The sequence below is a fragment of the Bufo gargarizans genome, chromosome 5 (assembly GCF_014858855.1).
Source record: "Bufo gargarizans isolate SCDJY-AF-19 chromosome 5, ASM1485885v1, whole genome shotgun sequence".
NCBI classification, from domain to species: domain Eukaryota; kingdom Metazoa; phylum Chordata; class Amphibia; order Anura; family Bufonidae; genus Bufo; species Bufo gargarizans.
In genome coordinates, this window is record NC_058084.1 from 64,979,423 (window position 1) to 65,046,528 (window position 67,106).

The window sequence follows — 67,106 nt, forward strand, 5'->3', positions numbered from 1 at the left end:
CACGATGCAGGCTCCCGGCAGCTTTCCAATGACAGCGCCATATATAATATACAGTTGCAAGAAAAAGTATGTGAACCCTTTGGAATGATATATATTTCTGCACAAATTGGTCATAAAAAGTAATTTGATCTTCATCATGTTTTTATTGAACACACCATGTAAACATTCACAGTGCAGCTGGAAAAAGTATGTGAACCCCTAGACTAATGGCATCTTCAAGAGCTAATTGGAGTGAGATGTCAGCCAACTGGAGTCCAATCAATGAGATGAGATTGGAGGTGTTGGTTACAGCTGCCCTTCCCTATACAAAATACACACCAGTTCTGGGTTTGCTTTTCACAAGAAGCATTGCCTGATGTGAATGATGCCTCGCACAAAAGGGCTCTCAGAAGACCTACGATTAAGAATTGTTGACTTGCATAAATCTGGAAAGGGTTATAAAAGTATCCTCAAAAGCCTTGCCTTAATCAGTCCACGGTAAGACAAATTGTCTATAAATAGAGAAAGTTCAGCACTGCTGCTACTCTCCCTAGGAGTGGCCGTCCTGTAAAGATGACTGCAAGAGCACAGAGCAGACTGCTCAATGAGGTGACAAAGAATCCTAGAGTGTCAGTTAAAGACTTACAAATGTCTCTGGCATATGCTAACATCCCTGTTAGCGAATCTACGATATGTAAAACACTAAACAAGAATGGATTTAATGGGAGGATACCACAGAGGAAGCCACTGCTGTCCAAAAAAAGCACCTAGATGTTCCACAGCAGTATTGGCAAAATATTCTGTGGACAGATGAAACCAAAGTTGAGTTGTTTGGAAGAAACACACAACACTATGTGTGGAGAAAAAGAGGCACAGCACACCAACATCAAAACCTCATCCCAACTGTGAAGTATGGTGGTGGGGGCATCAGGGTTTGGGGCTGTTTTGCTGCGTCAGGGCTTGGACGGATTGCTATCATCAAAGGAAAAATTAATTCACAAGTTTATCAATACATTTTGCAGGAGAACTTAAGGCCATCTGTCTACCAGCTGAAGCTCAACAGAAGATGGGTGTTGCAATAGGACAACGACCCAAAGCATAGAAGTAAATCAACAACAGAATGGCTTAAACAGAAGAAAATATGCCTTCTGGAGTGGCCCAGTCAGAGTCCTGACCTCAACCCAATTGAGATGCTGTGGCATTACCTCAAAAAAGCGATTCACACCAGACATCCCAAGAATATTGCTGAACTGAAACAGTTTTGTAAAGAGGAATGGTCAAGAATTACTCCTGACCGTTGTGCACGTCTGATCTGCAACTACATGAAACGTTTGGTTCAAGTTATTGCTGCCAAAGGAGGTTCAACCAGTTATTAAATCCAAGGGTTCACATACTTTTTCCACCTGCACTGTGAATGTTTACATGGTGTGTTCAATAAAAACATGGTAACATTTAATTATTTGTGTGTTATTAGTTTAAGCAGACTGTGAATGTCTATTGTTGTGACTTAGATGAAGATCAGATCGCATTTTATGACCAATTTGTGCAGAAATCCATATCATTCCAAAGGGTTCACATACTTTTTCTTGCAACTGTAGTGGCAGTGCTTGGTATTACATTCAAGTCAATGGGGCTGAGCTGCAACTAGGCTATGTGACCGATGTACAGTGATGTCACTGCCTAGGAAGAGTCTGCAGCGCTCAAGGCCTTGTAAAGGTCGCGTACACACACACGGGGGAGGAAAGTGACCACTGCGCTCCACCCTCACCTCTGGCCCTGCCTACTTGCCTCGCAAGTCCTAATGACAGGGGACAACTGGACGGCAATCCCTAGCTTGGAATAAGTTCTGGGAGGACAGACCAAACAACAGAATGTGAATGGACCGAGTCAATACCAGGAGAGCAACAAAGTACAAACTGAGCAAGTAGAGAATAGTCAGGAGAAGCCTGGGTCATAAATACCAGGAGAGTCGAGAAGTACCAAATGAGTCAGCAGAGGATCATCAGGAGGAAGCCGGGGTCAGAATTCTAGGAGAGCAGCAAAGTACACAAGGAGCAGGCAGAAGATCGTCAGGAAATAGCAGAAGGTAAGTACGCCAGGTAATGCAAATTCACGTCAGGAACTTAAATAACAGGCAACCTGTGGCCAGCAGGCTGCCTGTTTAAATACTGAGTAACATGGGTCATGTGACGTGGCCAGCGTCACATGACTCGCCATGCTGCAAAAGGCTGATCACCGAGTGCCCAGCTCGGTGCTCAGGCTTCATCTGGTTGCTGGGGGGACAGAGGACGCTGGCCGCGCTGAGGAGACGTGCGTGGCCGGGTCCGTCCCGCCCCCCCATCACCTAGGAGACGAGGACGCTGCACGTGTCCTCACTCCTGTACAGAGGCGGGGTGCCGTCTGCGCTGCGGAGCGCATCGCCGGCGCCCCGTGACAGGCCTCTTCTAACAGCTGATCGGCGGGGGTCCCAGGTGTCACACCCCTGCAGATCTGATACTGACTACCTATCCTGAGGGAAGGTCCTAAATATATTTTCCTGGATAACCCCTTTAACCTCTTGAACATGAGTGATACGGACTGTGTCAGGGTCTGTTCAGTAAAAAAAATGATGGTTTTACAAAGAAGTGGAATCTTTTTTCCCTGTCAGGATTGCATCTGTTTTTCATGCGTGTGGAGCAGTCCTACATAAACATGTGTGAAGAAAGAACATGTGATAAACAACACTCATGTGCACAGACCCATTGAAAGGAATGTGTCAGGGTTCATTCCAGATGCTTTCCAATCACAAAACAGAACACACCCAGATGGAAAACTCACTCCTGTGAAATTAGCCTAAGAATTCCATGTGGGTGCAATGCGTGACGTGAACGCATTGCACCCGCACTAAATCTGGACCCATTCATTTCAATAGGACTGTGTAGATGAGCGTTTTTTTTTTCACGCATCACTTCTGCGTTGAGTGAAAATCACAGCATGTTCTATATTCTGCGTTTTTCACGCAACGCAGACCCCATAACATGGTTATAATGGGAAATAATAGCATTCTTTAATACAGAATAATATCCCTTGGGGGTTAAATTTTTTTTTTAAAAATTACTCACCTCATCCACTTGATCGCTCAGCCATTATCGTCTTCTTTCTTCTTCTTGCAGGACCTGCAAAAGGACCTGCGCTGAAATCATCGCGCTCACCAAGTCACTATAGATGCAGAGTTTATGTTGTTTCAAACAGCAGAGGCTTGGGGTTATTGTCTACAATGAGCCTTAAAGTGGTTGTCCCACGAAAAATATTCTACAATTTTCAAACCAGCACCTGGATCGGAATACTTTTGTAGTTGCATGTAATTGAATAGTAAGAATAGCTACTAAGTTATTCAATAAAATGTATCTGTGTAGCACCACCTGCTGTTTGCTATTTTTCTTATTTCTTTGTCCTACTCACTGAGATGGCCACACATGCTCAGTTTCATCCTTTAACTGCCTCCTGAGCTGTGATAGGGAGAGCACGGACACGCCCCCTGAGCTGCAGCGGAAAAGACACTCCCCTTGAACTGCCAGCTTGATATAAATCTAGCAGAGCATTGAATGGGGAGATCCCTGGACCCATGTGAGGTACAGGGCTGGTTCTAGCTTTGTTAGAAAGAGGTTGTCATGTACTATATGATGTTGGATTTTCATTTTTTACATTAATCATGGGATAACCCCTATAATAGGACCCAGAGGTGAACGCCAATATCTGGCTAGGCTGGATCTAGTGAACTCCTGCAGGCTGTTCCCAAGAGGAAGTGTTAGCGGTTTGGAATCACAATTCCAGGGGTTTAAACAAGATGTACTCCCTGTCCACCAAAGTCAGTTCTTCACTCAGGTGGTGGAAGAACCTATCAGATGAGAGGTCCTTGATTCAACCTCGTTGGATCATGTTGACCACAGACGCCTCCCTTCTAGGTTGGGGATCCCATCTGGAGGAGAATCCAGTACTAGGTACTTGGAGTCCTCAAGAGAAACTGCTCTCATCCAATATAGGAGAGTTGAGAGCAGTCCGTCTAGCTCTCAATCACTTTGCTCCTCTTATCCGCAACAGGGCGGTGAGAGTTCGTACCGACAATACGACAGTAGTTACCTACATCAACAGACAGGGAGGCACAAGATCCAAAATACTACTCAGAGAAGTGAGTTTAATTCTTTCCTGGGCAGAGACCAACCTATCCCACCTAACGGCGGTTCATATCAGGGAAGATCTCAACATAGTTGCAGATCGCCTGAGTCGAGGCCTTCCAGTTCCAGGCGAGTGGTCGCTGAACAAGGACATCTTCACCAGGATAACCCAGCACTGGGGAACGCCAAGGTGAACAGGTTCTGCTCCCTTTACAAGGAGGACAATCCTGTAGCGATAGATGCTCTGTACATAACATGGAGGTTCAGGCTGGCTTACATATTCCCTCCAATTGCCATGATACCAAGGGTATTGATGAAAATCAAGCAAGACCAGACCTCAGTGATTGCCATCATTCCATTCTGGCCAAAGAGGTCTTGGTTCACCCAGCTCATGCAGATGAGTCCGGGTGTATATTGGAGACTTCCCCTAAGGCAGGACCTAGTGTATCAGGACACGGGTTCCTGCCTAGATCTGAGGAGACTCCGTCTGACAGCCTGGAGATTGACAAGTCCCTACTAGAAACTAGAGGGCTTTCAGCAGAGGTCTTGAGAACAATTGCACACTCCAGGGCGGAGTCTACAAATAAGAAGTATTCCAGAATAAACAAGAGCTTCCTTCAATGATGTGCCGATAAAGAGGTAGTAACCTCATATCCTCCTCTTTCAGCTATTTTGCCATTACTTCAAGATGGAGTATTGTGCTCAGTACTGGAGACCATATCTTCAGAAGGATATTGATACTTTGGAAAGAGTTCAGAGAAGAGCTAATAAACTAGTATATGGATTGCAGGATAAAACTTACCAGGAAAGATAAAAGGACCTTAACATGTATAGCTTGGAAGAAAGACGAGACAGAGGGGATATGATAGAAACATTTAAATACATAAAGGGAATCAACAAGGTAGAAGAGGAGAGAATATTTAAAAGAAGAAAAACTGCTACAAGAGGACATCGTTTTAAATTAGAGTGGCAAAGGTTTAAAAGTAATATCAGGAAGTATTACTTTACTGAGAGAGTAGTGGATGCATGGAATAGCCTTCCTGCAGAAGTGGTAGCTGCAAATACTGTTAAGGAGTTTAAGCATGCATGGGATAGGCATAAGGCCATCTTTCATATAAGATAGGGCCAAGGGCTATTGATGTTTCTGCCGACACATTCTATGTTTCTATGGTCTGGACAAGGGTCTAAACCTATATACACTCAGAGTCCATATCTCTGCTTTATCTGCCTGTCTTGGAAGATCTCTTTCTCAAGATCCCCTAATCAGGAAGTTCCTTAAAGGAGCTGAGAGACTTAAACCTAGTATCCTGAGATGAAAATCTCCTGATATCATATACCGGTAAAAACAAAGGTCTGAAAGCCTCTAAACCTTCCTTGAGCAGGTGGGTAAAAGAGGCTATCCGGGTAGCTTTCCTATCTCAGGATTTGGCTCCTCCACCCTTTGTGACTGCCCATTCCACCAGGGCAGTCTCCACTTCCTATGCCGAAAAGAAGCTGATTCCGCTAGACCAGATCTGTGCTGCCGCTTCCTGGAGCTCCCAGAGCACCTTTATTAGACATTATCGCCTAGATTCTAGGTGGTCTGAGGGAGTGGCCTTTGGACAGTCTATTCTAAGTGTCGCTGTCTCTAAGAAAAATAAAAAAAAAAGAGAAAGGGGGTCCCTCCCAATTTGTGTGTTGTACTCCTTGCTAGGTCCCTACTTGTGCTGCTGGTTAGGACGACAGGGAAACGTAAATTTTTAGCATAAATTTGTTTTCCCTTAGTCCTAACAGCAGCACACAAATTTCCCACCCCATCTCGGTTATTATTTCTACTTGCACCTCCTGCCAGGGCGGGGAATCCTATATAGGGGTGAGTTTAATTAGTTAATTGATGATACTTGGCAGTAATTTTCTTTTCAACAAAAATTCTGCCTGTCCTGACCGGCTTCACAGGGGAGGAATCCCAACTTGTGCTGCTGTTAGGACTAAGGGAAAACAAATTTATGTTAAAAATTAACGTTTGCTACAACAACAGGTTGAGAAATCTCCACCATAGTCTTTTTTTGGGGGGACTTCAAGACTTTTTTTTCATATCTGTATTTCAAAAGCACTAACCTTTTTATATTTCAGTCAATATATCCTAGGTTTCTGTATACAATATAAGGGGCAGGGGGGCAGAGTGAAAAAACATTGCATAGCGAGTGAAAAAATTAACATTGCTGTGTAAATGACGATAACTTTGTTCTGCAGGTCAGAACGATACCTAAGATAAGAACATTTCTATATATTTATGTTTTTCTACTTTTGCACAATAAAAATTACTACATTTTGAACCTCATTTGTTTTCATGTCACTGCTGAATTGTAGTTTTCACTGGTGCCATTTTTGAGCACATAAAACTTTTTATAGCTTATTTTCAGGTTATTGAACAGCCAAGTAAGTTTGCATGCTGGGAATTGTAGTTTCACAACAGCTGGAGTGCCAAAGGTTGCTGATCCCTGGCTTAGTACCTACCACAGGCAGTCCACGGAAGAAAAAGCATTGCACCCCTGAAGGCTTGTTGATGAGTATGGGGAGAGAAGACCAAAGTGCCTGATCAGACCCCAAAGAAGAGCACACATTATTATAATATATGTAATGCAGGGCACCTTCGGAGATCCTATAAAGTCCATGCCTCAAAACGTAACAGCTGGTTTGGTAGCACAAGGGAGACCTATACAATATTAGTAGTGTAAGTGATATTGAACATACGGTACAAACCCTAAGTCCTGCCCATCACACTTTACACCACTACAGTTGATGCTTGTAATTGTGATCTTCTGTGCAGCATCTATGGAATCCCATTTCATAAAGTGCTCACTCCGCATATTGGTTTGTTCCCCTTATGCTTTGCATGTCTGCCAGGAAAGCTCCAGATAAAAACTCTAAACACATCCACAGTTGCGGCCATTAGGGTGCATAACCGGCGCACGCTGGAACGCACGGTCTGTTCATAACAAACTACCCACAATCCACGATTTCTTCCTCTCACACTCTCTGAACTTGCTAGCCCTTACAGAAACCTGGCTTCAGCCCTCTGACACTGCTTCTCCAGCTGCCCCATCCTATGGTGGACTTCACTTCTCCCATACCCCCAGACCTGATGACAGGCACAGTGGAGGAGTAGGCATACTACTTTCTCCACAGTGCACATTTCAGGTCATTCCCCCTGTACCCTCTCTCATGTTCCCCTCTTTTGAGGTGCACACCATTAGACTCTTCCATCCATTCCCCCTGAGAGTTGCAGTTGTCTATTGTCCCCCAGGCTCCCCCCACCAATTTCAGGATCACTTTGCAGCTTGGCTTCCTCTTATTATGGGTGATTTTAATATCCCCATTGATGATCCTACCTCCCCATCAGCCGCTTCTTTCTATTACCTCCTCTCTTGGCCCATCACAACTTACCTCCTTTGCCACACATGAACAGGCCAATATACTTGATCTAGCCTTCTTCTGTGACTGCTCAGTCTCAAACTTTAGTAACTTATCCTTCCCACAATCTTCTTTCATTTACCATAAAGACCTCTCACTTTTCTCATGGTAATCCTACTTTTCACATTTAAAGAAACCTACACACCATTAACTGCCAGCCAGGGGCGTAGCGTGTGGGGGGCCGGGGGAGCCGTTGCCCCAGGCGCCACACTGCAGGGGGGCACTGTCCGCTGCAACAACAAAATCTTAAATCTATGACGCTGTTTTTTTTCTTCACACAGCGCCACAGAGCAGTGAGGAGGCGGGCGCGCACGGCAGCGCAGTACGATCACACTGATAGGCTCCGCCCACCTTCCAGGATCCAGAGCAAGAAGATAGAAGCAGAAGATGGCTGCCGCACTGTCCCTGCTTCAGTACTTGTAGCGGTCAGAGAGATTATCCAGACAGGCAACCTGAAAGCGACCCTGACAGACTAAGTGACACTGCAGTCAGTGTCATTCCCAGTCCCACCCTGAGTGAATTAGGTCAGTCACAGTGTGTATGTTGGCATGGGCTGAGGGTAGGCGTTAGGGGTAATATATGAGTGAACTAGTGAAGTGCCACTGTGCCAGTGCCATGAGAGCCAGGCCAAGGCTGCCAAGTAGATGGCATCATGGCAGTCATGGTGCTGGTGAAGGATGACCAGCCCAGGGACACTGACTGAGACAGACAGTATGCATCTCTGGGATGCCATCTGCAATTTCTGCCCATCTCTGCTGTCCATATACCAGGCCTACCCAGGTATATGGAGTGGACAGCAGAGATGGGCAGATGGTATCCCAGAGGCAGTACTGTCCCTGGTCATCCTTCACCAGCACCGTCTGACTGCCACGGTCCTGCTTGGACTGGCTCTCATGGCACTTCAGTTCCTGCTGCTTGGCTATCAGCTTCCTCTTGGTCTTTTATATCCTGCTTTGGAATCAGGTTTTGATCTGGGTCCCAGTAAGCTTCAGGGCTGCAGCCAGGTCTGCCCTCCTCTCAGTCTCAGGTCCAGACAAGTATCTCTGCAGAGTCCAGACAGTCACTGACCAAGTTTAAGTCCCTCTGAGGCTCAGCCTAAGGGTCCATTCACACGTCCGCAACGGACAGTGGCAATGTGCGTTCTGCATTTTGCGGACCGCACATTCCCGGCACTAATAGAATATGCCTGTTCTTGTCCGCAATTGCGGACAAGAATAGGACATGTTCTATTTTTTTCGGGAACGGAATTGCGGACCCGGAAGTGTGGGTGCGCAATTCCGTATCCAGGCAGCACACCGTGCTGCCCTATAGAAATTAATCGGTCCGCAATTCCGTTCCCGCAAAATGCGGAACGAAATTGCGGACGTGTGAATGGACCCTAAGGCTACTTTCACACTAGCGGCAGGACGGATCTGTCCTGCCGCTATTTCGCCGGACTGCCGCTCTGTCCCCATTGACTATAATGGGGACCGGGGCTGCGCTCCTGTACAGCGCGGCGAAAGGCTGCCGGACTGAAAATACTGCATGTCCGACTTTTTAGTGCTGCGCCGGAGCTCCGCCCCATCCCTATTATAGTCAATGGGGACGGAGCGGCAGTCCGGCGAAATAGCGGCAGGACAGATCCGACAGGGTGAACAGCCTGTCGGATCTGTCCTGCCGCTAGTGTATAAGTACCCTAAGCTACTGAGATGAGGCACAATTTTATAAACTAAACAGTGCCTGGCCTGCTGCACCACTCAGGCCAGTCAGGGAGTGAGGGCAGCAGTAGGTGTATTTCTTCAGTTTAACGATTGCTTGCTGCCCAAAGAGGTAATTTTTGTGGGGAAAATGTGTCTCAGCCCAGCCTCAGGAAGAGTCATACTGGACAAGTATTAATAATGGAGGATTATTATTGTGGGGGCCTAGGTGGAATATGTACAGTGAGTAGTACTAGTAATACTCTTTCCCATAGGCCTATTGTGCAGCAGACTCCACTTAGGCCCCCACAGTAATAATCCTTTGTATTAATCTATTGTTAGTCCTCATTAGGCCCCATGCCCCAGCCAGGCCTCACTGAGAATCTCAAATGGCAATTTACATTAATAATACATTAATAATAAAGAGGGGGCCATTATCGTAATACAGAGGGGGCCATTATAATATACAGGGGGAATAATATTTTGGGGAATGGGGGACTATCTGTCTGGCTCTAGCACAGTATTGGGGGGCAGCAGGATGAGTTGTTGAGACACCAGGAAGGAGAGGATGATAGTAAAGTGAGGAACCTAAAAAAAAATCTGTGAAACTCTGCAGAGACGAGAAGCGTCTGAAAGAAGGCATCATGGCGGTCTTATCTCTGAATGAAGACGTTGAGGAAAGTCTACATCACAGGAGACGTCACTGGATGTAATAGGTATGTGCGGTATTTTCCTGTAATAATAATGTCCATTCACATATCTGTTATACGGTAGGTTTGGGGGAGCAGATTGAGAATATGGCCCACCCTTCTGCATCCTGGCCCCAGACTTCAGGTCACACTGTGTGTGTTCTGAATTCTGGGGCTCACACCCATCTACTACATTATCTGTACTCAGAGAGTTATCACTGTGTTATCTGTGGTGTTACATAGGACTGCTAGTGCAGTCTACTACAGTATCTGTACTCAGAGAGTTATCACTGTGTTATCTGAGGTGTTACATAGGACTGCTAGTGCAGTCTACTACAGTATCTGTACTCAGAGAGTTATCACTGTGTTATCTGAGGTGTTACATAGGACTGCAGGGGACATCCACTACATTATCTGTACTCAGAGAGTTATCACTGCTGCCAGCAACTTATTAACACCCTACAACTAGCTCTTACCCAATCACTTCCCTCCCCTGTCCAGACTTGGCTGCCAATCATTACAACCTGACCCTCAAAACCACCCTACCTGAAGTTGCTCCAATATCAATCCGACCCTCTCGACACAGAACATGGCAACCCTGGTACACACCTGAAACACATTTTCTACAGATGTGCAGAACGTTTATGAAGAAAATCGCAAATATCAGCAGACTTCCTCCATTATAAATTTATGCTCAAAACATACAATTTGGCTCTCAACATTGCCAAACAAGAGTACTTTACCTCTCTCATCTACTAACTCTCAAATAACCCAAAAAGACTCTGACACTTTTCAATCCCTTCTAAGCCCTAAAGTTCCAGAACTTGTCACTGACCTCTGCACTGATGGCATGGCAACTTACTTCAGAGACAAGATTGACAGTATACGGCAGGAAATAATCTCCCAGTCCCCAAATAATTTCAATCCTCCTCCTTCAAATTCCTCCACATTCTCTCTCCTCTTTTGACCCTATAACAGAGGAAGAAGTCTCCAGGCTTCTCTCTTCTTCTCGACCCACGACCTGTAGCAGTGATCCGATTCCATCACTCCTCCTCCAGTCCCTCTTTCCGGCTGTCATCACTCACCTAACTACAATTTCTAACCTCCCTCTCTTTTCTGGTATCTTTCCCTCCTCTTCCAAAAACTCTATTATAACCCCACTACTAAAGAAACCATCTCTTGACACGACCTGTGCTGCTAACTACCAACCTGTTTCTAACCTCCCCATCATCTCTAAACTCCTTGAACGTCTTCTCTACTCTTGCTTAATAAGCTATCTCTCTTCAAACTCTCTTCTTGACCCCTTACAATCTGCCTTTGCCCTCTTCACTCTACAGAAACTACCCTTACTAAAGTGTCTAAGGATCACCTTATAACAAAAAAAAATAGTGCGTATTCTCTACTGATTCTGCTGGATCTCTCTGCAGTGTTTGATAATATAGACCATAAACTCCTCCTCACCATGCTCCACTCAATTGGCCTTAAGGACACTGCTCTCTCTTGGTTGTCTTCCTATATTTCTGGTCGCTCCTTTAGTGTATAATTCGCTGGCTCTTCTTCTCCTCTTCCTCTTGATGTTGGCGTTCCTCAGGGCTCAGTACTAGGTCCTCTTACTTTTCTCTCTCTATAGAGCCTCCATCGGACAGACTATTAGTAGATTTGGCTTTTGATACCACCTCTATGCTGACGACATCCAACTAAACACTTCATCCCCTGACATCACCCCCTGCTTTACTCCAAAACACCAGTAATTGTCTGGCAGCTGTCTCTAACATCATGTCCTTTCTGTATCTAAAACTGAACTTCTTGTCTTTCCCCGATTTACTAACACACCTAAACTTGATATTTCAATTTCAGTCTGCAGTACTATCATAACTCCTGTGCAATAGACCCGCTGTCTTGGGGCCACATTTGAGACTGATCTTTCCTTTGTTCCCCATATTCAATCACTTACACGCCCTTGTCGTCTGCACCTCAAGAATATCGCCAGAATCTGCCCCTTTCTTCCGGTGGAAACAGCAAAAACTCTTGTTGTTACCTTGATTCATTCTTGTCTTGACTACTGCAATGCATTACCAATCGGTCTCCCTCTCTCTAAACTCTCCCCCCTTCAGTCTGTACTAAATGCTTCAGCCAGGCTCATCTATCCATCCAACCACTATGCTGATGCTACTAGCCTGTGCCAGTCACTTCACTGGTTGCCCACCCACCACAGAATACAGTTCAAACTTCTCACCCACAAAGCTCTCCACAGTGCTGCACCTCCATATATCTCCTCCCTCATCTCCATCTACCACCCTACTCGTGCTCTCTTTTTTGTTAGCAACCTAAGATTAATAACCTCCATAATTCTTACCTCTCACTACTGTCTTCAAGACTTTTCTCAAGCTGCACCTACTTTCTGGAATACTCCGCCCCGGAATATTAGGTCAATTCACAACTTCTTCTCCTTCAAACGCGCCTTAAAAGCACATATTTTCAGGCAGGCTTATTAAGCTACCTAAAATGACTTTTCCCAGACTAAACCTCTCCCCCACCAACTCCTCTGGCCTAAACTATCTTCTAGTAGTCCCAAACCCGAAGCAGATTGGCCGGCACCACTCCTGTCTGTTCAATAATGGCTCAAATCCTACTTATCACAATCAACTACCTTATGTGTCACCCCCAATTCCTCATAGATTGTAAGCTCTTGTGAGCAGGGCCCTGACTAATAGTGTTTCAGTTGCATATTAGCCAGTTACTTTTATTTTGTACATGAACCCTATGAATTTGTAAAGTGTTGTGGAATAATATGGTGGCGCTATATAAAAAGCTTTATTATTATAAGGCTGAGTTTCGGACGGATAAAAACCAATGGTTTTTGTCCGGCAAAAAGCCAGCACTTCTCCAGAAAGTGGCCGGATCCCCCTGGATTCCCATTATCATCAAAGCAGACCGGCGGTGAACCACAGTATCCGGCTTAGCCAGATTCAGTGAACTCCGGCAGGCTGTTCTCCATTTAATGAAAGTATGAACGTACTCTTACTGAGGAAAACTGCTTTGACAAGTGAATGTGGAAGCAGGGGGGGGAGTTCAGATTTCCTGCAGTTCCCCCTATAGGACAAATTAGAGGGTTTATCCACTTTTGCATTAGTAAATGAGCCCCAATGTGCATAGTGTTTCAGTATTTCACTGGATAGACTCAATATATGGTGAGGATTATATTCAACAGCCTTATGAAAGACCGAAATACAATTATATGTGTTTGGTTGTAATTACAGCACTAAAAGCACCGCAATCACTAATTAAGTATAAGAAGGAAGCTAATTTCTCACAAGGAAGGTTTAGTTGTCTGGTTTTAGGTTCACAAAGCTTAATCACTGTATAGAAGAAAAGTTATTTAAATTTCTGATATACTCTAGGGGAATTTTAGGATTCCCTTTGCCCTAATAAAAGTAAAAGGAAAATTGGTGCAAATGATTTTTGTGAAAAATGTGTTCCTTTTTATTTTCACCACACAACAGGCACAGCACCGTGCCTGGTAGGGATGGTCCTGCTGGTTATTAAGACTGGCGTTATAGACACCAGTCTTAATAACCCCTATATTTGGCATCAGCCTCTACATAACTTTGGCGCATGCAGCCCCAGTCTAAGTGTAAGCCTGGATAATAAATGACCCCATTTCACTTTTTTTTATCCGTGCCGATATTGACGTGCGAATGTCAATTGTTTGTCCTATTTTTGATGCTGATTTCACGCTTTGCAGCACAAGGGTGAGAACTTTGAAAAAGAGGAATCAAATTTGCAACATAAACTGCAAGTAACACATATGGGTTCTGGGGCAGAAACAAACAGAAATCATCCAAAAAATTGGTGCATAAATTCGGTTAGTCCTGTTTCACACAGGCGTTACTCGTTCCGGGAGGTGAAGGACCGGTGGAGACCCAGCCGCAGCACAGCAAATATGACGAGAGGTGGCCAGACAAAAAACGGGGCGTCTCTGACACGCTGTGCGCCAGAAACTTAAAACTGAGCTATAACTTACAAACATTTCTGGAGTAAGTTATAGTTAATCCGGAAGGCTGTGATAGGCTCTGCCCGACCCACTAATTTCCATCCCCTTTTTTCACCACTTTAGAAAAGTGTCGAGAAGCTTAAAAAAGTCGCAAATTATGGTTTGAGCATCACAATAGTTTTGTAAACACATTAATAAGTGACTTTTATGGGAGAGTTCTAGGCACGTGCTATGAACTCTGCAGAGGTCACTGTGCGGGGAGAAAGAGTAGGTAAGCTGTGGCTTGTGTAGCGTGATCCTGTGTGAAACCTGCAATATTTTATATAAATAGTAACTAGCGCACAATATAATAGGGGTGTTTTTGTACTGTACTGTGTGGTACCAGTATATTCAGGGAGACTGTTTCTGCAGGAAAGTATTAGGGAGCACAGTGGACACAGTATTGGGGGTGGCAGGATGGGGTGTTGAGAAGGTGGGAGGATGATGGAAAAGTAGAAAAGTAAGATGTCTGTTTTTTAAACTCTGCAGAGAAGAGGCGCGGCTGAAAGAAGTCACCATAGTGGTCTGGTCTAACAGGAGAAGAAGAGGAAAGAGAATATCTACATTAGAGAAGAGAAGTCACTGGATGTAAGAGGAATGTGGCGCTGTATGACCCTGTATGTTCTGTAGCGCTGTATGTAATGTTTTCCAAGTATGTCTTTAAAGAGGTTGTCCGCATTTATTTTTGTATGAGCACCGCCTTCTATGCTATGTTTACCTGCTCATCACTGCAAATAATACGGTGAGCAGGTGAACAGAACAGAGAAAGCAGCTCTCATATGAGTGCTGCCCTCTCTTCAAACAGCTAGGGTCTAGGGGAACAGAGAGCATTACTAATATGGAGGGGGCACAGAGGGCATTACTAATGTGAAGGGGTACAATGGGCATTTCTACTATGGAGGAGGCACAAGAGGGCATTACTAGACCAGTGGGCATTAATACTGTGAAGGGGCAAAATGGGCACTATTACTATGATGGGGGCATAGTGGGCATTATTACTATACAGGGGGCACAATGGGGATTATTACTATGAAGGGGGCACAATGTGGGCATAACAACTGTGAGGGGGCACAATGTGGGCATAACAACTGTGAGGGGGCACAATGTGGGCATAACAACTGTGAGGGGGCACACATCTGTACAAAACTACTGTGAAGGTTGTACAATGAGGGAAATACTACTGTGAGGGGATACAATTTTTTAAAATTATTGGGGGGGGGGGGGGACAGAGAAAGGACCTGCCCCGGGCGCCAAACACTCTAGGCACTCCACTGGTTACTATAAAACTTTATTTAAACCAAAGATCATTTTCTGTTGATATGTTCCTTTTAAGTGTAAAGCTGTCTCATATTAAAAAGAAACATGTATGCTGACATGCAAGTTGTTTGGCAGGCAGTTGTCTCCCTATTGTACCTCTCAGCCGAATGTGCATGCCCTTTCTATGAGGAGTGACTTCCCAATGTGTCCAGAAGCTTATTATTCGAGGGAACAAAACAGATGAAAATCTATTATTTTATATTGGCAAGAGTGGTGTAATTCATAATTAACAGCAACAAACAAATGAAATACTAATGAATAAATAAGGAACAACCACAGGCCACATATTCATCCCTCTAAGCAGTGATGGCTAACCATGGCACTCCAGCTGTGGTAAAACTACAACTCCCAAGATGCCCCCCTTGCTTGGCTGCTCTCAGAACTCTGTAGAAATAAATAGAGCATGCTGGGAGTAGTAGTTTTACCACAGCTGGAGTGCCAAGGTTAGCCATCAAGGCCTCTTGCACACGACTGTATGGCTTTTTCAGTATTTTACGGTCCGCAAAAAACGGATCCGCAAAAAATACGGATGACGTCCATGTGCATTCCTTTTTTTGCGGAACGGAACAGCTGGTCCCTGATAGAACAGTACTATCCTTGTCCGTTTTGCGGACGGAATAGAAAAACGAAAATACGGAAACGAAAGGCATACAGAGTACCTTTTTTGGGTGGATCCATTGATCAACTGAACGTTCCGTATATGGAAAGCAAAAAACTGAAAAAAAAAAAAATATTGTGTGCAAGAGGCCTAAGGGCTCATGCACAGGACCGTATGTATTTTGTGGTCCGCAAAACACAAATCCGTAAGAAATAAGGATGACATCCGTGTGACATCCGTTTTGCATCCGTTTTTGTGCGAATCCATTCTAACAATGCCTATCTTTGTCCGCAAAATGGACAAAAATAGGACATACTCTATCTTTTTTGCGGAACGGCCATGTGGATATACGGAAACGGAATGCACACAGTCATTTGCGTTTTTTTGCTGATCCATTGAAGGGAATGGTTCTGCATACGGGCCACAAAAAAAAACGGAATGGACACTGAAATAAAATACGTTTGTGTTCATGAGCAAATTTGCAACAAAAACTGCAAGTAAGGGTGGGTCGACACAAGCGTGAGGGATTCTGTTATGGCTTTCTGTTATAACATGGTTATAATGGAAAATAACGGATTTCATAAGACGGAAGGATGGATCAACAGGACTTTGTTTTCCGTCTTGCATAACGGGACCCAGACGGATCCATTTTGATTCCCATTGACTTCTAATAGGACGGAGAGCAAACGGAATGCCTTTTAAAGACTTACGTTTTGCATTCCGTAATAATACAAGTCTATGGGCAGAAGAACGGATCCGTCCTTCCGTCTTATGAATACCGTTATTTTCCGTTATAACCATGTTATAACAGAAAGCCATAACGGAATACCTACCGCTAGTGTGAACCCACCCTTACACATAAGCCTCAAAGGCTTTATTTAGGTACACATCTGGGTATCCATTATCACCGCTATACTACTACCCTATAGTTGAGCATCTACACTGTACTGTGTATTACCTAGAATTAACACACACATCTGGATCTTTGCAAATTTCCATACAGATAACCGGAATTAGACTTACCGGTAATTTTGTTTCCATGAAATCACCATGACGGCCACACAGGAGGTTGACCCATGACCTCTGTAGGGGCAGGAACAGAGAAGAGGTTAAATTGCCCCCTCCCACCTCCACTCCCCAGTGTTTCAAAGATTGCTGAGTGCCAGAATCATAAGCAAAATAATTCAAGGTATTACACCATACCCCGAAAGGGAGACACAAGGTATTACTCCATAATAATAAAAAAAAAAGGGAAAGGAAATATGGGCCGTCATGGTGATTTCATGGAAACAAAATTACCGGTAAGGCTACTTTCACACTAGCGTTCTGCTGTCCGCTCGTGATCTCCGTTTGAAGGAGCTCACGAGCGGAGCAGAACGCTTCCGTCCAGCCCTGATGCAGTCTGAATGGATGCGGATCCGCTCAGACTGCATCAGTCTGGCGGCGTTCAGCCTCCGCTCCGCTCGCCTCCGCACGGCCAGGCGGACAGCTGAACGCTGCTTGCAGCGTTCAGCTGTCCGCCTGGCCGTGCGGAGGCGTGCGGATCCGTCCAGACTTACAATGTAAGTCAATGGGAACGGATCCGCTTGAAGAGGACACCATATGGCTCAATCTTCAAGCGGATCCGTCCCCCATTGACTTTACATTGAAAGTCTGAACGGATCCGCTCAGGCTACTTTCGCACTTAGAAATTTTTCTAAGTTATTAATGCAGACGGATCCGTACTGAACGGAGCCTCCGTCTGCATTAATATGATCGGATCCGTTCAGAACGGATCCGATCGAACGCTAGTGTGAAAGTAGCCTTAGTCTAATTCCGGTTTTCCATTTCATCACCATGATGGCCACACAGGAGAATTATAAAATTATACATTTAGGGTGGGGGGCAACCGCTTGAAGGACCTTGCGTCCATAGGAAAGGTCAGAAGACCTGGATAAGTCTAAGCAGTAATGTCTGACAAAAGTGTGTATGCTTGACCAGGTGGCCGCCCTGCATATGTCATCTAACGAAGCTCCTGCTCTTTCTGCAAAGGTGGTGGAAACTGCTCTAGTGGAATGGGCACGAACGTTTGCGGGTGGATCCAGGTTCTGAAGCTTGTAGGAGAGGGCAATGGAGGACCTAGAGACCTTCAAGCCCCTATTCTTTCCTGCAAACTGGATGAGAAGACTGTCAGATTTTCTAAAGTCTTTTGTGGCTTCCAGGTATCTCAGTACAGTGCGTCTAATGTCAAGACTCAAGAGTATGGAAGTCACTCTCCCTCTGGTTTTTTGGTTTGTCACAAAAGGATGGAGAGTGCTTGTATCTTTCCCAGCCTCCTGGCTGAAGTAATGGCTATGAGAAATGCGGTCTTGAAGGAGAGTATTTTTATTGTGCAGTCTTCCAGGGGTTCAAAAGGAGGATGCATAAGTACGTTAAGGACTAGGTTTATGTTCCAGGTCTTAGCCTGATTGCTGCTCTGATAAACCGCTTAATCCACCTGTGATCAGCGAGACTGGTGTTGAAGAAGGTACTAAGCGCAGAGCCCCATCTCCAGACCGTTCTGTAAGAAGTCAAGGATCTTCTGGATGTTTGGTTCTGTTGTGGAAAAATAATTGTTCGCCGTATGGTCGCCATCTATCCTATGGAAATGCGCAGATTCGTTCGCATTCGCGTTCACATCTGTGCAGAGACTTTCGCACGATGGTCTGGTCGTCCTGACCTGTAGCTGATTTGTGCCCGGCCTGGTATTACTACAGGATACCAGTGTCATGGTGCCGGCTGAGGAGGGAGGGATGGGGACCGTCGAGCAGGGGTTTCTTCATCCACAAGGATAAGCGCGGCAACGGAAAGGGCGCAAATGTGTGTGAACGCGCAAACATAAGTTCGCACGATCATTCACATCTTCGCCAGCCAATCACTTCATACCATAACCTGTCTCCTCATTGGTCATGATTGTAAGACCGCCTCCCATATTCTGGTATAAATAAACCACGCCTAGCCGCTGGGAGGCAGGCACATTATTGGAACCTACTTGAGAACGTCTCTGATGTTATTTTGGAGGAATTGCGCACACATCGACGCACACTACACCAGGGATTTCCCGATTGTACTTCTGGCGGTCGTTTTCGGTTGTGAGAACGAGACAAAGGAGCACACGGCGACATCAGTTCTATCTCACCAGACCATGAGCAAAACCTTTTCCATATTTTAAGGTATATTGCTGATGTCACTTTTTTCCGACAGTATTTCATTGTAGAAATGACTCTGTCAGAAAGACCTTGGTGTTTCAGTATGGCGACCTCAGGATCCAGGCTGTGAGCTTGAAGAACTCTGGATGAGGGTGAAGGATAGGACCTTGGTGAAGAATGTAACGGATGGGTTGGTAACTTCCAGGGTTCCTCTATTGCTAGTTTCCGGAGTAGGGGAAACCAGCTCTTCTTTGGCCAAAAAGGTGTGATTAGGATAACGATTGTTTCCCTTACATGATTTTCTTAATTATTCTCAGAATCAGGGGGAGAGGGGGAAAGGCGTATGCCAAGTCCCAATTCCAAATCAGTGATAGAGCATAGATTCTCAAGGGGTGGTCTCTTGGGTTCAGCGAACAAAATGTTCTTAGTTTTGCATTTTCTTTTGAGGCAAACAGGTCTATCGTGGGGAGGCCCCATCTCCTGTTTATCGTCTCGAACACTTCTTGTTTCAATGACCACTCCGAGTGGTCTATTTTCTGTCTGCTGAGGAAGTCTGCTTCCTGGTTCAAAGAGCCCTTCAAGTGGACTGCCGAGATAGATCTCACTTCTTTCTCTGCCCAGGAGAATATTTCTTCCGCAACGCTCTGGAGCCTTTTTGAGCGTGTACCTCCCTGGTGTCCGATAGGATCTTTACATGGCAGTTTTTTAGAAGCTCCCCGGCTGCATTCAGGCTCTTCCAGACAGCGTACAGTTCCCTGAAATTGGAGGATTGATTGGACGTTTCCTTCCCCCAGGAGCCCTGGTAGTATCTGTCCTCGACCTTTGTCCCCCAGCCTGATTTGCTGGCGTCCATGAGGATTATGACTGATGGGGATCTGTTCCATGAGACTCGCCTGGACAAGTTCCTCTCTACGGTCCACTAGGATAGGGATATCTTTACGGAGCTTGGGATCCGCAACCTGTGGTCTAAATAACCAAATTTTTTGTTCTTGTTCCACCGATTCAGAATCCAGCTTTGCATGACACGATAATGTCCCTGAGCCCATTCTACTGAGGGGATGCAGGAAGTTAGGAGGCCCAAGAGGCTCATCGCCTCTCTTATAGAACATTCTCTTTTCAATTGGAATCTTCTTACCTTCTGTTTGAGGGCCTGGATTTTGACCTAAGGAAGAAAGTTTTTTTTGTTTTTGTGAGTCCAGGGTTACACCTAGGAAGGTCACGCTCGTAGAGGGATGTAGAACGGACTTTGACCTGTTCACTATCCAGCCCAACTCCGCCAGACGTGACAAAAATGTTTCTAAGAGAGGTAGAAGGAGAGTCCTTGAATCGCCTATGATCAAAAAGTCGTCCAGGTATGGTACTATGTTGAGTCCCTCTTGTCTCATAGGTGCCACCATTTCTATTACCAGTTTTGTAGAGTCTCGGAGCAGAGGAGATCCCGAATGGGAGGGCTGTGAACTGGAAATGAAGGATCCAATTGTGTAAGTGCTGAACTTCGAATCGCAGGAATTTTTAATGGTTGGGATGGATTGGGATATGATAATATGCGTCCCTTAAATCGACCGAGCACATGACTGCTCCCATATTTATTAGAGGGATAATTGACTTCAGGGACTTCATCTTGAATCTCCTGTATAGGATAAATTTGTTCAGATTTATTATCGTGCAAAATGAACCTTCTTTCTTTCTTACTAGAAACAGAGTCGAATAGTATCCCTGTTTCAATTGGGAAACTGGGACTGGAACTACCGATCCTTTTTCCACTAGTTCTTGCCTGGAATTTCTGGAGCCTACATTTGTGATGACGAATTTTGTTTGGGGGGGGGGGGGGGGGTGGAAGTGAACTCTATCTTGTATCCTGACCGAATGATTTCCAGAGCCCAGGGATTTTTTGTTATCCTCTCCCAGGGGCAGAGGAAATCTCTCAGCCTCCCCCCAACAATGGCGTCATTGCTTGTCGTCGGACTTAGTCTGGGGTTTGAAAAGGAAGCCCCTACCTTTACCCCCTTTAGGGTAGGACCAGCGGCCTGATTTGCCCTTATAGGACCTGTTTTGGCTTGCATAAGGACAAAAGGACTGGTTCCTTCTATAGGGTCTAATCTTCTGGGAAGCCCTCCTTTTTATCCGCAGCCTTCTCTAGGATCTTGTCTAAAACGGGGCCAAATGCTATGAGCAGCATTAGATAAGCTTGCATCCCTGGCGCTGAATCTAATGGATTCAGCCGATGCTTCAGCTAAAAAACCTGTAGCAGATTTCAGTAGTGGTAAGGACTGAAGGATTTCTTCCCTAGAGGTTCTGTTCCTTAAATGATTCTCCAGTTCATTCAGCCATAAGAACATGGATCTGGCCACGGACGTGGCCGCTATATTAGTTTTGAGCCCATACATGGATGCCTCCCATGATTTTCTTAGAAGGGCGTCCGCTTTGCGTTCCATGGCATCTTTAAGCTGAGCCGCATCCTTAAATGGCAAAGCGGTCTTTTTATTTACCTTTGCCACTTAGACGTCTATTTTTGGAGTTTCATCAGTTTTGACTGAGATGGGTCAAAAACTAAACGACGTTTAAATTTTTGGGATATCCCCAATCTTTTCTCTGGTTCAGACCATTCCTCCAACACCATGGGCCAGATTTATCACAACTCTGACAGCTCACTCCACTTTAACATATGGCTAAAGTCAGTTTTAGCCAAGTCAGATTTAAGACTGTAATAAATGTGGTTTGACGGTAGCAGTTTATCCGTCAGTAAGCAGCTTTACAAAAGTCGCACATCTTTACAAAAAAGTCGCACGTTTTTATGAAAAAGTCGCATGTTCTATTAAAAAGTCTCATAAGATAAGCATGGTCCTCACTGGAGTGAAATTGCGACTTTTTAAATAGTCCCAATAGTAATTCTGTCTAGAGATTAATTTACATAAGAAAACACGCCCACTTTCAGAAAACTGGCGAGCATAGTGCAGAGCAGAAAAAAGTCGCAAATTTTTGCACAGTTTAAGCGATTGCACAAAAATTTGCGACTTTTTCACTCCATTATTCTGACTTGAGCTAATGATAAATCTGGCCCACATCTCTAAAGTTCTCATTTATGGGTAATACCATTGCTCTTTTAACTCTCAACCCTGCAAACATTTCATCCTGGATAGAATGAGTCTTAGGGGCCTCCTCAAACCCCATGGTGGCACAAACCGCTTTTAATAGGTTGAGCATCTCCATAGCAGAGAAATAGAATTTCCTATCACTCTCTGAAATTTCTCCTTCAGAAAGGGAGGAGTCCTCCTCCTCCCACGGTCTGGAGGAGGAAGCCTCATCCTCCATGTCCGAATCCAAAGAAATATCCTTTAGGGTCCATTCACACGTCCGTTGTTTGTTTCCTGATCTGTTCCGTTTTTTGCTGAACAGATCTGGACCAGATCTGGACCCATTCATTTTCAATGGGTCCTGAAAAAAAACGGACAGCACAATGTCAGAATTTTTTTCAGGACCCATTGAAAATGAATGGGTCCAGATCTGGTCCAGATCTGTTCAGCAAAAAACGGAACAGATCAGGAAAGAAACAACGGACGTGTGAATGGACCCTTATCCTCGGTTGTTTAGGGGGCTGAGGTTGGGGATAGGGTACCCCGGACCTGGCGGCTCTCAGCTCCTCCTGAACCACCGACCGGATGCTTTCCATAAGCGAAGGCTGCTTTTGGCGGATTACGTCCGAAATACAGTCCTTGCATAACTTTTTTGCATATCCCTCAGGTAATTTTTCTGTGCCTCCTTAACCTGGGGATATGAGGAGAGCCATCAGGGCAGATATGAGGATTTACCAAGAAGTTTAAGTAAATAGGGGTCCCACCAGGGGAACTTATGGGAGACAGTATGGGGGCATCAGGCTCCATAGAAACCTGCAGCTCAGGTCCCAACATGCTGGGGGTGCCAGTGGATATCTGGTACTTATTCAGACCTCATATCAGCATCTGCCATGGCTTGCCCGCTTCTTATACTGCTCTGCCTCCCGTCCATGAAGACTTCCAGGTTGGTCACGTGGCGGGAATCCAGAAGTGACGTCATTACTCATCGACGTCGGCGTGCACGCACACCGGCCGCTGCACTGCCCGCCCCACCGGGGGAGAAGAGGAACCATGCGGCCTAGGAGCAGGCTCCGGATGAACCAGAACGAGTCCTCCCAATACCCCCAGCCCAGCATAAGCACGCGGCCGCCGGCAGACTGGGGAGCTCCTGCTGGAGCTAGGTAAGAAAGACCAGGAGACCGTCCTTTAAAAAGGATGGCTTCCTCTTCATCTCCCTGAGGCGCAGAGAGACTCTTCTCCGCCCCTGGCCTCAGTAGGGACAGGAACACTGGGGAATGGGAGGTGGCAATTTAACCTCTTCTCTGTTCCTGCCCCTACAGAGGTCATGGGTCAACCTCCTGTGTGGCAGTCATGGTGATGAAATGGAAAAATTGCTTTCTCGTGAATGTCGCTACTAGAACATTACTGCCTGATTGGAACGCTAAAACAAAATAATGAACTTTATTAAAACCGGAGTCAAAGACTCATGACTCAAAAAATATCAGGCTAGGGTATATCCCCAAGGTGTCAGGAAGAGATATACAAGTTCATTTTAGAATCTCCTATCCCTGAATGTATTACTAGGGTATAGGAGGGTGTCATCTCAAAATCCTATTAAGACTTGGTAACACCGTCAATGTGCGCATCAGTGTTACTCTGAAATCTGGACATAGACACCTCGTCACACATAAGGTAGGCATATTGTCCAGTATCCTATCACTGCTATACAAGAGCTCACTACAGGGATAGCACTATGGTGTGTGTGAAAACAGCTGATTAATCACTCTGGACACCTCTGATAGTAACACTAAGGCCGAATGCACACGGCCATGAGCAGTCAGTGGAACCACAGACTGGATTCCTGCTGAGTGCAGGAGCGCACGGCGTCATTGGTTGCTATGACGCCGTGCGCTTCCTGCTGCCGCAATACAGTAATACACTGGTATGATCTATACCAGTGTATTACTGTACTGTGGCGGCGGCAGCAGGGAGCGCACGGCGTCATAGCACCTACTCTCTGGAATACTCTGCCTCAGAATAGTAGGTCAATTCACATCTTTTCCACCTTCAAAACATCTTTTCAGACAGGCTTATCAAGCTACCTAAAATGGCTTTTCACAGACTAAACCTCCCCCACTCACCTTTTACAGGTGAAACTTGAAAAATTTGATCATGCAAAGTTCATTTATTTCAGTAATGCAACTTAAAAGGTGAACTACGGTAATATATGAGAGACTCATTACATGCAAAGTGAGATATTTCAAGCCTTTGTTATAATTTGGATAACTATGGCTTATAGCTTATGAAACCCCAGTCACAATTTTTTACAAAATTCTAATTTAAGCTTCATTTATGCAATTCCTTTTAATCTGCATTACTGAAATAAAAGGATTTGTGCAACAATATTCTAACTTTTCGAGTTTCACCTGTATGCGTCACCAATTCCTCAGATTGTAAGCTCTTGCAAACAGGGCCCTGACTCCTAGTGTTTCAGTTGCATATTAGCCAGTTACTTTTGTTTTGTACATTAACCCTATGAATTTGTAAAGCACTGCAGAATATGGTGGCACTATATAAAATGAATTTTATTATTATTCAAATGGCCCACTAACAGCCCATTCTTGTCTACAAAATGGATATGTTCTGTCTTTTTGTGAGATTGAGGAATGAACATACAGACGCAGACAACAGTGTGCTGTTGGCATCTGAAATGCAAAATATTCGTCAATGGGGCCAGAGTCTAAGAGTGTCCTTTTTTCATCTGTCTGGCATTTTACCACCTGAACACAATGCAGGTGATTGCACATAAGAGGCAGACAAATTTGTACAACATACACACCAAAAATTCACAGCTTCTAATTGCAGATTAGATGCATTTTTGCCGCAGAGCTCCCACTTTACTAGAAAAGGGTAAAATCCACTGCTAAAACCGCAGACACAATTGACATGCTATTTTAAAACCCGCACAGCAGGTCAATCTCCACAGTGTACATGAGATTTGTGACATGCCACTTTGCTAGTACCGTCCTACCTTGTGGTTTTCCTGTACAGAAATCTGCATATATTCCTCAATGTGAGTTTATGTCCGGATGAAATGGCAAGGAGTCCAGAAGTAAAACCAAAAAGTAAATTTTTTATTTATTTTTAACAGGACCGTTAATTTGTGACTGATGGCACCATAAGGCATCCATCATATGTCATGCTCTTTTCATAACCTATGCATTGTATTCCATTATAGCCTATAGGGGTTGGATGCTAACGTCAGATACAGCAGTATCCATTTGACGAAAACATTTAACGGAAGCATCTACCAGTGAATATTAAATGGTGCCCAAAAACTCAATACAGACTGAGGAAGACAGCCATTAATGTCAGTCTTAAACCTTTAAAATCGAGCGGCATTCAATTATGGATTATCATACAGCAGTAACTCTGGAGGAATAAGAAAAAACACACAGAAAACATGCCGGTTTTGTAAATTGATTTTTTTTTATTATTACTTGACCCGTCAGATGCATCCATAGGAAACCTACAAAAGAAATAAAAAAAGGTAATTAAAAGAGAATCAAGCATGGACTACACTGCAACCTCCAGGACCTGCTCCTTGGGGCCTCATCTCATACAGCCGTAAGTGGAGAGGTGACCAATATTGCACTCTCTTCATCTACTTTTATGGGCGTTCCTAAAACAGTACGCATGCCTTGCTAAGTGTTCATGTGTCCTCAACGGGGAGTAAAACACTTACAGCAGCTTATCTCCCCTGAGAGAAAAAGGACTTCAGTGGGTTCAGCTGAAATGTCATGTTATGCATATGGTCACCATAAAACGTGGGAGTAAAATCTTCTACACAAGACTTCTTACAGCTTTGTGCACACCATATAAATTGTGGCAAAACTGGTACTGGATCTAGTCAGGTTTTTCTATTCCACTATAAAATCCAGAGCTGTGAAGCTGGAGTCCATATAACCCGAAATATGTATTATTTACGTATATGCTAAATATGCAAGTGTGAATGAGGGCTTTAGCTGTATTCACGATTTCCGATACTCTAGGCCAGTGATGGCCAACCTTGGCACTCCAGCTGTGGTAAAACTACAACTCCCAAGATGCCCCGCTTGCTTGGCTGCTCTCAGAACTCTATAGAAATAAATGGAGCATGCTGGAAGTTGTAGTTTCACCACAGCTGGAGTGCAATAATAAAACTATGACCTCCCCAAACCATCAGATAGTACACAGATTTTAGCTGCTCTTGAGGTGAAGCAGCAGATATACATCATAGCAGCATGAACCAAGTCACCACCCTATGCAATTCCCACACAAATCACTGCAGAATTATATATTCTGTTCCTGTCCAAGCATCTTAGAGTATAATCTGCTGAAGAACAGGGATCGTTAAAGGGGTTGTTCAGTGTTAGGTCATGAATAGATCGGTGAGGGTCCAACTCCTGGCACCCAGCCAATCAGCTGTTTCGGGGAGTGGGGGGGGGGGGGGGGGGGTTTGCATGAACGCTGCACTCTTCAAAGTTTACCTGCACACAACCCTCCCTGTGGCGGCTGTGCAGTACGATGACAACCATTGGTGCCCATTTACTTAAACTGCTGCGGGGGCCAACATGAGTTGGACCCATACAATGACACAGACCGTGCAAGGAGTATGATCCCCACAACTACTGACAAATCAGTGTGCCCGAGACTACTTTATTCTGCACCCAGTAAGGCCAGCAGAACACTAGGTGACTGGTGCCCTTTAAGGCAGTTGTATGCGAGGCTGGCTGCCATGGTCAGCTCCTTGCTGCTGTGCGCACAAAGCACAGGGCAGCAGGGAGAGTGTAAAGTCCCATTCACCCTAATCGAGCTCACCCAGGCTATGAGCTGTGCGCTGCGATTGGCCAGCGCTGCAGCAAGGGACAACCCTAATACAAAAACTCCGCCCAGTACAACAGAGGGAGCTGCAGACACCAGAGAGGCGCCCAGACATACTAGTAAGTGCAGGGGGACCCCTGGGCGCTGCTCTGCCCACTGATCTAGTTACTTTTTACTTTTTAAACTAGTGAAAGGTCCTCTTTAAAATTATATCGCAATGTAGATTTTAGCCCATATCGCCTACCCCTAACACCATTTACAGTTGCATATAATGGTGGTGGAAAGATAAATAAACTTACAAATGAGATATTATATATTTTAATATTTATATTTTCAGCCCCATTTCCTCTGTGGTAAAACTGACATGTTACTTTTATTCTCCGCATCAGTACAATTACAACACTATATTTGTATAGTTCCTCTTGAGTTTTAATACTGAAAAATATATTTACTTTGGGGGAAAAAAAAACACTAAATTTTCTCTCTGCACTGCCATATTTTGATCCTCATAACTGTATTTGTGAACAGAGCAGTGTGAGGGCTCATTTGTGTAAGACCTTTTGATCACCATTACATTTTCTGTGGAGGTGAAGCGACTTATTCCCCCATAGAGGATTATTTTAATATTTCATTAGTGCGGTCATTTTCCCACAGGACTATGCCAATGATAATTTTTGAAATTATGTACTTTAATTCTGGGAAAGGGGTGTGATTTGAATTATTGAAATGTGTTTTTTTACACTTTAACCGCCTCCGGACCGCCTAACGCAGATGTGCGGTCCGGAGGCGGCAGCCCTGCGCACGACGACGCATATACGCGTCATCTCGCGAGGGCCGGGATTTCCTGTGAACGCGCGCGCGCTCACAGGAACGGAAGGTAAGCGAGTGGATCTCCAGCCTGCCAGCGGCGATCGCTCGCTGGCAGGCTGGAGATCCGAATTTTTTAAACCCTAACAGGTATATTAGACGCTGTTTTCATAACAGCGTCTAATATACCTCCTACCTGGTCCTCTGGTGGTCCCTTTTGTTAGGATCGACCACCAGAGGACTCAGGTAGCTCAGTACAGTCGCACCAACCACACTACACTACACCCCCCCCCCCCCCGGTCACTTATTAACCCCTTATAAACCATTGATCACCCCCCTGTCATTGATCACCCCCCTGTCATTGATCACCCCCCTGTCATTGATCACCCCCCTGTCATTGATCACCCCCCTGTCATTGATCACCCCCCTGTCATTGATCACCCCCCTGTCATTGATCACCCCCCTGTCATTGATCACCCCCCTGTCATTGATCACCCCCCTGTCATTGATCACCCCCCTGTCATTGATCACCCCCCTGTCATTGATCACCCCCCTGTCATTGATCACCCCCCTGTCATTGATCACCCCCCTGTCATTGATCACCCCCCTGTCATTGATCACCCCCCTGTCATTGATCACCCCCCTGTCATTGATCACCCCCCTGTCAGGCTCCAGACATTTTTTTTGGCACAAGTTAGCGGAAATTTTTTGTTTGTTTTTGTTTTTTCTTACTAAGTCTCATACTCCACTAAGGCCTCTTTCACACTTGCGTTGTCCGGATCCGGCGTGTACTCCACTTGCCGGAATTACACGCCGGATCCGGAAAAATGCAAGTGTACTGAAAGCATTTGAAGACGGATCCGTCTTCAAAATGCTTTCAGTGTTACTATGGCACCCAGGACGCTATTAAAGTCCTGGTTGCCATAGTAGTAGTGGGGAGCGGCATACTTACAGTCAGTGCGGCTCCCGGGGCGCTCTAGAGCAGTGTTTCCCAACCAGTGTGCCTCCAGCTGTTGCAAAACTACAACTCCCAGCTTGCATGGACAGCCTTTGGCTGTGAGGGCATGCTGGGAGTTGTAGTTTTGCAACAGCTGGAGGCACACTGGTTGGGAAACACTGCTCTAGAGTGACGTCAGAGCGCCCCATGCGCATGGATCATGTGATCCATGCGATCACGTCATCCATGCGCCTGGGGCGCCCTGACGTCACTCTGGAGCGCCCCGGGAGTCGCACGGACGGTAAGTATGCTGCTCCCCGCTCCCCACTACAGTTTACCATGGCTGCCAGGACTTTAGCGTCCCGGCAGCCATGGTAACCATTGAGAAAAAGCTAAACGTCGCATCCGGCAATGCGCCGAAACGACGTTTAGCTTAAGGCCGGATCCGGATCAATGCCTTTCAATGGGCATTCATTCCGGATCCGGCCTTGCGGCAAGTGTTCCGGATTTTTGGCCGGAGCAAAAAGCGCAGCATGCTGCGCTATTTGCTGCGGCCAAAAAACGTTCCGTTCCGGAACGGAAGACATCCTGAAGGACGGACTGTCCATTCAGAATGCATTAGGAAAATCCTGATCAGTATTCTTCCGGCATAGAGCCCCGACGACGGAACTCTATGCCGGAAGACTAACGCAGGTGTGAAAGAGCCCTAACTTGTGTCAAAAAATAAAATCTCCCATGAACTCACCATACCCCTCACGGAATCCAAATGCGTAAACATTTTTAGACATTTATATTCCAGACTTCTTCTCACGCTTTAGGGCCCCTAAAAAGCCAGGGCAGTATAAATACCCCACATGTGACCCCATTTCGGAAAGAAGACACCCCAAGGTATTCCGTGAGGGGCATATTGAGTCCATGAAAGATTGAAATTTTTGTCCTAAGTTAGCGGAAAGTGAGACTTTGAGAAAAAAAACAAAAAAAAAATAATATCCGCTAACTTATGCAAAAAAAAAAAAAAAAACATTTCTAGGAACTCGCCATGCCCCTCATTGAATACCTTGGGGTGTCTTCTTTCCAAAGTGGGGTCACATGTGGGGTATTTATACTGCCCTGGCTTTTTAGGGGCCCGAAAGTGTGAGAAGAAGTCTGGGATCCAAATGTCTAAAAATGCCCTCCTAAAAGGAATTTGGGCCCCTTTGCGCATCTAGGCTGCAAAAAAGTGTCACACATCTGGTATCGCCGTACTCAGAAGTTGGGGAATGTGTTTTGGGGTGTCATTTTACATATACCCATGCTGGGTGAGAAAAATATCTTGGTCAAATGCCAACTTTGTATAAAAAAAAAATGGGAAAAGTTGTCTTTTGCCAAGATATTTCTCTCACCCAGCATGGGTATATGTAAAATGACACGCCAAAACACATTCCCCAACTTCTCCCGAGTACGGCGATACCACATGTGTGACACTTTTTTGCAGCCAAGGTGGGCAAAGGGGCACATATTCCAAAGAGCACCTTTCGGATTTCGCAGGCCATTTTTTTTTACACATTTTGATTGCAAGGTACTTCTTACACATTTGGGCCCCTAAATTGCCAGGGCAGTATAACTACGCCACAAGTGACCCCCATTTTGGAAAGAAGACACCCCAAGGTATTCCGTGAGGGGCATGGCAAGTTCCTAGAATTTTTTATTTTTTGTCACAAGTTAGCGGAAAATGATGATTTTTCTTTTTTTTTTCTTTTTTCCTTACAAAGTCTCATATTCCACTAACTTGCGACAAAAAATAAATTCTAGGAACTCGCCATGCCCCTCACGGAATACCTTGGGGTGTCTTCTTTCCAAAATGGGGTCACTTGTGGCGTAGTTATACTGCCCTGGCAATTTAGGGGCCCATATGTGTGAGAAGTACTTTGCAATCAAAATCTGTAAAAAATGACCGGTGAAATCCGAAAGGTGCTCTTTGGAATGTGTGCCCCTTTGCCCACCTTGGCTGCAAAAAAGTCTGGTATCGCCGTACTCAGGAGAAGTTGGGGAATGTGTTTTGGGGTGTCATTTTACATATACCCATGCTGGGTGAGAGAAATATCTTGGCAAAAGACAACTTTTCCCATTTTTTTCATACAAAGTAGGCATTTGACCAAGATATTTTTCTCACCCAGCATGGGTATATGTAAAATGACGGGGAATGTGTTTTGGGGTGTCATTTTACATATACCCATGCTGGGTGAGAAAAATATCTTGGTCAAATGCCTACTTTGTATGAAAAAAATGGGAAAAGTTGTCTTTTGCCAAGATATTTCTCTCACCCAGCATGGGTATATGTAAAATGACACCCCAAAACACATTCCCCAACTTCTCCCGAGTACGGCGATACCAGACTTTTTTGCAGCCAAGGTGGGCAAAGGGGCACACATTCCAAAGAGCACCTTTCGGATTTCACCGGTCATTTTTTACAGATTTTGATTGCAAAGTACTTCTCACACATATGGGCCCCTAAATTGCCAGGGCAGTATAACTACGCCACAAGGGACCCCATTTTGGAAAGAAGACACCCCAAGGTATTCCGTGAGGGGCATGGCGAGTTCCTAGAATTTTTTATTTTTGGTCGCAAGTTAGTGGAATATGAGATTTTGTAAGAAAAAAAATAAAAATAAAAAATCATCATCATTTTTCGCTAACTTGTGACAAAAAATAAAAAGTTCTATGAACTCACTATGCCCATCAGCAAATACCTTAGGGTGTCTACTTTCCGAAATGGGGTCATTTGTGGGGGTTTTCTACTGTCTGGGCATTGTAGAACCTCAGGAATCATGACAGGTGCTCAGAAAGTCAGAGCTGCTTCAAAAAGCGGAAATTCACATTTTTGTACCATAGTTTGTAAACGCTATAACTTTTACCCAAACCATTTTTTTTATCAAAGACATGTAGAACTATAAATTTAGCGAAAAATTTATATATGGATGTCGTGCTTTTTTTGCAAAATTTTACAGCTGAAAGTGAAAAATGTCATTTTTTTGCAAAAAAATCGTTACATTTCGATTAATAAAAAAAGTAAAAATGTCAGCAGCAATAAAATACCACCAAATGAAAGCTCTATTAGTGAGAAGAAAAGGAGGTAAAATTCATTTGGGTGGTAAGTTGCATGACCGAGCGATAAACGGTGAAAGTAGTGTAGTGCCGAAGTGTAAAAAGTGGCCTGGTCATTAAGGGGGTTTCAGCTAGCGGGGCTGAAGTGGTTAATAGATCCCCTAGGGAACTATCACAAGCAGTCATCAGATTGCTTTTCTCAGACTCTATAGGAACACAGGGGTCATTTATCAAACTAGTGTAAGGTAGAAATGGCTTAGTTGCCTATAGCAACCAGAGTCCACCTTTCATTTTGGACAGCTCCTTTGGAGAAAAAAAAAAAAAAAAAAAGCAATCCGATTGGTTGCTATGGGCTACCAGTTCTACAAATGACCCCTGTGTTTCTATAGAGCTCAGCCATAGGCAGACTCTCCATAGGAACTAATATGCAGAAGCCCTGTACCACTCCTGAATACAGAGGCTGCTGCACACTACATCCTGCACCCCTGATCCTCGCCAGGGGGGGCAGTACACGGCCATCTCGCAAGTGGGCGCCATTTTTAAATGTCCAACCGCTGATGTGAATGTATGTGGGGTGGTCGGAAAGGGGTTAAGCAGAGAAGAGTCACAAACAGCAGTTCTTGCGCTAGTAAGTTTAAACCATCCATGTATGACATGATGGCTATTCACTTGAGTGCTGCCAAGACTACTGATGAATGCAGAGATGCAACAGAGAAGGCTGCATCCTAGCACCGGGTATAGTGTTCATGCCAATCAATATAGCAGACAAGTCTCCTTTATCGCCTCTAGCCAGGACGCACTTCAGTTCTGCATGCTCTCATTCATGAAGCTTCTCAGTGTGGGATGCTCATACAGTTTGAGCCTTAACACCCCAAAACACAGTAACAATAGCAACCTAAAATCAAAGTTCCACTTGTTTCAATAATTGTTCCCACAGAGGAAGAGTGGAAGCTTTCACATGAACCATAAAGCCTTCTGAGAAGTGCTGTAGTCCACAGGAGGGATTGAGAATGCCGCTGTGTGGACCTATATATATATTAACAGCTTCCTAGCATCATGAAGGGAAGCACGGTCACTACTAGCGTCACCCAGTCTGTACTAAACCTGAAATGGCATCTTTCACAGTATTACCTTAGTTCATCTTCCTGATCATTCTGTTGATCTGGTCTTCCCTGTTTCCTGCATCACCACCTTCCACAAAGTGTGTCGTTTTCTTCTTCATGCCACCCCTGGGGGAGGACAGTTTGAAGGGCCAGAGGAAGTTGTTTGCGGCTTTGAAGTTCTTGCCAACTGTGTAGATCTCATGAATCAGATCTTCAACACAGATGATGCCACGCTTGCCTAATAAGACACAAAGACCTTAGTACGGCTTGAAGAGTTGACAATGTAGATCAAAGACTTTTGAAACTGATACAGTAAATTTAGTATCCCAGAACGTTAAAGGTCTTTTTCCGAACATTCGGTGCTATCCAAAATTGTCTTTTTTTTTTTAATTCCACCTCACCCTGCTGGACCTGTGAAGGGAAGCATACGTACCTGCCACCCGAGTCCTGATCTGTCTTTACAGTACTCTGGTCTCTGCATGTAAACTTCCTGTGTGTGTACACCACTGAAGCCAATGACTGACCTCAGAGGTTGCACGTCCCTAAGTAGCTGGGTCACATGCTGCAAGTTTCCATGTGGGGAGCAGAAGCGCTTTAAAGACGGGTTCAGACCCACAGAGAGAACTAAGCAGCAGGGAGTAGTTAAAGTATACTTCCCCTCATAGGTCCCTACAAGGTGGCACATAACACGGTAAACTTACTGCACTGCCTACATATATTTAGTGTACAGCACCACAAGCAGCCCATGTTCATAAAAACTTGATCGAAACTCCCCAGTTTAATTATATATAGCTAGCAAGTGTCCTCTTCTCCCCAGGACCTACTTTCTCAAGGCTGCAGGGACCCCTATATTCAATCATCTGGTAGCATCTTGCTGCTGTGTGAGCAGGTAATATTTCAGAGTATCCATACGGTGGACCCCCAAAAAAATGTTTTACTGGTGGGCCCTAGGCACCTTAGAGAGATCTATCTATAATCTATAGATGGGGAGGGAGGGTAGGCAAAACGGACATTTCCCAACTAGACCGTCCACCCTAACCCAAAACAAGGGAGCTGAACGGCAGCATGATAAAGGAAACTACTAGGGTATTTTCACACTAGCGTTTTTCCTTTTCCGGCACACAGAGTTCCATCCTATGGGCTTAATACCGGAAAAGAACTGATCAGTTTTATCCCCATGCATTCTGAATGGAGAGCAATCCGTTCAGGATGCATCAGGATGTCTTCAGTTCAGTCACTGAACAGCATTTTGGACGGAGGAAACACTGCAGCATGCTGAGATATCTCCCGTCCAAAATTCTGGATCAATTGCCAGAATACCGAATATAGCATTAATTTACATTAAAATGTATTCATGCCGGATACGGCATTAAAAATACAGTTGCTGGACCCGTCCTTCTGGACTGCGCAGAAATTATTTATTTATCCTTTTGTTCGTATTACAAACAGACGGATCCGTTCTTGCAACGCATTTGTAAGACAGATCTGCATCAGTCTACAAATGCTGTCCATTTGCATGCAGATTGCCGGATCCGGCAGGCAGTTCCAGCGATGGGAACTGCTTGCCGGATCACTCTGCCGCAAGTGTGATAGTAGCCTTACCAAAAGTAATTTACAAATGAGAAGGCATAATTCATTCCAAGTACAACCTACCAAGATGTCTCTCAATAAGAGAGTTATTAGTCAGGGGGATCCGCCGCTTTTGTATCTTCAGGAAACCACGCTTGTAGATCAGCTCCTTCACAGACTTTAGGTTGGGATAACTGCAACACAAAGTAATGGCATAACAGGCAAATGTAGAAAGTGCATCCGTATGTCCAGTCCGCAAACGATAGAACATGTCCTATTCTTGGCTGCCCCATGCGGACCACAGACCCACTGAAGTAAATGGGTCTACACAAAAAACACACAACAAAACGGATGCAACACGGACACCATCTGTACTATGCGGATCTGCATACATACTGTCGTGTGAATGCCCTCTAAGAATTTAAGAGTGAAATTTACCACAGGCTGAGGTAGAGAAAAGCGTCTAACAACTTTTTTTTTCTCCAAAGAAGTTCCATTGGTCGAATGATAAACTCTCCCCTTAAAGCATTTGTAGACAGCGGCCTATTAGCTGAACGGCAGAAAAGAGCGACCTGCCCCCATAATATACTGGCTTATGCACTTTAATGATTGTTTTTTTTTTTCATTTATTTTTTAATGAGTGAGAAAACAGACCTCGATTTGCTATGTCACTTACCCCCAGGCAATGTAGGGCTCTACTAATCTCAGCATATTGATAGTAGTCTTGTTGAGTTTCACAAAGGTGCCATTGAAAATTTGACGCAGACGGAGGAGCTGCAATACCTTACGGACCTTTGGGCTGACACCATTGATACTGAAAAGAAAAAGAAAGGTTATTTATCGGTTTTATGAAAAGATGACTCCGCGGTATAAATACACGGTCACATGCAAAAGTCACAGAAATGCAGAGTAAGACACTTTCTGAACACCAACACTAAAGAGGCCGTCTAAAAATTACACCTACCCACAGGGGCAAGCGTCAGATTGGTAGGGTTCTGCCCACTGGGACCAGCGATAAAAAAAAAAAAAAAAAAAAAAAAACACGGGGTCTTATCTCCCCTATTTGAATGGAGAGGCGCTCTACCATGCACACTATGGAAAGGAGTGCTGTTCTCTGCTGCACTACACATGAGTGGCATTGCTCCAGTCAGACAGGAGACACAGGGCCTCTGCTCTTATGTGTATCTCAGAGGCAGAACCCATTGTCAGGTACAAGGCAGAATCAGACCTTTGCTCAATTTGCAGTTCTCAGGCAATGAGTAAAGGGACTGAGGTACCTGAGGATCAGGTCCAAAAACCACCTAAGACAGCAGCTGATAAACACCAAGGAAAATCTATGCCCATACATTGCATCAGAACCAGTCATGGGCCACAATGCCAAGACGAGCGGCACTAGTGGTGATTGATGACCATTACAGGTTAAGGTGGCCAGGGGTGTAAGACCACATGCACCTATGGCAGTGGCTCATCTTCAGGAATAAAAATGGATCGGGCATGCTGAAAATATTTTAAAATGCTATTAATTCAATGGCACTGTTGCATATTATGGCGCATGCCATATCTGCGTCATAACATGTGAATTTTTGTGGGGGCGAGGCTGGAGTGGGAGGGTGCATGGTGGGGGAAAGGAAAATGGTTTAGTTGCCAGTCATTCCACCGTTCATATTCCAAAAGGAACTCTGAAAAATGAAAGGTGGAATCCGAGTGGTTGCTAGGGGCAACTAAGCCACTTCTTTCTTCCTTTACACTCATTTTATTAAGTCTGGCCCTTAGTGTATCTCCCCCGTAAGCCACTTTCCAGCCCTGTCCTCTGAGCTGACAGTCTAAGAACCCGTGCTACCAACACTTCACTTCCGTGTCCGACGGTGGAGATCAAGAACAGGGACCAAAAACCTAAACTACTACAAGGGCACTGTTGAGCTTTAACAATGGTCTATGGCAGATATGGCCAACCTGCGGCTCTCCAGCTGTTGCAAAACTACAACTCCAAGCATTTGCAGTCTGCCTACAGCCATCAGCAGTTTTGCAACAGCTGGAGAGCCAGAGGTTGGCCAGCCCTGGTCTATGGCAATATTGGTCCTGTAACAGTCACCCAGGTCACATGACATCACAGGGCAGGAAGCCCAATTAAGGATCAGTACCGGTATATTTGTCTTTCTGCTTTTCAGAAGTTCACTCTTTGGCCATCACCCACTTCACGGGGCACAGAGACGAGCTCAGCCCACCTACTTCCAGCTACTTGAGGGGGTGCAAAGTGTCAGACCCCCAATGATCAGCTAGTGATGGCCTGTCTTCACCTTTCAAGAAAAGGTGAGCATCCCCTTTAACATGAGTAGCATTAGAAGAAGCCGCGACACGGATGATGTAGATGTGGACAGGAGGGGTGATGTCACTGGACTTTCTTACCCGCGGATCCTGATGACAAAAGCCAGCTTGGGCTCAGCAGGGACATAGTAGTTTCCAGCTTTGCGGGCCATCCTGGCCAGGCGGATCTCCTTCCTGTACATCTGCCTGTACTCCTGGTAGTAGCTCTCGGCCCTCTTGTAGATGATCTTCCTCTTCTCTTTACGGGCCTGCAAACGACAGAAGTGTAAAGCACAGACGCCAGGCACGGCCGAGCCCCAACACACAAGGTGCAATCACCCCCCTCACCCTTTTAGATTTCAGGATATTCTTGATCCTCTTGGCCTTAGCGGCCGCAAAAGCCTTCCGCTTCTTCAGAAGGCTTTCTGGAACGGATGGCAACTTCTTCTCTCTGCAACAGAACAAGACGTGTGTGACTTCCATGTCCGCGAGGAGGACACGTCCCCTCGTTACCCAGCACTGGCCCGATCGTGGCGCGCTGAGGATATTATATAGTCTACAGCGCGTTACAACCAGAGGGTGTAAGGAGAGGTCCCTGCCCACAAGAGCTTGCACTCTAAACACTAGACAGCTCTGTATACTATGTATGAGCCGTCCTGCAGCCTCATACACAGAGGTTAGGAAGCGAATACAGGGATGAACATACAGGACCCAACAGGCCGCGACACAAGCCGGCTAGGGTCAGGCTCACACATCCGTGACAAAACCGGAGCAGGATACCCCCGAACACCATGAATAGTGGACACAACACAATCTCCATGGTGTCTGAGAACTACGAGACTGGACAGACTGTGTGACAGATCCACGGGGCCGCGGGATGACAGCGGATTTAACGCGGGCCACGATCTACTCACTCTGTCCCCGCCATGTTCACCACCGGAAAAGAGGCTCTCGCGCATGCGCGGTGGAAACTTAAACACGCGGCCAGGTGACGTCATTTTCCTGCGCTGCAGGGCGCGCCTTAGAATGACGTGCGAATGCGATGTGGGAGCGAGGTCCGAGGAATGTGGCAGGGAGAGAAAAGCGGTGCTGGGGCCGAGCTCGTGGCGTGACCCGCGCCAGGTCTTCAGAGACAGAGCGGTCACGTGTGTCGTATAAGTAGCACTACACGTAGGGCGCTTCTACACTGCATAATAAGTAGCACTACACGTAGGGCGCTTCTACACTGCATAATAAGTAGCACTACACGTAGGGCGCTCATACACTGCATAATAAGTAGCACTACACGTAGGGCGCTCATACACTGCATAATAAGTAGCACTACACGTAGGGCGCTTCTACACTGCATAATAAGTAGCACTACACGTAGGGCGCTTCTACACTGCATAATAAGTAGCACTACACGTAGGGCGCTCATACACTGCATAATAAGTAGCACTACACGTAGGGCGCTCATACACTGCATAATAAGTAGCACTACACGTAGGGCGCTTCTACACTGCATAATAAGTAGCACTACACGTAGTGCGCTCATACACTGCATAATAAGTAGCACTACACGTAGGGCGCTCATACACTGCATAATAAGTAGCACTACACGTAGGGCGCTTCTACACTGCATAATAAGTAGCACTACACGTAGGGCGCTTCTACACTGCATAATAAGTAGCACTACACGTAGGGCGCTTCTACACTGCATAATAAGTAGCACTACACGTAGGGTGCTCATACACTGCATAATAAGTAGCACTACACGTAGGGCGCGTCTACACTGCATAATAAGTAGCACTACACGTAGGGCGCTCATACACTGCATAATAAGTAGCACTACACGTAGGGCGCTTCTACACTGCATAATAAGTAGCACTACACGTAGGGTGCTTCTACACTGCAACGTGTGTCGTACGATAATAAGTAGCACGACACTAGGGTGCTTCTACACTGCATAATTAGCACTACACGTAGGGTTCTTCTACACTGCAACGTGTGTCGTACGATAATAAGTAGCACTACACGTAGGGTGCTTCTACACTGCATAAGTAGCATTACATGTAGGGTGCTCATACACTGCATAATAAGTAGCACTACACGTAGGGTGCTTCTACACTGCAACATGTGTCGTATAAGTAGCACTACACGTAGGGCGCTTCTACACTGCATAATAAGTAGCACTACACGTCGGACGCTTCTACACTGCATAATAAGTAGCACTACACGTAGGGTGCTCATACACTGCATAATAAGTAGCACTACACGTAGGGAGCTTCTACACTGCATAATAAGTAGCACTACACGTAGGGCGCTTCTACACTGCATAATAAGTAGCACTACACGTTGGGCGCTCATACACTGCATAATAAGTAGCACTACACGTAGGGCGCTCATACACTGCATAATAAGTAGCACTACACGTAGGGCGCTCATACACTGCATAATAAGTAGCACTACACGTAGGGTGCTTCTACACTGCATAATAAGTAGCACTACACGTAGGGCGCTCATACACTGCATAATAAGTAGCACTACACGTAGGGCGCTCATACACTGCATAATAAGTAGCACTACACGTAGGGCGCTTCTACACTGCATAATAAGTAGCACTACACGTAGGGCGCTCATACACTGCATAATAAGTAGCACTACACGTAGGGCGCTCATACACTGCATAATAAGTAGCACTACACGTAGGGCGCTCATACACTGCATAATAAGTAGCACTACACGTAGGGCGCTCATACACTGCATAATAAGTAGCACTACACGTAGGGCGCTTCTACACTGCATAATAAGTAGCACTACACGTAGGGCGCTCATACACTGCATAATAAGTAGCACTACACGTAGGGCGCTCATACACTGCATAATAAGTAGCACTACACGTAGGGCGCTCATACACTGCATAATAAGTAGCACTACACGTAGGGCGCTTCTACACTGCATAATAAGTAGCACTACACGTAGGGCGCTCATACACTGCATAATAAGTAGCACTACACGTAGGGTGCTTCTACACTGCAACGTGTGTCGTACGATAATAAGTAGCACGACACTAGGGTGCTTCTACACTGCATAATTAGCACTACACGTAGGGTTCTTCTACACTGCAACGTGTGTCGTACGATAATAAGTAGCACTACACGTAGGGTGCTTCTACACTGCATAAGTAGCATTACATGTAGGGTGCTCATACACTGCATAATAAGTAGCACTACACGTAGGGTGCTTCTACACTGCAACATGTGTCGTATAAGTAGCACTACACGTAGGGCGCTTCTACACTGCATAATAAGTAGCACTACACGTCGGACGCTTCTACACTGCATAATAAGTAGCACTACACGTAGGGTGCTCATACACTGCATAATAAGTAGCACTACACGTAGGGCGCTTCTACACTGCATAATAAGTAGCACTACACGTAGGGCGCTTCTACACTGCATAATAAGTAGCACTACACGTAGGGCGCTTCTACACTGCATAATAAGTAGCACTACACGTAGGGTGCTCATACACTGCATAATAAGTAGCACTACACGTAGGGCGCTTCTACACTGCATAATAAGTAGCACTACACGTAGGGCGCTTCTACACTGCATAATAAGTAGCACTACACGCAGGGTGCTTCTACACTGCATAATAAGTAGCACTACACGTAGGGCGCTTCTACACTGCATAATAAGTAGCACTACACGTAGGGTGCTTCTACACTGCATAATAAGTAGCACTACACGTAGGGTGCTTCTACACTGCATAATAAGTAGCACTACACGTAGGGTGCTTCTACACTGCAACGTGTGTCGTACGATAATAAGTAGCACGACATTAGGGTGCTTCTACACTGCATAATTAGCACTACACGTAGGGTTCTTCTACACTGCAACGTGTGTCGTACGATAATAAGTAGCACTACACATAGGGTGCTTCTACACCGCATAAGTAGCATTACATGTAGGGTGCTCATACACTACATAATAAGTAGCACTACACGTAGGGTGCTTCTACACTGCATAATAAATAGCACTACACGTAGGGTGCTTCTACACTGCATAATAAGTAGCACTACACGTAGGGTGCTTCTACACTGCATAATAAGTAGCACTACACGTAGGGTTCTTCTACACTGCAACGTGTGTCGTACGATAATAAGTAGCACTACACATAGGGTGCTTCTACACCGCATAAGTAGCATTACATGTAGGGTGCTCATACACTACATAATAAGTAGCACGACACGTAGGGTGCTTCTACACTGCATAATAAATAGCACTACACGTAGGGTGCTTCTACACTGCATAATAAGTAGCACTACACGTAGGGTGCTTCTACACTGCATAATAAGTAGCACTACACGTAGGGTGCTCATACACTGCATAATAAGTAGCACTACACGTAGGGCGCTCATACACTGCATAATAAGTAGCACTACACGTAGGGCGCTTCTACACTGCATAATAAGTAGCACTACACGTAGGGTGCTTCTACACTGCATAATAAGTAGCACTACACGTAGGGTGCTTCTACACTGCATAATAAGTAGCACTACACGTAGGGTGCTTCTACACTGCAACGTGTGTCGTACGATAATAAGCACGACATTAGGGTGCTTCTACACTGCATAATTAGCACTACACGTAGGGTTCTTCTACACTGCAACGTGTGTCGGACGATAATAAGTAGCACTACACATAGGGTGCTTCTACACCGCATAAGTAGCATTACATGTAGGGTGCTCATACACTACATAATAAGTAGCACTACACGTAGGGTGCTTCTACACTGCATAATAAATAGCACTACACGTAGGGTGCTTCTACACTGCATAATAAGTAGCACTACACGTAGGGTGCTTCTACACTGCATAATAAGTAGCACTACACGTAGGGTTCTTCTACACTGCAACGTGTGTCGTACGATAATAAGTAGCACTACACATAGGGTGCTTCTACACCGCATAAGTAGCATTACATGTAGGGTGCTCATACACTACATAATAAGTAGCACGACACGTAGGGTGCTTCTACACTGCATAATAAATAGCACTACACGTAGGGTGCTTCTACACTGCATAATAAGTAGCACTACACGTAGGGTGCTTCTACACTGCATAATAAGTAGCACTACACGTAGGGTGCTTCTACACTGCAACGTGTGTCGTACGATAATAAGTAGCACGACACTAGGGTGCTTCTACACTGCATAATTAGCACTACACGTAGGGTGCTTCTACACTGCAACGTGTCGTATAAGTAGCACTACACGTAGGGCGCTTCTACACTGCATAATAAGTAGCACTACACGCAGGGCGCTTCTACACTGCATAATTAGTAGCACTACACGTAGGGTTCTTCTACACTGCAACGTGTGTCGTACGATAATAAGTAGCACTACACGTAGGGTGCTTCTACACTGCATAAGTAGCACTACATGTAGGGTGCTCATACACTGCATAATAAGTAGCACTACACGTAGGGTGCTTCTACACTGCAACATGTGTCGTATAAGTAGCACTACACATAGGGTGCTTCTACACTGCAACGTGTGTCGACGATAATAAGTAGCACGACACGTAGGGTGCTTCTACACTGCATAATAAGTAGCACTACACGTAGGGTGCTTCTACACTGCAACGTGTGTCGTACGATAATAAGTAGCACGACACGTAGGGTGCTTCTACACTGCAACGTGTGTCGTATTATAATAAGTAGCACGACACGTAGGGTGCTCATACACTGCAACGTGTGTCGAGCAACAATTTTATAATGATAGTCTATGGTGTGACACGATAGTCACAGAAAAATCCACATTGGATGGATTTTTGCTACTGTTATGTTGCAGTGTGATACCATAGACCAGGGATCAGCAACCTTCGGCGCTCCAGCTGTGGTGAAACTACTACTCCCAGCATGCACACTTGATTGACTGTTCTCAGAACTCCCATAGAAGAGAATGGAGCATGCTGGGAGTCGTAGTTTCACAACAGCTGGAGTGCCAACGGTTTTCTTGTAGCCTTAGCCATACTGCCTATTGCTGAGACGTGTCATCGCCTTCTGACCAGGCTGGTGCCAACTGATGGTGAAACCGCAGTGCGGCTGCTGCTGCAATGGGGTAATGTATACCAGAAGCACAGCGTCCAGAAACCACACCGCTCCTTCAACAGTAAAGCTAATAATGCAAGTGTGGACTGGAGAACCAGGTGTATACTAAGGGCCTAAACCATAATAACGTATGGGTGAGCCAAAACTACAAACAGCTATAATAACCATACAATACGTATAGATAAAATAGAAATCTTTATTGATACATCAATATCATAATAACAATAAAATAGTGGCAGAACGCATCCATATAGAATGATAACATACAAGACCACCGAGTAACAATGTGAAATATGCAAAAGGATTTCAATAACAAAAGGGGGGTACAAAAAAAAACGTGTCTGGTGGACAGCTAAACAGGAAGGTGCCTAAAATCAAAGATACGTGAACCTGGGGAGTAAATTGTAGGTATACACATAAGTAAGTTGCCACAAGGCAGACCCCACAAGTAAACAGATTACCGCTCAGGGAGGGAGGAAACTCAGACGTACGTTTCACCTTCTACTTCTTCTGAGAAAAATGTAGTTTCCTCCCTCCCTGGCCGGTAATCTGTGTGGGGTCTGCCTTGTGGCAACTTACTTATTTGTAAACCTACAATTTGCTCCTCAGGTTCATGTATGTTGGATTTAAAGGGGTTATCCAAGACTATTAAATGTCCCACATAGGCCGGGCCCCTCACAATGACTATGCGGTACTTACCTGGCTCCCCGCGCCGTTCCTGGTCCCCGCACTGCCGCTGCTGCTTCTCCACGTGCGCGGATGAAAACATCCAGTGTCGGGGGGAGCAGGCGGGGACGAGCTTCCCTAGCATCGCAGGTGACGCTAGGGAGGCTCGTCCCTGTTATTGGCTGCCCCCCCATCCCAAACAAGATGTTTTCATCCGTGCACGGGGAGCTAGGTAAGTATATTTATTGTGAGGGGCCCGGCATATGGGGGGCATTCAATAGTCTTTGATAACCCCTTTAAGGTACTTTCCTGTTTAGTTGTCCACCAAATAGGTTTTGTACCCGAGTTTTGTTATTGAAATCCTTTTGCATATTTCACATGGGAGGTGGTCTTGTATGTTGTTAGCATCCTCTATGGATGCGTTCTGCCACTATTTTATTGATGTATTAATACTCACATCACCAGGCAGGTGGTCTTGTACATACATAACCTTACCAAAGAAACGTGCACATGTCCAAAATATAAAATAGGTACTTTATTGAGATCCAATTAAAAACATTAAAACAAAAACAACATAAAAATAAGTCAAACTATGAAAATAGGTCTACAGTCCCCCTGAATAATGCAAACCAATACACGCATATTAAAAACAGCATATCGAATATCAATTCATAAATACACATAGTGAAAAATACAAAAAACTCATTCCAAAGAAGTTAAAGTGCTAAAACGGGACTCGTACCCAAATCATGAGCTCCCCAGTAGTCAGGCCCGGGCTATAATAAGGCAGACCAAGCAGCTGCCTTAGGGCGTAGAGACGGGGGGGGGGAGGCGGAAAAATGAAACTTATTTATTTGATTTTTTACATTTTTTTCGCCCCTGGGTGAAGCGCTTCATTAGTAATGGAAGAACGGGAAGCGGTGAAGGATCTGTACTCACCGCTTCCTGGTCCTCTGCTCGGCTGTCTGCTGTAAAAGGCTGCGCACCATGTGACATCACTGTGCACAGCCTTCACAGCTGACAGCCGAGAACCAGGAAGAAGAGAGAGAGCACTGGTGGTGAGGAGCAGGCACCGTCCAGGAGCAGGAGAGGTAAGTAATATTTATATATATATATATATACGCTGATGGCTGACATGAGAGGTACGTTTTTATTTTATTTTGTATGCGCTGATGGCTGACATAAAGGGGGCATGATGGCTGACATGGGGGGCATGATGGCTGACATGGAGGGCTGATCTGAGGCATTGGGGGTATGATTAGTTATTAATGGGTCTGATTGCTGGTCTTACCTGAGGTGCAATGGAAAATAATTTTTTCTTATTATCCTCTAAAACCTAGGTGCGTCTTATGGGCCGGTGCATCTTAGAGGGCGAAAAATACGGTCCTCAAACCAGCGATTGTCTGAAGCAGAGAGAAGATACCAGGACCACACAGAGAAGAAGCCAGCTGCTGCAGACGGGACCAGGGCCAGGTGAGCTGCGAGGGGTGGGGGGGGCCAAAATTTAGCTTTGCTTGTGCTGGCAAAAATCATTGCACCGGCCCTGCCAGTAGTATAAATAGCAACAACTGCCAAGACAAAGGTTCAAAAATAACATACAGTTGCAAGAAAAAGTATGTGAACCCTTTGGAATGATATGAATTTCTGCACAAATTGGTCATAAAATGTGATCTGATCTTCATCTAAGTCACAACAGTAGACAATCACAGTCTGCTTAATCTAATAACACACAAAGAATTAAATGTTACCATGTTTTTATTGAACACACCATGTAAACATTCACAGTGCAGGTGGAAAAAGTATGTGAACCCTTGGATTTAATAACTGGTTGAACCTCCTTTGGCAGCAAAAACTTAAATCAAACGTTTCCTGCAGTTGGAAATCAAACGTGCACAACGGTCAGGAGTAATTCTTGACCATTCCTCTTTACAGAACTGTTTCAGTTCAGCAATATTCTTGGGATGTCTGGTGTGAATCGCTTTCTTGAGGTCATGCCACAGCATCTCAATCGGGTTGAGGTCAGGACTCTGACTGGGCCACCCCAGAAGGCGTATTTTCTTCTGTTTAAGCCATTCTGTTGTTGATTTACTTCTATGCTTTGGGTCGTTGTCCTGGTGCAACATCCATCTTCTGTTGAGCTTCAGCTGGTGAACAGATGGCCTTAAGTTCTCCTGCAAAATGTCTTGATAAACTTGGGAATTAATTTTTCCTTCGATGATAGCAATCCATCCAGGCCCTGACGCAGCAAAGCAGCCCCAAACCATGATGCCCCCACCACCATACTTCACAGTTGGGATGAGGTTTTGATGTTGGTGTGCTGCGCCTCTTTTTCTCCACACATAGTGTTGTGTGTTTCTTGCAAACAACTCAACTTTGGTTTCATCTGTCCACAGAATATTTTGCCAGTACTGCTGTGGAACATCCAGGTGCTCTTGTGCAAACTGTAAACGTGCAGCAATGTTTTTTTGGACAGCAGTGGCTTCCTCTGTGGTATCCTCCCATGAAATCCATTCTTGTTTAGTGTTTTACGTATCGTAGATTCGCTAACAGGGATGTTAGCATATGCCAGAGACTTTTGTAAGTCTCTGGCATATGCTAACATCCCTGTTAGCGAATCTACGACACTCTAGGAGTCTTCTTCACCTCATTGAGCAGTCTGCGCTGTGCTCTTGCAGTCATCTTTACAGGACGGCCACTCCTAGGGAGAGTAGCAGCAGGTGCTGAACTTTCTCCATTTATAGACAATTTGTCTTACCGTGGACTGATGAACAGCAAGGCTTTTGGAGATACTGTTATAACCCTTTCCAGCTTTATGCAAGTCAACAATTCTTAATCGTAGGTCTTCTGAGAGCTCTTGTGTGCAAGGTATCATTCACATCAGGCAATGCTTCTTGTGAAAAGCAAACCCAGAACTGGTGTGTGTTTTTTATAGGGCAGCTGTAACCAACACCTCTAATCTCATCTCATTGATTGGACTCCAGTTGGCTGACACCTCACTCCAATTAGCTCTTGGAGATGTCATTAGTCTAGGGGTTCACATACTTTTTCCACCTGCACTGTGAATGTTTACATGGTGTGTTCAATAAAAACATGGTAATATTTAAAGGGAATATTTAAAGACAACCACTGGCCTCTGTGATATACGGCACAAGACTGCTGAGGCCAGAAAAATAGCTAGTTTTCTTCCTCGCCCCCATGGCGTTGTATATACACTGACGAGCAAAACGGTAACAATGTTCTAAACTTTTGACTTTCAGGCTCCATATCTCACCATCCACTACAGCTTCGAACATAAGACTACCATCATTTTATACATCCTGTTCTCATATTCCCTAATAGCTCAGTGTGTTATTAGGCTGATTCCCAAGCGAAAGGTCACTGGTTAGAATCCAGGAGCAGCAGCATCCAGCTTATCAATAGTGGTATCTCGGCCAAGAACATTTGCAAACTGCATCATGAGAGTGCCATGACAGTTGGAAGAATTACAAAATGAAGTCCATCCATTCCAAAGCCAAGGACGACATAGTCTTCCAGCAGGATAATGACCTGAAGCATGGTCCCCAGACCTCAACCCAATCCAACACTTCTGGGCGGAGTTGAAGAAAAAGCTGTATTTGTACTCAAGTAAGTCAACCGGGAGCGAGGAGACCTGCGAACAGATTTCGGTCAAGGTGTTAAAAGCCAAAGCTTCAGATTGCTTTCACGGGAATTAGTCAATTCATTAATCACTTACTAGAAAACTCTATGCACTGGCGCTACTTTCTGTATCCTACCACTGACGCTGCAGTACCGCCACTACTGCAATAATAAAACAAACTGTAATAAAATTGATCAGGTCCCGCGCAACCTACCCACACCCCCTATGGTACTGTTAACAGAGAGAGCTGACGTGCGGTTACAGTTAGTTTAAGACTCTGTATTACCGTCTTGTCCCCGCTCGTATCTATCTTTTACCAGCATCAGCAATTGTTTGCAGGGGTGAGGTAAATACTTAGTCTAGGAGCTTGCCCCGGCCGGTGGCGCAGCTCGATTCCGAACACTATCGCTCGTTCGCGCTCTCACTGCTCGCGCTGTGTGACGTCGCAAACTGAGCTACGGATCTCTTAGGGTGACAAAAAAATAATACTGACCTGTTACTTTCATTCTCCAGGTCAGTATGATTATGGTGATACCACGTATGTATAGTTTTTCTTGTGTTTTAATACTGAAAAAAATAACTAGAAAAAAAAATGTTTTTTCTTTTTGTTGCCAATTTCTGACCCCTATAACTTTTTGTAGTTGTGTGTACGGAGCTGTATGAGGGCTCATGTTTTGCGGAGCGATCTGTACTTTTCATTGATACTGTTTTGCGGTGTGTATCACATTTGAAAACTTTTTATTCAATTTATTGGCAGTGAAGCGATCGAAAATGGTGAATCTGCCATTTTGACTTTTGCTTCACTGTTTGCCGTATGGGATAAGTCTTTCTCCCTGCCTTGCAGTTCTGAGATGACTGCAGTCATGCCCAGTAGTGAACTTCTCTTTTAATATTTTATTGAACTTTTTTTTTACACTTCTTTATGGGCACTTGAACATTTCATCCTTTGATCTCTTGTATTACACATTGTAATACTGATGTATTACAGTGCATAGTCATTCTGACAGGCAGTCTAATACATCAAGCCGGAGTCAGGATATATTGGTTGCCAGGACATGGCAGGCTTGGGCCCCTCCAGAAGGTCCCCATCTGCTATGCCACTTACTTGGCCCCTGGCAATTGTGTCTGCGGGGTGCGAATCAGAGGACAGACAGAGCTCCCTCCCTTGCATCTGACTGGTCAAACTGCCAGGATCAGTGTTATCTCCAATCCCAGCAGTCAGCGTCAGACCAGAGGATCGTCCGGTGGGCCCAAGCTCTCACTGGGGTCTATTCTTGGAATCTAAACCATTTAGACTTTATTGATTATAGGGGTTGGGCCCCAAGAATGATTTTCTTTGGTGGGCCCAAGGGACACTAATACAACACTGCTGGCCATGAGCAGGGCCGGCCTTAGGTGTTCAGGCGCCCTGTGCGAGCTAACCTTGTGGCGCCCCCCCCCCCCAAAAAAAAAAAAAATGCTTGTTGCTGGCATCATGGCATAGGCTGGCTGACTATCCAACCAAGTAGTTACCAGCCCTCACACCCCAAAGGCCGGTGTAATGTTATACTTCCCTAGTTCGTGAGATTTCCCTACCCTCGTCACTTCCGGTCGCACCGGACATGACGTGAGGAGGTGTGCAGCATCGCGCAGGCGCACAACGACAGGTTAGGGAAATTTCACAGCAGCGCATGCGCCAGGAGCCTCGCCGGCGGTTAGGGTAGGGAAAAACTATGGGCCAATGCGCAGTGATCGGATGGATGTTTTCAGCTGAACACCGGCCGACACTGCGCATGCACCGGGAGCCTCACCAGCGGTTAGGGAAGGGAAAAATTTACGTACGGGCCAGTGCTTTTTCCCTACCCTAACCGCTGGTGAGGCTCCCAGCGCATGCGCAGTGTTGGCTGGTGTCCAGCTGAAAAAATTAGTTTCCAATGTAGTATTAATAACTAAACAATTAAATAATAAACATATTGCATTGTCTACTTACCACCAGGACAATAAGATGATCTGGACTCTGGCTGCAGTCTGGCTCTGGGGACTCCATTGTCACTCTCATTATTCCCCCCCCCCCCCAATCACTCTTATTATTTCCCCCCCTCCGCCATCACTCATTATTCTCCCCCCCATCACTCTCATTATTCTCCCCCAATCACTCTCATTATTCCCCCCCCCCCCGCCCTCACTCTTTATTTTTCCCCCCCATCACTCTCATTATTCTCCCCCCCATCACTCTCATTATTCTCCCCCCCATCACTCTCATTATTCCCCCCATCACTCTCATTATTCTCCCCCCCATCACTCTCATTATTCTCCCCCCCCCCATCACTCTCATTATTTCTCCCCCCCCCATCACTCTTATTATTTCTCCCCCCCCCATCACTCTTATTATTTCTCCCCCCCCATCACTCTCATTATTTCTCCCCCCCCCCATCACTCTCATTATTTCTCCCCCCCCCCATCACTCTCATTATTTCTCCCCCCCCCATCACTCTCATTATTTCTCCCCCCCCATCACTCTCATTATTTCTCCCCCCCATCACTCTCATTATTTCTCCCCCCCATCACTCTCATTATTTCTCCCCCCATCACTCTCATTATTTCTCCCCCCCCATCACTCTCATTATTTCTCCCCCCCCATCACTCTCATTATTTCTCCCCCCCCATCACTCCATTATTCTCCCCCCCCCATCACTCTCATTATTTCTTCTCCCCCCCCCATCACTCTCATTATTTCTCCCCCCCCCCATCACTCTCATTATTTCTCCCCCCCCCCATCACTCTCATTATTTCTCCCCCCCCCATCACTCTCATTATTTCTCCCCCCCCCTCACTCTCATTATTTCTCCCCCCCCCTATCACTCTCATTATTTCTCCCCCCCCCCTATCACTGTCATTATTTCTCCCCCCCCCCCTATCACTGTCATTATTTCTCCCCCCCCCCCCCCCTATCACTGTCATTATTTCCTCCCCCCTCCCACTCTCTTTTCCACCTCTAGTGTAGCGTGGCCGAGCTCTGTTCGATCCGCGGTACAGGAGCATTTGTTTCCTGTACCCGGCCGGACTGACAGGAAGTGCACACTAAGTGAGCACTTCCTGTCAGTCCGGCCGGGTACAGGAAACAAAAGCTCCTGTACCGCGGATCGAACAGAGCTCGGCCACGCTACACTAACAGCACACAGCAGGCGCAGGCAGGCGCTCAGCCTCAGCCACTCAGGCGGCGCAGAATGAGGGGCGCCGCCAGCCGCCCGAAGTTTTTTTTTTTTAAACCGCAACGTGCGCCCCCTGCTGAATACAGGGGAGGGGGAGATGGAGGGGGCGGGGGCCCGCCCGCCCCGTGGGAAAACATAAGTGCCGCCTCGCCTGCCCATATTACATTGCGGGCTGTCGGCCGCCCGGCGCCCCTGTTGCTATGGCGCCCTGTGCGGCCGCACAGCCCGCACACCCCAAAGGCCGGCCCTGGCCATGAGAGTCGGTGCCAGCTGTGAAAGGCTACTTCCACACTAGCGCTAAAGCAATCCAGGCTGTTCTGGCAGAGGAAGAGCTCTCCGGATCTGGCCTAGCTGGATATGACCATTTACTGCCAGAGCCTATTGACTATAATGAGAGTTGGCAGGGATCCAGACGCTCCCCTGTATACATGCTGGGATTGTCATACAGGTATAGATGGCTAAAAATGCATCCATCAAGGTGATTTCTTTAATAAAAACAGTCCCAATATTCCTTCGCTCTCTTACTACATGCACATGAAGTCTATCAACCCTTCTTTATCTTCTGCCTGGACATCGTCTATCAGGGAAGAGTTGAGAGGCCCCTGTACACAGTAGATGTTCGACTGGTCCCACCAAAAAATAGGTGAGTTTAGCTGATATATAAAATGTGGTGTCTCTGGGCAAACTAAGCAGGTGTCCAATTATCACTCACCAATACCTTTTCACCAAGTTTTCCACACAGGTGCAATGCATGACGTGAACGCATAGCACCCGCACTGAATCCTGACCCATTCATTTCAATGTGTCTGTGTACACAAGCATCAGTTCTGCGTTGCGTGAAAACTCGAAAAATTAGAATATCGTGCAAAGTTAATTTATTTCACCAATGCAACTTAAAAGGTGAAACTAACATATAAAATAGAGTCATTACATGCAAAGCGAGATATCTCAAACCTTAATTTGTTATAATTTGGATGATTACTGGCTTACAGCTTATGAAACCCAAAAGTCACAATTTTGAGGTCCCCTTTGCTCAGGGGGTATGGACTAATTAGCTGACTAGAGTGTGACACTTTGAGTCTAGAATATTGAACCTTTTGACAAAATTCTAATTTTAAGCTGCATTAATGCAATTCCTTTTAATCTGCATTACTGAAATAATTTTCTTTTTTGCGTGATATTCTAATTTTTCAAGTTTCACCTGTATATTCTGTATTTTTAACGCAGCCCTGGCCCCATAGAAGTAAATGGGGCTTCAGTGAAAAACGCATTGCATCTGGAAACAAATGCGGATGCGATGCGTTTTTCACTGATGGTTGCTAAGAGATGTGGTTTGACCTTCAGTTTTTTATCACACGCGTGAAACGCGCGTCAAAACTGAACGCAATCGCAGAAAAAACTGACTGAACTTTCTTGCAAAATGGTGAAAGTTTCACTGAACGCATCCGGACCTAATCCGTCACGCTCGTGTGAAAGGGGCCTTATAGTGTTAGTGGATTGAACTTTATAATGACATTTCAGGCTTTCGGCATGCGCATTTTAAGGTGTGAAGTGGGGGTAGACGGACCTTGAGATGTGCCAGTCACACAAGTAGATGTGAGATATTTCACATCTCATTAAACACCCTACAGAGGGTCTGTTGGCCTCCTGCATGGTTGAAGGCAGATGTACTTTTCTTACCATTTACAAACATGATAATTCCATTATAAAAATCTGATTCAAAGGTCGCCCGTGTCCTGGGTTCTGATCCGACCAAGGGCAGCACCTGCATGGACTTTGTATGATCTCACTGTATTTGCATGAGTTTCTTGAATGTTCTTTGCCTTTCTCTCACATAGGTCATTTGGAAATTGGGTCGCCGTGTGTGTGTCTTAGGAACAGGGCCCGATACTGTATGTAAGATCCAAATTTCTTTACAGCGTTGCAGAGTATGTTGGCGCTGTAAAAGCAACGTGAACTATAATACATTTTGCAGTCAGATCTACAAGGCTTTTGGTGAGCTATTCATTGCAATAAGTTGCTCTGATGCACTTTTACAAGTCAAATCTAACATGGTAAAAATTCTAAATGAAAAATTGAGCCGTTTCTTAAGGGGGAAAAAAACCTATAAACCTATTCTCACTGTGATAGCGCGTTGAAGTTATTGTTTTTCTGCCACTAGATGGCGCCCGGTAGCAACATGTGAATGCTGGGTGTCTGAAGGCATCCTGCTTACTGTGTGAATGAAGCTGGCCATGCACTTAAGGCCAGATTAACCCGTGAGTTCAGGTCAGTTAAACCCATGGTCGGGCCGTGACACATCTGAGTATTAACGAGCATATAATACACCCGGCTGGAACATTCAGACAGAACACGGACGGCATGCAGATGATGACTCTCACCGATCAGCATTCTTATGAATTGCCCAAGTTAACACCAGGTGTCATCAGCCATCTTCTTTGAAACATATATTTGCTCAAAGAGAATTAAAGGGGTTGTCCGGGCTTTTTCAATTGTATGAGGAGATGGTGCGCGCAGTGCTCACGTGCCATCCTCCGTCTCTCTTCCTGTCCCATAGAGATACAGAGAGAAGGGAGACACCATGTGCTCGCTGCGCGCACTGCGTCCTCGTACAGCTGATCAGCCGGATGTCGGACCCCACCAATCTGATATCGATGACTTCAGGATCTGGATGGACAGATGTATTTTTTCACCCTTATAAACTATGTTACCTGTCCTGAGGATAGGTCATCAATATTAAAAGCCCGGAGAACCCCTTTAATGTCTATTTCCACGCACTGAGTTTGAAGAAAAAAACCAAACCATCACGTTCAACCTACAGGTTGCAGATCTCTGATGTATGTGGCTGGCCAAGTCCAGCAGGAGTAATAAAGATGGATATTAGAGGGTATAAGTCCAGCAATGAAACCCTTTGTAAAAAAGATAGCTAAAGTTTATTGAGAATGAAAAACTAACCTATATAGTTACCCAGGTGGGCCTGCACTTGGCTGGGTGAGCTAAATAATGGGTGGAAAAAAGTGTCCCCTAAAACTGCTACCCTAGTCTACACCTCTGCCCAGGGACGTCCCCTAGTGGTGGGGACTCCCTGTCCTCGAGCCTAGCCTCGCCTCCTGTCTAACCCTGGAATGGTGACAGGTGGTGAAAAGCTAGTATCAGAGTGGCCCACCAATGGATAACTGACAAATACACAGACAGATAGAGAAAGGTGCCCGCTATATACAACCCTCGTGACGGAGCGCCAGGAGGTACAAGGTACACCAAGTATATTAAAAAACACACACAAACGCACTCTAGTGTGATAGTTGAGGATAATAATCTAGAGTGATAAAGAAAAAGAAACCCCGGCGCGTTTCAACCACGAAGTGGGATCATCAGGGGGTGATAAGGGGTGAATATATGATGATATTCAAAAAACCTTGATAATCAACAAACGGAGCACATATACGTGAAACAAGCCACGTTGGACAGTAATGCGTAATAGAATATTGCGTTGAATAATATTACGTATTGGAATCAGACCCAACCTTAATATAAAGGTAAATGGATAAATAAATGCCGGATGGCAGAGTACATACGGTCAGTTGACAGTAACCTGAGCAGTTGAGGATCATGTAATGGACAGACACAACATACGGGCCTCTTGGTCACGAGGGCAACTCATTACAGTGCGATGAGCTGTGAGAATAATAGTCATAGGGCATCAAGAATGGTCACCCCGCGCGTCATGATGTCGCCCAGGTAATATAGTTTGGATATAACTAAATGACAAGATAATGCCAGTGTAAATCAGCCTTCCAGGATGGAGCTCATATACTACAGGACTGTTGACCATAAAGGACATAAAATCGCCGTCCAGCTGGGGTCAGTCTGAAAAGTTCCCCTCAGGGTCTGATCAGAATCAGACCCTGAGGGGAACTTTTCAGACTGCCCCAAGCTGGACGGCGATTTTACGTCCTTTATGGTCAACAGTCCTGTAGTATATGGACTGCTGGACTTGCTGTATGTGGCTGGCCAGCCATAACAGCACTGCGAATATTACAATTTTATCAGGCAAGAAAAATCTGAAAATGAAACTTTAGAGATTCTCTTTCAGTAATTAAAGACAGAACATATTTAGGTTACCTGCTGGGTCCATGAGAGGATGTCATTTAGAGGGGGCTACATTTATATAGATGATATGAGCACCATTTATCAGAGATGATTATTGGTTATCATCAGCCCAAGGATGGCTGTATTTCTTGTGGACAAAAGTCACCATTGCAAATAAGCAACGTGGACACTGCGTACACCACGTGCCATTGAAGTGAGAGGTGAACGTTGGCTATGAAGGTGACTCACTACAGTGATGCAGCTCACCACCAAAATGACCTGACGTGTGTCTAAAACAACAGTTCAGCTTATGGGGCTCCGAATATAGTATGAGAATTGGATCTCCGCTGATTGGCAAAGGGTTGCCTTCTCTGATGAGTCATGTTCTCTGCTTCATTAAACAGGTGGACATTGACGTATCAGGAAAAAAAAAAATCCCAGCTAAGACAATTGCCTGTCAGAGGGAAGGTAGCAGTGAGTGGTATTTGAGTAATCTGGTTCACAGAGTACCACCCAAATAACATAGTCTTTAATACATTTAATAAAATAACCACATTGACGTATCAGGCAAGAAACATCAGAGAACAAACACCCTGCAACCATTACTGGAAGAACACAAGCTGGTAGTGGCAACATAATGGTCTGGGGAATGTTTTTGTGGCATTCTCTATGCCCACTAATCCATGTATCTGTAAAGAATAAATCAAGGCAACTGGACGTACTGTAGATTTATTGAAAACGTTCTTCCAACGAGCTTTCTCAATTCTGAGTGATTGTACAAAAATTCTGGGAATAAATATTTAACTGAATCCACATCTGGTAATTATACCCAGCATTGGGTCAAAGGTGTGGATTCCATTATCCTAATTGGAGTCAGTAGGTGATAAAGACTTCCCAGAAAAAGGTGTCAAGACAGCATTGTATGTGGCAGACAATAGATGTCTAACCCCCCCACCTCTATTCAAGCTTGGCTTCTCCATTTTTACGTAGATGGCCTCCTTCACGCCTCGTTTGTACCAATCAGCCTCCTTATCCAAAACACGTACTTGACTGTCTTCAAAGGTGTGACCTGTTCCTTTTAGATGTAAGTACACGGCTGAATCTTGACCAGAGGTTTTGGCTCTTCTATGCTGAGCCATACACTGATGTAGTTGTTGTTTTGTTTAGCCGATATACAGTTCTGAGCATTCCTCATTGCACTAATCCATGTGGAAGGTCGTCTCAACCAATTTGGGCTTGAATCAATCCTTGCAGATCAGGCACACCCATACATGCTGATTGTCTTTGTTGGGGCGAAGCAAGACAATGTGACATGTCACACATCTTAGAAATATCTGACATTGGTTGGAAGAGCATGACCAAGACTTTCAAGTACTATCCTGGCCCCTTAATTCCCCAGACTTAAACCAAGTTGAGCATCTGTGGGACCACCTCGATCATCCTGACCGCTCTATGGATCCTCCCCCACACACCCTCCAGCAGATGTGAGATGCACTGCAGTCAGCAAGACTCCAGGAACCTTTGACAACCTACCAGGACCTTAGTGAGTCACTCGCAGCCCGTCTAGCTGCTGTCTGTGCTGCACGCTGTGGTTACCCTGAATATTAGCTGGTGGTCATATTAATGTGACTCGATCCTGTATAATACTGTTCAATAAAGCAACAATGATAAGTATTGTAGAGCATAAGAATAAAAACAGGTAACTGGTGACCTAATTAGAGTAGTATAGTAATAGAGTTTAATATTAAGGGAGCATAATTATAAGGTGGTGATTTATGAATAAGAACATATGCACGAATTTAGAACAAAAATAGTTTAGGTGACATAAGGTGGACGCATGCTTTCCTTACACCACCTCATGGAGATATACCTTCTCTCAAAATCCATACATCTCTAAGAAGTACTTACAAGAATTTTTCAATACTTGGCATCTGAGAAGACCCTTTCAACGTTCACATTTGAATTCAGAATTATATTTGCTAGATATAAATGATGGCTGGTCAGCAGAATCGGTTTCTGCATTACGCACAAGAGGTCCATACCTATGTGGGAGAAGGCTCCTCAGTCAGGGCCATGAAGATCCTGCCCTGTCTTGGCTATTTTTTTAGTTAAAAGTATGAAAATCCAGGACTAGTATTTAGAATCTTTAAACTGACCATAGACATTAGAAAGAAATGAGCAGAATAATTATTTGAGCCCCCAACTCCCGACAAAGATGCATGCTCGACAGAGGCTGATTTCAGCAGACCCAAGGATCTGGCATGTTATAATCCAAGATTAATCCTAATTTCTTCTGATATAAGCTGCAATGGGCTAGTTGAGAAGAACCAATGTACATTAGATTGTCGGTGGATCCTGACGATTCTTGCAGAATACAGTTAACATTATTACTAGTGTATTGGCACACGTACTGACCATTTTACAGCTATTATAGTTGTTTCTTTTATAAGAAAAAGAGGAGTGTAGCAGCTCTCACCTGCCCTTCCTTTAGTTGTGAGCACGGACAGCCCGTGTCAGGTGCGGGCAGCAATGGAGAAAAAAAGGTTGAGAAAATCCAGCTTCAATTAAAAAGGAATAGGCGTTTATTCAGCTTGCGGTTAAAAACTCATCCGAGGATACAAAATAGCAGTCTTGTCTAAGCTTTTCGGGCTACTAGAAACAATTCCAGCCCTTCTTCATGACATGAAGAAGGGCTGGAATTGTTTCTAGTAGCCCGAAAAGCTTAGACAAGACTGCTATTTTGTATCCTCGGATGAGTTTTTAACCGCAAGCTGAATAAACGCCTATTCCTTTTTAATTGAAGCTGGATTTTCTCAACCTTTTTTTCTTTTATAAGGAACTATTTTGATGGGATTTAGAAGATCAACCAACTTCTAGATACCTCTTCCAAGGTGGCCGCACTGTTTCTCTCACTCTCCGATGCACACTGTGCTTTCGTAGTCTAAGACACTTCCTGCTGCATTGAGATTGGCCAGCAGTGTTGACCAATCCAAGAGCAGAGATGGACAAGCAGGAAGTGTCTTGGACTACCAAAGTATGGTATGCATCAGGGAGTGCTGAGAAGTGGTGCGGCCATCTTAGATGACATAAGATTAGCTCAGAAATTGGTGGATCTTTGGTGAAAAGGAGGATAACCAGGTAAGGGTACTTTCACACTAGCGTTATTCTTTTCCGGAATAGAGTTCCGTCCTAGGGGCTCAATACCGGAAAAGAACTGATCAGTTTTATCCTAATGCACTCTGAATGGAGAGCAATCCGTTCAGGACGCATCAGTTCAGTCCCTCTTCCGTTTTTTGGACGGAGAAAAAATACCACAGCATGATGCAGTTTTCTCTCCAGCCAAAAATCCTGAACACATGCCGGATCCGGCATTAATTTACATTGAAGTGTATTAGTGCCGGATCCGGCATGAAATGTTCCGGCAAAATGGATCCGGTTTTCTGATCTGCGCATGTGCAGACCTTTAAAAATGCAAAAAATAAAGAATAAATACCGGATGCGTTTTTCCAGGTGACACTGGAGAGACAGATCTGGTATTTCAATGCATTTGTCAGACGGATCCGGATCCGTCTGACAAATGCCATCCGTTTGCGTCAGGATTGCCGGATCCGGCAGGCAGTTCTGGCGACGTAACTGCCTGCTGGAATCCTCTGCCGCAAGTGTGAAAGTGTCCCAAGTGTTGTATTCGTTCTCCAGTTACGGTGATTTTTTTTTTTCTCTTGAACCAGAGGGCCCCTTTAACGCATGAAGAGAAATATTACCTGTAGTAGCAGGCTACTTACCGGTATTTCACAATGCGCTGTTGTCATACTCCTCTCTGCATGTCACAGGAATCATCGGGAAGACGCCAAGTATAATTGCACATCTCTGACGCCAGCTGTGACATACACTTGTTACCTGCATGCTACAATTTATGGAAACGTGCCAGTAGTGGCATTACATCAAATGTCAAACCCACTGCAGGATTTTAGCTGTGGAAATAACAAGCGTAGCATCAGCCACTGTTCATCCCGATTAAATCACTTCAGCGTGGGGATGACTGATCTCTACTGTGATCATTTATCCCCGTACTGATTCAGGGTTTGTCGGCAGCATACCCCAGAATAAAGGCCCATTCACATGACCGTATTTATGTATCCGCATCCATTCCGCAATTTTGTGGAACGGATGTGGGCCCATTCATTTCAATGGGGCCGCAAAAGATGCGGCCAGCACATTGTGTGCTCTCCACATCCGTACTTCCGCTCTGTGGCCCGGCAAAAAAGATAGAACATGTCCTATTCTTTTCCGCAATTGTAGACCTGAATAGGCTTTCACACATGGGGCAGATTTATCCTACCTTCACTCCAGAATTCTGGCATCAAAAATTCGCAAAATAGAGTTTTTCCGACTTTTTGCACTCGCTTGTACAAAAATGTTGTGATCTTTTACATCACTCACTCCAGTTTTGAAATCTGGGTGGAAACGTGGGTGTGGGTACATATGGGGTCGCTATGTTAATGAGTTTCACTCCAGATTTAGCATTGAGACTTTTTAAAAAGTCGCAGTCTCACTCCAGTAGGAGGGCGGAGTAGGAAAAGTGGAGGAGCTTCTCTAGACAGAAGTGTTAGGCCTCCTGCACACAAACGTGTGCTTCCCATTGCCGTATTGCGGACGGCATTTGCGGATCCGCAATACACAGGCACCGTTCCGTGTGCATTCCGCATCACGGATGCGGACTCATTCACTTCAATGGGTCTGCAAATCCGGAGATGCGGAAGCATGGAACGGAGCCCTACGGAAGCACTACGGAGTGCTTCAGTGGGGTTTCGTCTTGTACTTCCGTTCCGCAAAAAGATAGAACATGTCCTTTCTTTTTGCGGAAGAGCCGGATCGCGGACCCATTAAAGTGAATGGGTCCGCGATCTGCTGCGGCTGCTCCACAGATTGTGTTTTTGCATTGCGGGCTGCAGCGCGACCACGTTCATGTGCAGGAGGACTAAGGCAAATTTATTAAACAATATGTGACATTTGATCAATGTGGCATAAAGTACATCAACACAGACTCCAGCAAAACTGACTTCCGATATTCCGCCCCCCGTAGTTTTTTGTGGTGCTTTCGTGATGTGTGGCCTTTTAAGTGACTTTTTCAAACCTGCGGTTTTTCCATTTCTTTAATAATTTTTTATCTTTTTTTGCTGTAAAACACCAGCTCCAGATGTATGCTGAACGTCTTTGGGAAATATGAAATGCAGGATATACAAGCGTTTTTTTTTTTGCTACTGGCAGCTTTTAGGCATTAGGGCTCAGACACACGACCGTTGCCTGTTCTGTGCTATCCGCAAAACACGGATACAGGCCGTGTGCATTCCGCATTTTGCAGAACAAAACATCCGGGTCATAATAGAACAGTCCTATCCTTGTCCATAATGTTCTATGTTTTTGTGGATGCTACAGAATGGACATATGGATGTGCTGGCGGCATTTTTTGCAGCCCGACTGAATGGGGATGGGTTCACAGCCGATCCACAAAAAATGCGGATCGGATGCAGACAAAGAACATGTATGTGTGCATGAGCCCTTTAGGTGGTGTTTTTTCTCTCTCTTGCTTCTTTTAAAAAATGCAATATGCTGGAGCTCTAGGGTTTTTGCCAATACAGTATAAGGGCTCATGCACACGACAGTATTTTGCGTTCAGTATACTGGCAGTTTTTTTAGTTCAGTATGCGGTACATATACTGAACCATTCATTTCAATGGTTCAGCAAAAAAAACTGAAGTGTCTCCGTGTGCATTCCGTTTCAGTTATTTCCACACCGTGAAAAGATAGAACATGTCCTATTATTGTCCGCAAATCACGGTGCTTGGCTCCATTCAAGTCAATGGATCCACAAGAAAATGGGACACATACGGAAATGCATCCGTATGTTTTCCTTATACGTTCCATTTTTGCGGAACCATCTATTGAAAATGTTATGCCCAGCCCAATTTTTTCTATGTAATTACTGTATAATGTATATGGCATATGGAAAAACGGAAAGGAAACGGGAACACAACGGAAACGGAACAACGGATCTGTAAAAAAACGTACCGTAAAACACTGAAATAGCCATACAGTCGTGTGCATGAGCCCTTAGGCTACATGCACACGAACGTTGTTTGTTTCCGTGTCTGTTTTTTTTTTTTTTGCGGATAGGATGCGAACCGATTCATTTCAATGGGTCCGCAAAAAACGCGGACAGCACACCGTGTGCTGTCCGCATCAGTATGTCCGCTCTGTTGCCCTGCTAAAAAAAATAGTGCATGTCCTATTTTTTTCTAGTTTGCGGACAAGAATAGGCATTATTACAATGGATCCGCAAACTGTAGCACGCTCTCTGATTCTGCTGCTTTCCCGTCATTGCCTGGGGTTTTTCTCCCATAGACCTCCATGTAATTTTTATTTTTTTTCTTTGCAGCTTCAAACCCCCCGAAAGCAACAAAAAAAAAAGTGCATGTGTATTATTGTTTTTATCACAAGGGGTACAAATACCGTACTTTACTCTAAAAAACTGCTAGGCCTTATAAAACCCCAAGTGGTGAAACACATTGGGGGGAGATTCATCAAAACTGGTGTAAAGGAAACCTGGTTTAGTTGCCCGTAGAAACCATCCAAAGAAACTCTGAAAAATGAAAGGTGGAATCTGAATGGTTGCTATGGGCAACTAAGCCAGTTTTGATAAATTTACCCAATAATATTTTTTTTTAAAAAGCTACAAAAACCAGTGATCAAGTCAAGCGTTTTTTTGAAGGATTTTTTAGTGCTGCGTGTGAAGGAGCCCTAACCCTTACGTCATCTCTGTCTAACCAGGTTTTTACCATTGGCTTCACTTCTAATGAGGTCACCGTACGGACGACCAGTTCTGACTAGCTTTGCTGTTGGATTCCTAAAGGTGGAGTTTTGTGACCAACTCTGAGGATATATGGCTGAGAATGTGTCAGGTGTCCTAGCGTGATCTTAAGATCCTAGAACCTCCCTGGAAGCTGGTAACCAGGGCAGGGACTGCTTTCTCAATGCTCGCTGTTACGTCTGAAGCCATAATTTCATTCAGAAGCAGCAATAAGCGTCACGTACGCACAGATGCACGAGATTTATGTATCTGCTGCACTGACATAAATCCACGTACGCGCGTCATAGACGCGTGCAGAGCCTGTGTACATACTCACTTCAGCAAGTGCCATTTATCATGTAGAGAAAGATAATACAAGGCACTTACTAATGTATTGGGATCGTCCATATTGCTGTCTTTGCTGGCTGGATTCAATTTTCCATCATATCATACACTGCTCGTTTCCATGGTTACGACCCCCCTGCAATCCAGCCACAGTGGTCGTGGTTGCACATTATAGAAAAAAGTTCTGGACTATGCGTACAACTGCGGGCCTAGCCACCAGAGAGGCCAGTGCCTTTTCCTATAGTGTGCAACACGACCACCGCTGCTGAATTACAGGGTGGTCATAACCACGGAAACGAGCAGTGTATGTTGTGATGGAAAAATGAATCCAGCCAGCAAAGGAAGCAATATGGACAATCCCAATAATACATTAGTAAGTGCCTTGTATTAACTTCCTCTGCATAATAAATGCCATTTGTTGAAGTGGGACAAACCCTTTAAGGGATTAGGGCACATTTCCACCCACCGACTGAACAGGTAATTATCGGGAAGGGACCATTTCTTCCAAATAACTGCCTGCTCCTCTGTGGAGGAGAGCTGCATTTACCTGCAGCAATCACTGGATGGGGATAAGAGATGACTACTGCCGCTCCAAACACTTTTTCATCTTCCCACGATAACCACAAGCATGCTTTACTATCCTTATTAACTCCTTCTGCAGTTCCCGGGCTGAGGGGCGCAGAAACTTTAGACACAGGTGGCCATCCCTCCTCAGTGTGGTAGGTGCCGAAGGCAATAATCCTTTCCACAGCAGCAAAGCCATTCTGCCGTAAACGAGCGAATACCTTGCTGGCTGGAGCTTATGTGGCCTGGAGGTTTCTGGACCCTCGAAGATGACTGGACACTTCCTCTCAGGGGTCCTCAGGTGATAGAGTTGCTTCTTTGGCAGCTGAAACAGAGGTTCTCTGAACTTGGGCCTAGCTTTCAGGAGGTTGCAAATGCGGGTCTTCTCCCTTGTTCTGGTAGACTCACACTCGCCACTAACTATCCAGGGGGCGGACCAGGTCCATCACCCTATTAACCTAAACAATCTGGGGTACTGCACTGTACACCTTTCCAGATGGTCCTAGACGTTAAACAGTTGTAGGTGGATCCTTTTTACAGTGTTTCAGCAAGACCCTCACTCGGCGTTGGAGGAGACATGAACGGCAGAGATTGAAGTTTACCTGTTTGAGGCAAGCAGTGTTATTGATGTGTCTGACCCGTACACTGCTCCCTAAGTACCCAGCTAAGGGCTCCGTTCATTTCATCAGAGGTGTGCGTTGGGAGCATTCTCCGATGTTTACCCCCTAACAGAAGGTACATTTTGTGGTGGTCTACTCTATAGGAAAGCAATGCTTTTCTATTCAGTGGAAAAAAAAGTTATGCCTGCAGAGACCCAGACGGGAGGAGTGATGGTGGCTATGATGGTGGTAGTATTACTCACAGTTCACAGTGGCAATCTTTCCTCTGCCACTCCTGTGCACAGTGCATGGAGGACGCACCCTTTCTTCCATCTGGCACCCCCTGACCTTCTTGGGCTCCTGCCTAATGGTAGTTGGGGTGCCCTTGGATGTTTGGCAGGAGGGCAGGTAGAATGAGGGCAGATGGTGGAGGCAATAACCCCTTGGTTGTAATAAAGTCTATCTTTCCTGAATTGATGATTGGCATAGTAGTACATATACCAGCAAAGGCAGTTCCAAAATATCTATTACAGTGTAGCTCTTTTCTCAATAGCTTTGTATGGGCAGCAGCAATGATGATGGTAGTAGTCCCCGAGATACTCTCTAAACACCTTGCCATCTTGGTTGTCTGTTCTCTTTCTCTAAGACGTACTCTCTTTTGTTAAATAGCAGCTGTCTCAGAAGTGGCGCCTCCTGAGGAGGCTTCTCTCTGGGCCTGCTTTACAAGAGCTCATTCACACACGTCTTGCCTGTAGCTTCTCTCAGCTAACACTGACTAACCAGGGGGCAGGCTAAGTCCATCACCCTGTTAACCTAACCAAGTCTGCCAGAGTCAACTAGTACTATATATTGCCCATACATTGCCATTGGGTGTACATAGCGCACAAAGAAATAAGCACTTTAACAACAAATCACAATAACTCAGTAACATTAAATTAACCCTTGCCTTAATGTGGCAATTTATACCACCCTGGTGGAGACCAAAGGACACTCTTTTGGCCTCCATGTGGTGAAGGCGGTCTCATCGCTACATCTGGTGTATGCACAAGAAGCTTTTCTTGCAGTTAAGAACAGGTTCAGATCGGCGTTTTAAATTCAGATATTTTGTTTCGGCATATGCCCGACAGATCCCATTCACTATAATGGGGTCCAGCATGAATGCCAGTGTGCCTGCCAAAATAGCGCAATATTTTCCTGGCAGAATGCCGGTATTCATGTCGGGCCCCCATTATAGTGAATGGGCACCAGCGATGTCCAGCTTATGCCGAATCTGGCAACTCCGGTATTCTATTCCAGCGCTGCAGCAGAATGGCAGAATTTAAAACGCTGATGTGAACCTAGTATTTCTCAACACGTCACCCCCTTTTTAGGCCAACCGTCGATCAGTGGTCACTGCTGGGGGAGGCTCTGTCCACTCATGCAGTAGGACAGGAGCTTAGTAGAGGTTGTGGTTAAAGGGGTTTTTTCCACGATTTTAATAGGTCATTAAAGGGGTTGTCTCACTTCAGTAAGTGGCATTTATCATGTAGAGAAAGTTAATACAAGGCACTTACTAATGTACTGTTATTATCCATATTGCTTCCTTTGCTGGCTGGATTCATTTTTTTATTATACACTGCTCGTTTCCATGGTTACAGACCACCCTGCAATCCAGCAGTGGGGGTCGTGCTTGCACAATATAGGAAAAGGGCACCAGCCTATGTGAGCTCCCATGGTCCCAGCTACCAGAGAGGCTGACGCTTTTTACTATAGTGTGCAAGCACGGCCACTATTGATGGATTGTAGGGTGGTCTGTAACCATGGAAATGAGCATTATATAATGTGATGGAAAAATGAATCCAGCCAGCAAAGGAAGCAACATGGACAATCACAATACATTAGTAAGTGCCTTGTAGTATCTCTCTCTACATGATAAATGCCACTTACTGAAGTGAGACAACCCCTTTAATATCAGATTGGCAGGGGTCCGACACACTGCCCCCTGCTGATCAGCTGGTAGAAGAGAAGGCCGTGCTCCTTGTAATTACACACCTGCTTGCTGCTGCGATGTCGACGACGAACAGGCAACCAATGAAGGAAAGGCAGCGCTCGCATGGAGAGTGTCCTTCTCTTCAACCAGCTGATCGTGGGGTTGCAGTGTGTCGGACCCCACTGATCTGATATTAATGACCTATCATAGACCATCAATATTAAAATCCTGGAAAACCCCTTTAATAGAAGTGGAAGCTAATAATGAATGAACATTTTTTTATTCAGCTTTTCAATGAAATTGCAAAAAGCAATTATTTATTTCTCTTACTTATATAGCGCAGCGCAGCGCTGTACAGATATTTGCTGTGCCCAAAGGGGCTCACAATCTAAGGTCCCCATCAGTATGTCTTTGGAGTGTGGGAGGAAACGCACGCCAACACGGGGAGAACCTACAAACTCTATCAGGAGACAGTGCTGCCACCCACTTCTCCTGTAGCCCCTAATTGTGCCGCAGATGCAAAACAGACCAGAACTTGGCCTCATGGGTTTTGCAGCAACTATAAAACTTTGTCTATTTTCCGCCCACGATTCCACGGCGTACACGTGGATGTACCCTAAGACATTTCACCTGTTAAATCCATACGTGAGAAAATAGGTAGCAAGCAACAGAGTTAGGCTACATGCACGTTTCCGTGTCCGTTCCGTTTTTTTTGCGGATAGGATGCGGACCCATTCATTTCAATGGGTCCGCAAAAAATGTGGACAGCACACCGTGTGCTGTCCGCAACCGTCTGTCCGTTCCGTAGCCCCGCAAAAAAAATAGAACAGGTCCTATTCGGATGGTATATGGATGTTATCCATTTATTTTTTTTGCGGACCGCAAAACACATACGGTTGTGTGCATTTAGCTTTAAAGGGGTATTCCAGCCCAATAAAAAAGCTGTCCCATGGCATGCTGATTCTCACTGCTGGCATTAGTCTTGACACAGCTGGAAATGGCTGGGAAGGCCACTCAGCCAATCAGTGGCAGAGGCGGGTCATCGGTACAGCCAGTGATTGGCTGAGGCGGGTCATCGGTACAGCCAGTGATTGGCTGAGGCGGGTCATCGGTACAGCCAGTGATTGGCTGAGGCGGGTCATCGGTACAGCCAGTGATTGGCTGAGGCGGGTCATCGGTACAGCCAGTGATTGGCTGAGGCGGGTCATCGGTACAGCCAGTGATTGGCTGAGGCGGGTCATCGGTACAGCCAGTGATTGGCTGAGGCGGGTCATCGGTACAGCCAGTGATTGGCTGAGGCGGGTCATCGGTACAGCCAGTGATTGGCTGAGGCGGGTCATCGGTACAGCCAGTGATTGGCTGAGGCGGGTCATCGGTACAGCCAGTGATTGGCTGAGGCGGGTCATCGGTACAGCCAGTGATTGGCTGAGGCGGGTCATCGGTACAGCCAGTGATTGGCTGAGGCGGGTCATCGGTACAGCCAGTGATTGGCTGAGGCGGGTCATCGGTACAGCCAGTGATTGGCTGAGGCGGGTCATCGGTACAGCCAGTGATTGGCTGAGGCGGGTCATCGGTACAGCTAGTGATTGGCTGAGGCGGGTCATCGGTACAGCCAGTGATTGGCTGAGGCGGGTCATCGGTACAGCCAGTGATTGGCTGAGGCGGGTCATCGGTACAGCCAGTGATTGGCTGAGCGGCATTCCCAGATATTTCCTGCTGTGTTTAGACTGGAGCAAGAAGATGCGGGCAGCGTCAGGACAGTAATGGCGGGGGATCAGCAAGTATAAGCTCCTATCATTCTTTTTAACTATTTTAAGGCAATGGGGGGCAGGTTTTATTGGGTTGGAATACCCCTTTAAGAGTGACGTATGAATAGATCATGTCATAAAACACTGATGGTCAGGGTCTCGCTGCTGATTCTGAGAACGACTCCAATATTTCTGGATGACTAGGCAGATTAGCCATCAGGACTGCTGGCCATACACTTTACACGACCTGACACATTAGATCAGGGCCAGCCGACCATCTAATGGGCTGGGACCTCCCAACTTTCCCCGACAGGAAATGTCAGGGGAGAAAAGGATTAGGAAATTAGCTCTCAACTTGTCTGATCCTTTTGTTCTTGGGAGTCTGTCAGCAGTTTTGACCATGCTAAACTGCTGGCAGTACTAAGTAAGGGATAGGGGGAGCAACACAAATATACCTTTTGAGGAGTTTTTTTTATTTGATCAGGGGCAGTGTGAATATGAAGCTTTATTCAGGTAAATTCCGATCTCTCATGTGCCCAGGAGGAGGAGCTTCACTGTGAAGTGCTCTCT

General features: G+C 45.4%; 1 protein-coding gene across 1 annotated transcript; it reads right to left on the reverse strand.

Moving 5' to 3' along the window:
• Nucleotides 1-25,589: 25,589 nt before the first annotated feature.
• On the reverse strand, nucleotides 25,590-37,755 carry RPL7 (ribosomal protein L7). Its single transcript, XM_044294369.1, has 7 exons — nucleotides 37,701-37,755; nucleotides 37,135-37,237; nucleotides 36,889-37,055; nucleotides 35,159-35,296; nucleotides 34,567-34,676; nucleotides 32,942-33,151; nucleotides 25,590-25,648 (listed from the first exon to the last, which is right to left on the reverse strand). Exons 1-6 carry the CDS (start codon nucleotides 37,712-37,714, stop codon nucleotides 32,943-32,945), a joined length of 741 nt encoding a protein of 246 aa, XP_044150304.1. The 5' UTR covers nucleotides 37,715-37,755; the 3' UTR covers nucleotides 25,590-25,648; nucleotide 32,942.
• Between the last annotated feature and the right edge of the window lie 29,351 nt (nucleotides 37,756-67,106).

Bases quoted from the DNA above. Each gene is read 5' to 3' on its own strand.
- RPL7 (XM_044294369.1), bottom strand. The intron at 34,677-35,158 runs GTAAGTGACATA...TTTGTGTTGCAG, and splicing joins GAGCCCTACATTGCCTGGGG to TTATCCCAACCTAAAGTCTG. The intron at 33,152-34,566 runs GTAGGTTGTACT...GTGTCTTATTAG, and splicing joins TCTTATTGAGAGACATCTTG to GCAAGCGTGGCATCATCTGT.